This window comes from Macaca nemestrina, chromosome 1 (genome assembly GCF_043159975.1).
Source record: "Macaca nemestrina isolate mMacNem1 chromosome 1, mMacNem.hap1, whole genome shotgun sequence".
Lineage (NCBI taxonomy): Eukaryota > Metazoa > Chordata > Mammalia > Primates > Cercopithecidae > Macaca > Macaca nemestrina.
The window spans coordinates 180957631-181018578 of NC_092125.1; the positions used below are offsets into that span (position 1 = coordinate 180957631).

General features: G+C 46.8%; 2 protein-coding genes across 5 annotated transcripts in view; one reads left to right on the forward strand and one right to left on the reverse strand.

The window, feature by feature from the left end:
- Positions 1-1560, forward strand: part of LOC105495059 (cytochrome c oxidase assembly factor 7) — a 13440-nt gene extending 11880 nt beyond the window's left edge. Inside the window, exon 3 of the mRNA XM_011764224.2 lies at positions 245-1560. Within this exon, the coding sequence (XP_011762526.1) occupies positions 245-693 (449 nt within the window). The 3' untranslated portion in view covers positions 694-1560. The remainder of the gene's footprint in view (positions 1-244) is intronic.
- A 20325-nt stretch (positions 1561-21885) lies between these two features.
- Positions 21886-57352, reverse strand: SHISAL2A (shisa like 2A). 4 transcript variants are annotated; one of them, XR_011620900.1, is made up of 5 exons: positions 56841-57352; positions 47245-47384; positions 31437-31616; positions 23420-23582; positions 21886-22512 (listed from the first exon to the last, which is right to left on the reverse strand). XR_011620900.1 is itself a non-coding variant. In XM_071092923.1 (4 exons), the coding sequence occupies exons 1-4, from the start codon at positions 57020-57022 to the stop codon at positions 33707-33709; spliced, it is 504 nt and encodes a 167-aa protein (XP_070949024.1). In that variant the 5' UTR covers positions 57023-57316; the 3' UTR covers positions 33605-33706. The 4 variants fall into 4 exon arrangements, 2 of the variants coding, with proteins under 2 accessions (XP_070949019.1, XP_070949024.1); XR_011620903.1 differs by lacking the exons at positions 21886-22512; positions 23420-23582; positions 31437-31616 and adding exons at positions 33605-33713; positions 42537-42711; positions 53103-53194 and having other exon boundaries at positions 56841-56974; XM_071092923.1 differs by lacking the exons at positions 21886-22512; positions 23420-23582; positions 31437-31616 and adding exons at positions 33605-33713; positions 42537-42711 and having other exon boundaries at positions 56841-57316.
- Positions 57353-60948: the final 3596 nt, after the last annotated feature.

Below are 60948 nucleotides of genomic sequence, written 5' to 3' on the forward strand. Positions count from 1 at the left end.
GGCATAGTGGTGTGTGCCTGTATTCCCAGCTACTTGGGGAGGCTGAGATGGGAAGATTGCTTTAGCCTGGGAGGTTGAGGCTGCAGTGAGCTGTGATCATGCCAGTGCACTCCAGCCTGGGTAACAGAGCAAGACCCTTTCTCCAAAAAAAAAAAAGAAAAAAAATTATTCGCTGACTTTGGCCTGAGACATTTAGGTTATGTCCTGGCTTGGGTTTATTTTTTCGTACTTTCCTTCCTCTCAGGTGGTCTGGCCCAGGACCTGAAAGCTGCCGCCAGGTGCTTCTTGATGGCGTGTGAGAAGCCCGGAAAGAAGTCTATAGCAGCATGTCACAACGTTGGCCTCCTGGCACATGATGGACAGGTTAATGAGGATGGCCAGCCTGACCTGGGGAAGGCCAGGGACTACTACACAAGGGCCTGTGATGGTGGCTATGCTTCCAGCTGCTTCAACCTCAGTGCCATGTTCCTGCAGGGTGCCCCAGGCTTTCCTAAGGACATGGACCTGGCATGTAAATACTCCATGAAAGCCTGTGATCTGGGTCATATCTGGGCCTGTGCCAATGCCAGTCGCATGTACAAGCTGGGAGATGGTGTTGATAAGGATGAGGCCAAGGCCGAGGTGCTAAAAAATCGAGCTCAGCAGCTACACAAAGAACAGGAGAAAGGTGTCCAACCCTTAACTTTTGGGTAATGTGGCCCACCCTCCCTCCCAGGCAGCAAACTGCTTGAGGCTGGCAGCTCCTGTTTCTGAAGACTGATGCAGCCCTTGAAGGTCAACCTGCTGCAGCAAGAAAACTTGGGACTTGAATTGGTAGCTCCTGTTATATGGATTCATTGCCCCAGCTACTGGAGTGTAGCCTACAATGTTTATTTCAGTCAATATTCCTTTATCTGGGTGTTCTGTACAATGTTTATTACAGTCAATATTCCTTCATCTGGGGGTGTTCTGTGAAGATAGCCATGTTTATGGGGATCTTAGTTTTCAAACTCTGGCAATTCTGTGAAAAATAGGAGCAAACTAGAGAGCCCTAGAAATTGGTGGTAGGGAGGGGAAGATAGCAGGAAGTTTTAAAAATTAGCAGCCCCGGGGCCTAAAGGAATCAGCTATCATCATTTTCATCATTATTATTATTTTGGTTAGGATGGCTTGAAAATCAGAACATATCTTGGTTTACGTAATCGAGGTCTTAACTAGGAACAGTTAAATAGTCCCGACTGCCAGCGTCTGACTTACATAATCATTGGTGTGGGCTTCATTTTGCGTTTAGAGTCACATCTTTCAGTAAGTTCACAGAGATCAAGAGGGATGTGCAACATACAGCTTAAAGGCTGTTATGCTTCGGAGTTGCTGAAGAAGATGAAACATCAGCCTGCCATCGTCTAGAAGAGACATTGGCCAGTGTAGTCGCTTGGCACTGCCCATCATGCTGAGGGAGCAGATTCTTCCCAAGGCAGCTTCAGCTAGGAGTTTGTAAGCAAGGACTTTGTGACACATTTGTCCTCTTTAACTGAGCCTTTTTCACTGTCCCTGTGAATAAACAATTTTGAGTGACTTACAGTTTGTGTTGATTAGTGTTCTTTCCAGATTCCAGGTACCGCAGAGAGTACGTTCTTTGTGGTGGTTGTGCCTTTTAAGAACATTTGCGGCCGGGTGCGGTGGCTCACACCTGTAATCCCAGCACTTTGGGAGGCCAAGGCGGGCAGATCACAAGGTCAGGAGATTGAGACCATCCTGGCTAACACGGTGAAACCCCGTCTATACTAAAAATACAAAAAATTAGCCAGGCATGGTGGTGGGCGCCTATAGTCCCAGCTACTCAGGAGGCTGAGGCAGGAGAATGGCGTGAACGCGGGAGGCGGAGCTTGCAGTGAGCCAAGATCGCGCCACTGCACTCCAGCCTGGGCGACAGAGTAAGACTCCGTCTCAAAAAAAAAAAAAAAAATTTGCTTTTCCTGTTATCTCCCCAGCTTGTCACCAGGGGGCAAGCTTGTCATTTCCCTGCTGATAACAATACCATTCTGTCTGTCACCATCTACTGTTTTAGGCTTTTGTTTTGCAGCCATCCTGAAAGGAAGGCTTGCTGTGTAAATGAAGGTTTGTGAGCACAGCAGCAAGCTTCTTAAGTTGATAGAGGATGAGGACTTCCCCAAGTGCACAGAGGAGATTTCAAAAGACATCAAGTTCACTTTTTTAAAATGTAAAGTAGGTTTTGGTGTGCTTAAAATAAGCTAGGTCAGACCAGGCGTGGTGGCTTATGCCTGTAATCCTAGCATTTTGGGAGGCCAAGGCAGGCGGATCACTTGAGGTCAGGAGTTCAAGATCAGCCTGGCCAGCATGACGAAACCCCTTTCTCTACTAAAAATACAAAAATTAGCCAGGTGTGGCAGGCACCTGTAATCCCAGCTACCTGGGAGGTTGGGGCAAGAGAATTGCTTGAACCTGGGAGGCAGAGGTTGCAGTAAACAGATTGTGCCACTGCACTCCAGCCTGGGCAATATAGCAAGACTCTGTTTCAAAAACAAAAGCAAAACTAGGCTGGGTGCAGTGGCTCACACTTGTAATCCCAGCACTTTAGGAGGCTGAGGCAGGTGGATCATGAGGTCAGGAGTTCGAGACCAGCCTGGCCAACATAGTGAAACCCCATCTCTACTAAAAATACAAAAATTATCTGGGTGTGGTGGTGGGCACCTGTTGTCCCAGCTACTCGGGAGGCTGAGGCAGGAGAATTGCTTGAACCCAGGAGGCAGAGGTTACAGTAAGCCAAGACCACGCCATTGTGCTCCAGCCAGGTAACAGAGTGAGACAAAACACACACACACACACACACACACACACACACACACACAAAAAAAAACAAACTGTAGGTCAAAAAACATGAATACACGTTCAACATCACTAATCAGGGAAATGCAAATCAAAACCACAATGAACTCTTAAAATTCCACAGTAAGCAAACAACCTGATTAAAAAACAGGCCAAAACCCTTAACATATCTCAGCAAAGAAGATAGACAGGTGGCAAACAAGCATACGAAAAGATGCTCCATATAACATGTCATCAGGAAAATGCAAGTTAGAACAGCAGACCACTATACAACTATTAGAATGGCCAAAATCCAAAATACTGACAGCATGAAATGCTGGGAAAGTTGGAGCAACCAGAATTCTTATTTCTTGCTGATGGGAACACAAGATGGCACAGCCACTTTGGAAGACAGTTAAGCAGTTTCTTACAGAAATTAAGCAAGCTCTTAACCATGTGATCCAGCAATCTTGATCTTTAATATTTACCTGAAGGAATTCAAAACATGTCCAAACAACAACCAGCACATGGATGTTTATAGCAGCTTTATTTATAATTGCCAAAATTCAAACCAAAATGTCTTTCAGTAGGTAAACGGGTAAATAAATTGTGGTGCATCTAGACATTATTCAGTGCTTAAATCAAGCTATGAAAAATTATGAGTTATCAAGCTCTAAAAAGTCACAGAGGAACTTTAAATGAATGCTACTAAATGAAGCCAGTCTGAAAAGGCTTCATATTAAATGATGCCAACTATATGACAATGGGATGTATTCTGGAAAAGGCAAAACTATGGAGACAGTAAAAACCAGTGGGCAGGGGAGGGGAGGGAGGAATAATTGGAATGCAGAAGATTTTTAGGGGCAGTGAAGCTACTCTGTATGATACTATAATGATAGATACCTGTCATTGTCCAACCCCCTAAAATGTACAACACCAAGAGTGAACCCTAATGTAAACTGTGGACTTGGAGTGATAATGATGTGTCGGTATAGGTTCATCAATTACTGCAAATGTACCTCTGTGGTGGGAGATGTTGATAATGGCGGAGACTATGCATGTGTGGGGACGACTATATGGGAAATCTCTGTACCTTCTCAATTTTGCTGTAAACCTAAAATTGCTCTAAAATATAAAGTCTATTAAACAAAACCACAGTGATATTGCCTCATATTCCATTAGGATGGCTACTATTTAAACACAAAAACAAAGTAAGTGTTGTCAAGGATGTAGAGAAATTAGAACCCCGTGCACTGGTGCAGCTGCCCCAAAATGAAAAACGGAATTGCCGTTTGATCCAGCCATTCCACTTCTGGGTACATCTCTGTGTTAGGCCATTCTTACATTGCTATGAAGAAATACCTGAGGCTGGGTAATTTATAAAGAAAAGTTTAATTGGCTCTCAGTTCTGCTGGCTGTACAGGAAGCACGGTGCTGTGCATCCTGTTGGCTTCTGGTGAGGCCTCAGAAGCTTACAATCATGGTGGAAGGCACAGGGGGAGCCAGTGTATCACATGGTGAGAAGGCAAGAGCAGGAGCAAGAGAGCGAGCAAGGGGAGATACCACACACAGATCTCCTGAGAACAGCACCAAGGGGAGGGTCCTAAACCATTCATGAGAAATCCAAACCATGATCCAATCACCTCCCACTAACCCCACCTCCAACACTGGGGATTACATTTCAACATGAGATTTGTGGGGGACAAATATCCAAGCTATTTATATCCAAAAGAATTGAAAGCAGGGTCTCCAAGAGGTATCTATACCCATATTCTTAGCGGCACTATTCACAGTAGCCAAAGGGTAGGAGGAACCCCAATGCCCATCAGCAGATGAATGAATACACAAAAGGTGGGATGTATATGCCATGGAATATTATTCAGCCTGTAAAAGGAAGGAAATTCTGACACATGCCACACAACATGGCTGAACCTTGAGGACATCATGCTAAGAGAGTCACAAAAAGACATGCTGTGTATGAGGCATCTGAACTCAGGTATGAGTTGTATATAAACTCAGAAACAGAAAGTACAGATGGTTGCCAGGGGCTGGGGTGAGGGGGAAATGAGTTTTTTGCTTTTGGTTTTGTTTTGAGATAGGCTTTTGCTCTGTTGCCTAGGCTGGAGCGCAGTGGCGCTATCATAGCTCACTGCAGCCTCTAACTCCTGGGCTCAGGTGATCCTCCGACCTCAGCTTCCTGAGTAGCTGGGACTATAGGTACACACCACCACACCCAGCTAGTTGTTGTACCTTTTTTTTTTTTTTTTTTTTTTGAGACGGAGTCTCGCTCTGTCGCCCAGGCTGGAGTGCAGTGGCGCGATCTCGGCTCACTGCAAGCTCCGCCTCCCGGGTTCACGCCATTCTCCTGCCTCAGCCTCCCGAGTAGCTGGGACTACAGGCGCCCACAACCGCGCCCGGCTAATTTTTTTTGTATTTTTAGTAGAGACGGGGTTTCACCGTGGTCTCGATCTCCTGACCTTGTGATCCGCCCGCCTCGGCCTCCCAAAGTGCTGGGATTACAGGCGTGAGCCACCGCGCCCGGCTGTACTTTTTATAGAGATGAGGTTTTGCCATATTGCCCAGGCTGGTCTTAAACTCCTGAGCTCAAGTGATCCTTCCACCTCAGCCTCCCAAAGTTCTGGGATTATAGGTGTGAGCCACCGTGCTTGGCCAAAATGAGTTGTTTAATAGGTAAAGAGTTTAAGATTTGTAAGATGCAAAATTAATGGAGATTGTTACAGAGCAAATATGAATATACTTAACACTACTGAACTATATGTTTAAAAATGGTTAACCCAGCCTGGCTTACATGGTGAAACCTTCTCTCCACTAAAGATACAAAAATTAGCTGGGCGTGGTGGCATGCGCCTGTAGTCCCAAAGACTTGGGAGGTTGAGGCACGAGAATTGAACCTGGGAGGTGGAGGTTGCAGTGAGCTGAGATCGCACCACTGCGCTCCAGCCTGGGCAAAAAAGTGAGACTCCACCTCAAAAAAAAAAAAAAAAAAAAAAGCCGGGCGCGGTGGCTCAAGCCTGTAATCCCAGCACTTTGGGAGGCCGAGACGGGCGGATCACGAGGTCAGGAGATCGAGACCATCCTGGCTAACACGTTGAAACCCCGTCTCTACTAAAAAAATACAAAAAAACTAGCCAGGCGAGGTGGCGGGCGCCTGTAGTCCCAGCTACTCAGGAGGCTGAGGCAGGAGAATGGCGTAAACCCGGGAGGCAGAGCTTGCAGTGAGCCGAGATCCGGCCACTGCACTCCAGCCTGGGCGACAGAGCGAGACTCCGTCTCAAAAAAAAAAAAAAAAAAAAAAAGGTTAGGATGGTAAATTTTATGTTTTACCACAATTTAAAAAAAATATATATATATATATATATATATAGACTTTAAAAAAATGCAAGGTTTGAAGTTTTTTTTTATTGTAAAATTAGTATGTTCTCATAAAATGCAATTTGAAACAGAAGAAACCATTGCCCCTCACTATTCTTTACCACCTATGGGCATTCTTTGGCACAATAGTGTTCTTGTTATTTAACCATTTTTCTAAAGAATCATTTTTTTTTTGAGATGGTGTCACCCAGGCTGGAGTGCAGTGGCGCGATCTCAGCTCACTGCAACCTCTACCTCCCAGGTTCAGGTGATTCCCCAGCCTCAGCCTCTTGAGTAGCTGGGACTACAGGCAAGTGCCACCACACCCAGCTATTTTTTGTATTTTTAGTAGAGTTGGAGTTTCACCATGTTGGCCAGGCTGGTCTCTAACTCCTGACCTCAGGTGATCCACCCAGCTCGGCCTCCCAAAGTGCTAGGATTACAGGCATGAGCCATTATGCCCTGCCGAGAATCATATCTTTTCAATTAACAGGTTTTGTAATTTTTTTTTTTTTTCTTTTTGAGACAGGGTCTCTCTCTGTCACCTAGGCTGGAGTGCAGGGGTGCAATCATAGCTCATTGCAGCCTCAACCTCCTGGGCTCAGGTGATCCTCCTACCTCAGTCTCCCAAGTAACTAGGGACTACATGTGCATGACACCATGCCCAGTTAGTTTTCATATTTTTTTTTTTTTTTTGAGACGGAGTCTCGCTCTGTCGCCCAGGCTGGATGGAGTGCAGTGGCCGGATCTCAGCTCACTGCAAGCTCCGCCTCCCGGGTTCACGCCATTCTCCTGCCTCAGCCTCCCGAGTAGCTGGGACTACAGGCGCCCGCCACTGCGCCCGGCTAGTTTTTTGTATATTTTAGTAGAGACGGGGTTTCACCGTGTTAGCCAGGATGGTCTCGATCTCCTGACCTCGTGATCCGCCCGTCTCGGCCTCCCAAAGTGCTGGGATTACAGGCTTGAGCCACCGCGCCCGGCCAGTTTTCATATTTTTTGTAGATACGGTGTCTCACTGTGTTGCCCAAGCTGGTCTCAAACTCCTGGGCTCAAGCGATCCTCCTGCCTCAGCCTCCCAATATGCTAGGATTATAGACATGAGCCACTGTGCCCGGCTGGGTTTTGGGTTTTATAATTTTGAAGAAGTAAGTTTGATTTTTGGGTGGCAGATGTACTGCATTTTTTTTTTTTTTTTTTTTTTTTTTTGAGATGGAACTTCACTCTTGTTGGCCAGGCTAGAGTGCAATGGCATGATCTCAGCTCACTGCAACCTCCGCCTCCCGGGTTCAAGCGATTCTCCTGTCTCAGCCTCCTGAGTAGCTGGGATTACAGGCATGTGCCACCATGCCTGGCTAATTTTGTATTTTTAGTAGAGATAGGGTTTCTCCATATTGCCCAGGCTGGTCGTGAACTCCCGACCTCAGGTGATCCGCCTGTCTCGGCCTCCCAAAGTGCTGGGATTACAGGCGTGAGCCACCATACCCAAACTGGTTTTTTTTTTTTTTTTTTTTTTTTTTTTTTAATGGACCAGTTCCTACCTGGGACCTCTGGTACCTGCCTTCCTGAGTCGCATACTTAGTGGGGCAGGGAACAATAGAGTGAGCATTAACTGTGTCAAAATGTTATATTTCCCAAAAGTTATTAAAATGCAAAGAATAATTTACTGTTCAGAATGGTCCAAGGCCATTTCATACCCAGGCTATTGTGGGAAGCAGTAGGTTGGTAAGAGCCAGCATGGATAAGTTTCTCACTTTTATGAAACCTTTGAGGCAAGGTTCGAAAATGACTTTTCAGACTCTGGTCACAGCAAGCAGTATCATTACTGTGTCTTCTAGCCAGCAAGCATTGGATCATCATTAACAACAATTTCCTACATTTTTCCTCCACGCTAGGCTTGGGCTGGATACAGGACATTCAGAGCTGGCCTGATGGCCTAATGGGGAAGACGGTTCGTAATTGACTCTAGTGGTTTGTGTTCTCACTAAAATCTTTTTTTTTTTTTGAGACACAGTCTCACTCTGTTACCCAGGCTGGACTGAAATGGTGTGATCTTGGCTCACTGCAACCTCTGCCTCCCGGGTTTAAGCAATTCTCCTGCCTCAGGCTCTTGAGTAGCTGGGAATTACAGATGCCCGCTACCACGCCCAGCTAATTTTTGTATTTTTAGTAGAGATTGTTTTCACCATTTCACTATGTTGGCCAGGCTGGTCTTGAACTTCCAACCTCAGATTATCTGCCTGCCTTGGCCTCCCAAAGTGCTGGGATTACAGGCGTGAGCCACTGTGCGCAGCCAATGCTCTCACTAAAATCTGACAGTGTGTGCTCAGTACTGTGAGAAAGGAAAGGAAGAGTCCCAGAAAGGAAAGGAAGAGTCCCAGATAGGGAAGGGAAGACCTGAGGGTATAGAGATTTGGTTTTTATCTTGTGGGTAATGCAGAGTCATGAAAGGGTTTGGATCAGGTTTGGAAATTAGAAAGATCATCCCCATTGTAGAAAATGAATCAGAGCGGGAAAGACTGGAAGCAGGAAGATCAATGAGGAGACGGCTGCAGAGGTCAAGGTGAGACATGGTGGGGCCTGAACTAAGGCCTATCAAGCAAGGAAGGGAGCACAGGTGAGAGGCCAGACAGCTGAATAAGCAAAATTTAGCCACGCGGGGGTAGGAGGAAGGTGGGGTTGAACATGAGGTTGAAAAATATAAACCAAAACAGGTTTAGCTTGGGCATCTAGGTGGACAGTGGAGCTATTCATATTGATTTGGAGCCTGTGGGGTGGGGATGGGGACAAGAACTCTGAGCTGTTGGGTGATTTTTTTAAATTTTAGAAATAAATAGCATTTTTATTTGTTTTATGAAGTTGCTTGAAAATTTTTATGAAGGGCAGCGTGGCAGAGGAAAAATGCCTAGGCCTCAGATCCTACAGATCTGGACAATTCTGGATTAGTCAAAGGCAGACTACACATGTATGTTTAGGGCACCTAACAAAGAATGAGAAATATATAAATTTAAAAATAGTAATGTTACATTTCTTTTAAAGCATCAAGTAATCACTTTGTGGGGGGAATGGAAACTTTTTTGGGTTCTTTATATTCATCTTGCAGTTTAGATCTCTTTTATTGTGAATTCTATATTAGGTTTGGTGGGGGTGGGGTGTACCAGACTATTTTCAGTTCTTAGGTCTAAAGGTCTTAGCCTGGGTTCTGACCTGAGTTTTGCTTTTTATTGACTGTGTGACCTTAGACAAGTTACTCTACCCTCTTTTTGGATTTTGTCACCTCTCGGGTAGGGATAACAATGTCTTCTAATAGGGTTGCTAGGAGGAATAAATGGTAACTCTTATCATAGAATGACAAATGCTGATTTAAAAAGACTTTTGTGGAATGAAATCTTACAATTAGATAATTGTCTTTTTTCTGAGTGGTATTGTTACCTTGTGAGGGAGTCTAGCTTTTCAAACAGCCTGCCTTTCCTGCCATTCTTTGAATTTCCAGGGAGCTGATGGTGAGGCTTTCTAGGGGTATTGATGGCACAAAACAGCTGCAGGGGGCAGGCCTGGGACAGGGGAGTGGTGGCTGCCCCTACTTTTTCCCTTCTCCACTGCCTGAGCACAGAGGGAGTCACTGAGAAGACTTGCACCTGCTGGGGGCCCAGAGTGGAAACTATTCCCAGCTGGTGCCCCTCCCCAGGCTTGAGGAATGGTGATTGTATTACAGTTTATAAATCAGGCCTCCCCACTGTCTAAAGGGGAAAGGCCAAAATTCTTTGCCCAATGTGTCTCCCCACTCCCATGAGAGGATCCCTGCCTCCGTATTTAGCCCCATCTTATTCTTAACTCAGGTATCTGCATCAGGGAACTGCTTGTGGTCTCTCCACCACCCGCCCCACCCCCAAAATATTCTTATCTCTCTCCCTCTCTCTCTCTCTCTCTCTCTCACACACACACACACACACAGAGAGAGAGAGAAAGAGAGAATTAAGTGGTGATGGATGTGTTCATTCGACTAATCAGTACACAATGTATATCAAATCATCAACACTGTATACCATGAATATATACACTTTTTATTTGTCTATTAAATATTTAAAAAGAAAAAGTAACAACAAAATACCCAGGCTGTTTCTTACAGCCAAGCTTTTGCTGATGCCTGGGTCCACCTAGACCTACGGAATGAAAATCTGGATTTTAAATAAGAAAACCAGAGGAAATTCTTACGCATACTAAAATGGGCAGCCCACACAAGTGGTATAAAGCGGCAGCTCCTTAGCTTGTCACTACAACCCTTCTGCAGTCTGCTTTCCATACTTTCAGCTCTTTACAACGCCTAATAGTCCTTTAAAACTTAGCCCACATGTCACCTCCTCCAGGAAGTCATCCTGGACCCTCAAGTTCCATGGTCTTCCGATAGTCCTTGTGCTTCTCTCAGTTCTTTCTTTCCTTTTTAAAAAAAAATTTTTTTTTTTTTTTGAGACAGAGTCTCACTCTGTTGCCTAGGCTGGAGTGCAATGGCGGGATCTCAGCCCACTGCAACCTCTGCCTCTCGGGTTCAAGCGATTCTCCTGCCTCAGCCCCCCAAGTAGGTGGGACTCCAGGTGCCTAGCATCCTGCCTAATTTTTGTAGTTTTAGTAGAGACAGGGTTTTGCCATGCTGGCCAGTTGGCCAGGCTGGTCTCGAATTGCTGGCCTCAAGTGATCCATCTGCCTTGGCCTCCCAAAGTGCTGGAATTACAGGCGTTAGCCACTGCACCCGGCCTTAATTTGATTTTTTTTTTTTTTTTTTTTTGAGATGGAGTCTCGCTCGGTCGCCCAGGCTGTAGTGCAGTGGCCGGATCTCAGTTCACTGCAAGCTCCGCCTCCCGGGTTTACGCCATTCTCCTGCCTCAGCCTCCCGAGTAGCTGGGACTACAGGCGCCCGCCACGTCGCCCGGCTAGTTTTTTGTATGTTTTAGTAGAGACGGAGTTTCTCCATGTTGGTCAGGCTGGTCTTGAACTCCCGACCTCAGGTGATCCACCCGCCTCAGCCTCCCAAAGTGCTGGGATTACAGGCGTGAGCCACTGCACCCAGCCTTAATTTGATTTTTTTTTTTTTTTTTTTTTTTGAGACGGAGCCTCGCTCTGTCGCCCAGGCTGGAGTGCAGTGGCCAGATCTCAGCTCACTGCAAGCTCCGCCTCCCGGGTTCACGCCATTCTCCGGCCTCAGCCTCCCGAGTAGCTGGGACTACAGGCGCTGCCACCTCGCCCGGCTATTTTTTGTATTTCTTTTTTTTTTTTTTTTTTTTTTTTGAGACGGAGTCTCGCTCTGTCGCCCAGGCTGGAGTGCAGTGGCGCAATCTCGGCTCACTGCAAGCTCCGCCTCCCGGGTTCACGCCATTCTCCTGCCTCAGCCTCCCGAGTAGCTGGGACTACAGGCGCCCGCCCCTGCGCCCGGCTAATTTTTTCTATTTTTAGTAGAGACGGGGTTTCACCATGGTCTCGATCTCCTGACCTTGTGATCCGCCCACCTCGGCCTCCCAAAGTGCTGGGATTACAGGCGTGAGCCACCACGCCCGGCCTATTTTTTGTATTTCTTAGTAGAGACGGAGTTTCACCGTGTTAGCCAGGATGGTCTCCATCTCCTGACCTCGTGATCCGCCCATCTCGGCCTCCCAAAGTGCTGGGATTACAGGCTTGAGCCACCGCGCCCGGCCGAGAGGGAGTTTCACAGTGTTCGCCAGGATGGTCTCGATCTCCTGACCTCATAATCCGCCCGTCTCGGCCTCCCACTTAATTTGATTTTTTAAAAACAGAGACAAATTCTCGCTATGTTGCCCAGGTTGGTCTCAAACTTCTAAACTCAAGCTATCCACCTGCCTCAGCCTCCTAAAGTGCTGGCACTACTACGCCCAACCTGTCTCCATCCTTTTCACATGGTTTCGGACAGGCTGTTAAGTGCCTCCAGAGCATAGATTATGTCTCATTTCTATTCCCTGTGCCTAGTTAAGAATCTGGTACAGTTGAGATACATAATAAATCTTTAATGAAAGGAAGAGAAACTCTCAGAGACAAATGCTATCTTCCAGTAGATCAACTGAGCATTGAAAAGGTAGTGTTTTGGAAAAGAATCTGGATTTAAATCATTTCTCTGCCACATGCAAATGTGTTATGTTTCCTCTATGAGGCTCATTTTCCTCATCTCTAGAGTAAGGATGATGTTTACTTTTCAGGGTTAGTGTAAGGGTTAAAGGGTTTAATGAGATAAAGTACAGTGCCTGGCTCGATGCCTGGCACATTCTAAATTGTGTAATAACTCACTGGAGGGCTATCTTTTGGAAGCAGAACTAGGCTTGTTCTGTACAGCTCCAGAGAGCAGAGCTAGGCCCAATGGATGGAAGCTGCTAGGAGACAGAACTCAGTTCATCGACATCTGAGTAGAAGGAAGAATTTTCTACTTGGCAGAATGAGAAACTCTGGGAGGAGGTGAACTTCCTATCACAGGGATATGCAAGCAGAGAGTAGATGCTCACCTGTCAGGGCTGATGCAGAAGGGACTAACTCTATATGAGATTTGGGTGGAGTGAGTATGCAAAATCTGAAAGATGGGAGCCAGACAAGGCATTTCCATTCACTGCCCTCCATAATTCATTATTCATATGGCCAACACTGAGAACTTCCTCTAGGCTGGGTGACCCTAGGTTGGGCGCTGGGGATGCAGGGCTGGATCTGATAGAGTCTTTTTCATTTAGGAGATTACAGTCTAAATTTTGATTATTTATTGAGCAACTACTTTGTACCAGATGCTCTAATCATCTCAGGAAACTTTCATTCTCACTGTTTTTCAAAGAAACTGAGGCTCAGCCAAAGTGGCTTACAGAAAGACTCGCAGACCAATGAGTATTGCAGCTGGGATTAGAACGTAGTCCTGCTTGTCTCCTAAACCCTTTTCATACGACTCAAGGCTGCCTCACATCCTGATGTTGGAAACACTTTGCAGTCTCAGGGAGATCCTCAAACAGCACCCAAGGGCCTTCTGGGTACGAAGTAAATGCTGATGAACAGGAACTAAAAGGCTATGGTCAGCTGCAGGAAGATGTGGACTCCCTGTAGCACGCTCTGTGCCCGAGTTCCCTCCAGCTGGGGCCATGCGGAGAGTCCAGGAGAACTTGCTGAGGTCAGACTTCACTGCTCACATGACCAGCCAAGCTGCCTGGGCCAGGGTTCCCTGAGGGAACTTGAAACCCGGCTGGGTTCCATCAGCTCCGAGAATAGTAGCTGACCCTACTCTCCCCCAGATGGCGGCGTCCGATCAGGTTCCAGGAGGCCCCAGTGGGTTCCAGACATCAGTGGCAGCAAGCTTTGACCTTGAAGCTGCTCTGGGGTGGTGTAATAACAGCAGCATTCATTAACTGCCCACTGTGTGCAGGGCGCCTCCTGAAGTGGGGGACATCCCGTAAGGGAGGTCTTAGAAGTGTGGAACCCATTTTACAGGTGAGGAAATTGGGGCTCAGAGATACTGAGAACTTGCCCAAAGTTACAGTGAATACGCGGCAGAGCTGGATTGCAGCCTGGGCTCCCTCTGCCAGTGACCCTGCTTCTGTGAGGAGAGAAGAGCACTCTCAAGACCTCAGAAGACTCTTGGGCAGAGGAGACAAATTCCATCAGCTTCTAAAGGAATGAAGGTAGGGTGCAGTGGCTCACATCTTCAATCCCAGCACTTTGCGAGCTGGGAGTCTGAGGCAAGAGGATCCCTTGAGCCCAGGAGTTCAAGACCGGCCTGAGCAACATAGTGAGACTTCTTTTTTTTTTTTTTTTTTTTTTTGAGACGGAGTCTCGCTCTGTCGCCCAGGCTGGAGTGCAGTGGCGCGATCTCGGCTCACTGCAAGCTCCGCCTCCCGGGTTCACGCCATTCTCCTGCCTCAGCCTCCCGAGTAGCTGGGACTACAGGCGCCCACAACCGCGCCCGGCTAATTTTTTGTATTTTTAGTAGAGACGGGGTTTCACCGTGGTCTCGATCTCCTGACCTTGTGATCCGCCCGCCTCGGCCTCCCAAAGTGCTGGGATTACAGGCGTGAGCCACCGCGCCCGGCGAGACTTCATCTTAACAACAACAACAACAAAAAACAAACCTGAAATTAGCCAGGCTTGGTGGTGTGCACTTGTAGTCCCAGCTACTTGGGAGGCTGAGGCAGGAGGAGGATCATTAGAATCCAGGAGTTCAAGGCTGCAGTGAGCCAAGATTGTGCCAGCACACTCCAGCCTAGGTGACAAAGTGAGACCCTGTCTCTAATAAATAAATGAATTTAAAAACATGTTGCGGGCCAGGCACAGTGGCTCACGCCTGTAATCCCAGTACTTTGGGAGGCTGAGGTGGGTGGATCACCTGAGGTCAGGAGTTCAAGACCAGCCTGGCCAACATTGCAAAATCTCGTGCCGTCTCTACTAAAAATACAAAAATTAGCCAGGCGTGGTGGTGGGTGCCTGTGATCCCAGCTACTCGGGAGGCTGAGGCAGGAGAATTGCTTGAACTTGGGAGGTGGAGGTTACAGTGAGTGGAGATCACGCCATTGCACTCCAGCCTGGGAGACAAGAGTGAAACTCCGTATCAAGATTTGAAAGCATCAAATCTTGTGTTTCTAAGAGACACACTAGAGTGTCCTCAGGAAGGCAATGGAAAGTCCCAACTCTTAGTCTCCTGTTTGTACCACTAATCCACCAAACTTAGAGGGCTGCCTCTGACAAAGGGGGCCTGAGAGATGGTAGGCAGCCTGAATCTTATAGCCAGTGAGGTTCAAGGCAGACTTAAAGTGAACTGATGGACTTGAGGGCACAAGTGAGTTGTAACTCTCTTGGGGCTAAATGCTTTCTGTGTTTTTCTGGTGTACTAGGAACTTCCCAGGCTCAGCCTCCACATGAGCACATGATGGGATGGGATGGTGGTGGGATGAGGTGATGAAGAACTGAAGATACAGGATGCCGCTAGGGCTGATTCATGGATGTGAGTCCTGTGCATTTGTAAGGGCCCATGCCTGGTTTAAGCCTCTACTATCACTGTCTTGAAATTCTTAACAATGTTGAACAAGGGGCTGGGCATTTTCACTTTGCACTGGACCTTGCAAATTATGTAGTTTATTTATGTAGCTGTTGTGATCTGTGGTAGAAGGCAGCAGCCCCCGACCTGCAGTGCTCCTGGGACTTGTGAGAGACTTGTCAATCCATCAACCAATGGCTGAGTCACCAAGAGACAGGAAGGAAGCCAGACTAAGCCCCACCAGACAGGTTTGGCCTGTAACTGCAAATCCCTAATAGACTGTAACAAGGCAAGGGAGAAGATAGGCTCTAAGGAGATTCTGGGGATAGAATTGGAACCCACGGAGGAAGGGCATGGTCTGAGGGGGATTTTAACTCAGTGTCAGAAAGATTTTCCTAACGGTCAAAATATAATCATAATACATAAAATATACCTCAAGAAAGCTGTTGAAAATGTAATCATCTTACTGGCAGCTGACATTGAGTGCTTACTGTGTGCAAGCAGCTGTGCTAAATGCTTCATTGAAAATATGGAAGATAGGCTGGGCATGGTGGCTCACACCTGTAATCCCAGCACTTTGGGAGGCCAAGGCGGGCAGATCACCTGAGGTCAGGAGTTTGAGACCAGCCTAACCAACGTGGTGAAACCCCTGTCTCTACTAAAAATACAAAAAATTAGCCGGGTGTGGTAGCATACGCCTGTAATCTCAGGTTCACGAGAGGCTGAGGCAGGAGGATTGCTTGAACCCAGGAGGCAGAGGTTGCAGTGAGCTGAGATGGCGCCACTGCACTCTAGCCTGGGCAACACAGGGAGACTCCATCTCAAAAAAAAAAAAAAAGAGAAGAAAAAGAAAATATTGAGAGTGGTCACGAACATAGTCTCTGGAGCCATATTGCTCTACTGCTTATTAGCCATGTGAGCTAGTTACTTGGCCTCTCTGTGTCTTAGTTGCATCATCTGGAAAATGAGGATAAGAATAATACAGCTCTCTCACAGGATTAAATTATTGGGAAGAATAGCAAGGCACAGTGGCTCTGTAATCCCAGCACTTTGGGAGTTGTGCTAGGTGGGTGGATCGCTTGAGGCCAGAAGTTCAACACCAGCCTGGGCAACATGGCAAAATCCCATCTCTACAAAAAATACGAAAACTGGCCAGGGATGGTGGTGCATGCCTATAGTCCCAGCTACTTGGGAGGCTGAGATGGGAGGATTGCTTGAGCCCAGGAGGTCGAGGCTGTAGTGAGCCAAGATCATGCCACTGCACTCCATTCTTGAGTGACAGAGTGAGAATCTATCTCAAAAAAAAATTATTGTGAGGATTAAATGAATTTACCTATGTAAACACCTAGAACAGTGTCTGACATATACTAAGTACCATATATGATTTAGTTATTATTTAATCCTCAGAACAATCCTATGATGGAGGTATTATTATTATTTTACATTATTCCCATTTAACAGACAGGTAAACTGAGCCTTAGAAGAGGTAAGTGACTTGTTGATCACAGAGCTATTGGGTGGTGGAGCAGGAGATTCTGCTATGGGAGTTAGGTCAGACTTCATGATCGTCATGCCCAGTGCTTACACTAGAGCAGGCATCTGGTGAGTTTTTGTTAAGTTAATCAATTAATTATTGTTTGTTTCAGCTCTGAGATTCTTTTTTTTTTTTTTTTTTTTGAGACAGAGTCTCGCTCTGTCGCCCAGGCTGGAGTGCAGTGGCGCAATCTCAGCTCACTGCAAGCTCCGCCTCCCGGGTTCACGCCATTCTCCTGCCTCAGCCTCCTGAGTAGCTGGGACTACAGGCGCCCGCCACCGCGCCCGGCTAATTTTTTTTTGTATTTTTAGTAGAAACGGGGTTTCACCGTGGTCTCGATCTCCTGACCTTGTGATCCGCCCGCCTCAGCCTCCCAAAGTGCTGGGATTACAGGCGTGAGCCACCGCGCCCGGCTCAGCTCTGAGATTCTAAACCTGTAAGAAATGTGTGTTCTGGCTGGAGGAGGATGCAGGGACCTAGACATCTTAGGATTTCTTACCAATTGTTGGCTGCAGCATAATCAAATATCAAGTATGTTCCACTCTAGGCCTTCTGAATTAATTTCCTGTTTGCTCCCTCTCCATCCCTGCAGGCATTGCCCAAGTTCTGGACTCTGAACTCAGCGGCACTATATCCTAACTCACGTCTCTCACATCTGCACAGCACTTCGCAGTGTACAAAGTGCTTTCAAATTCAATGGTTTGTTGGTTGGTCTGTGTGGTAGACTTTGTGACACACAGTTCAGTACTCATGCCAGGCCTCCAGACAGATCCCAACCAGTGAGGACTTCCTGCCTTAAGAGGCCAGAGCAGACTGCATGGGAACAGGGTGTGCAGTCTGGACATGTGGTGTTGCTCTCTGGGTGGAGTTTGGGAATTTTCTAAGCCAAAGCATGGAGTGAAAGGGGCCAGGCCCTCACCAGGGAATGTTCACTGCCACTTCTGAGAAGTGGTTGAAGGCAGGCAGTCCTTCAGCTCCTCTATAAGTTTAAAAAATATCTCAGCTGGCCAGGCACGGTGGCTCACACCCGTAATCCCAGCACTTTGGGAGGCGAAGGCAGGCGAATCACCTGAGGTCGGGAGTTTGAGACCAGTCTGACTAACACGGAGAAACTCCGTCTCTACTAAAAATACAAAATTAGCCAGGTGTGGTGGTGCATGCCTGTAATCCCAGCTCTCGGGAGGCTGAGGCAGGAGTATCACTTGAACCCGGAGGCAGAGGTTGTGGTGAGCCAAGATTGCGCCATTGCACTCCAGCCTGGGCAACAAGAGCTAAACTCTGTCTCACAAAAAAAAAAAAAAAAAAAAATTCCCAGGCGGGTGAGGTGGCTCACCCCTGTGATCCCAGCATTTTGGGAGGCTGAGGCAGGTGGATGACTTGAGCCCAGGAGTTCGAGACCAGCCTGGGCAACATAGCAAAATGCTGTCTCTACAAAAAATACAAAAATTAGCCAGATGTGGTGGTGCGTGCCTGTAGTCCCAGCTCCTTGGAAGGCTGAGGTGAGAGGATCACCTGAGCCCAAGAGGTCGAGGCTGCACTGAGCCATCTGCACTCCAGTCTGAGCAAGGACAGAGTGAGACCCCATCTCAAATATATATCTTCTGCATGCATTTGCAACTTAAAAGGGCTGGTGCGCTAAACCTCATCCCTGCCACAGAATGCATTTTTCCCAAATTGCCATCAAGGATTACATGCAATATTTTGTAGAAAATACAGTAGAGTGTCACCATATCTACGTTAAATACAGTAAGAGCAAACACTTACAGAGAGCTTACCCTGGATCAGGAACTGTTTTGAGTGCTTTATAAACTCTTTTGGCCGGGTATGGTGGCTCATGCCTGTAATTTCAGCACTTTGGGAGGCCAAGGCAGGTGGACCATCTGAGATCAGGAGTTCGAGACCAGCCTGGCCAACATGGTGAAACCCTGTCTCTACTAAAAATACAAATATTAGCCAGGCATGGTGGTGGGAGCCTGTGGTCCCAGCTATTCGAGAGGCTGAGGCAGGAGAATCGCTTGAACCCAGGAGGCAGAGGTTGCAGTGAGCCAAGATCGCACCACTGCACTCTAGCCTGGGTGACAGAGCGCAACTCCGTCTCAAAAACAAAACAAAACAAAACACAACACAAAAACCTAGGTCTTTTAATTGTTACAACTCTATGAGATAGGTACTATTTCTATTTAATTTACACAAACTCAATTATACTTGCTGTGGAAAAACTAGAAATGGAAAGAAGAAGAGTAATACTATATTAAATATTATTTTACTCTCATACCATATGCCCCAAGTGTGTCATGAAAGAGTAAATCTGCCGTTCCCCTCGTCGGTCTCAGTTCCCAGGTGCCTCATAAATCTTCAGTGTGTGTGCATGTCACCATACTAAGTATGGGTCTAGTGTGTAAGCCCCCAAGCAAGTCAGTCTCTTTATCAGTTACCCACCAAAGAAACAGCAATCTTCCATTGCTAGAGGAAAACTTGGCTATGCTATTAGGAGATGGTTCTACACTTTAGGAGTGATAAAAAAGGTTTCCAAGGATAATTCTGATTATACCTTTTTTTTTTGAGATGAAGTTTCACTCTTGTTGCCCAGGCTGGAGTGCAATGGCACAATCTCGGCTCACCGCAATCTTTGCCTACCAGGTTCAAGGGGTTCTCGTGCCTCAGCCTCCTGAGTAGCTGGGACTACAGGCATGTGCCACCATGCCCGGGTAATTTTGTATTTTTAGTAGAGACGGGGTTTCTCCATGTTGGTCAAGCTGGTCTTGAACTCCTGGCCTCAGGTGATTTGCCCACCTCGGCCTCCCAAACTGCTGGGATTATAGGCGTGAGCCACCACACCTGGCCCCTAGATAAGTTTTGACTGAACTGTAACTCATAGATAAGGTGACCAACCTTCTTGATTTGCCTGTGACTATAGAGTTTCCTGGGATTGAGACTTTCAGGGTTAAAACCAAGAAAGTCCCAGGCAAACCAGGACAAGTTGGTCACTCTACCCACAAAATACATCTCTGTATCTATTGTGAGGGCTCTGTTGACGCCATAGTCTATTATATCATTCTTTATGAGGCTCTCAGGAGAAATTCTTGTCTGGTCTACATACCAAGAATAGTTGTATATCCTCTAAGGAGTAAGTGGTTTGTTTTTATCCTGTGAACACTGTGAACTGTGTGACTGAACAGGTTTCCCTTTTTGCCTTGGCTGCTGGAAGTCATAGAACCAAGTATGTATGACACAAATTTAGCTGCGTAGGTCACTATGTTCCGTACTTTTTGTATCATTCCAGGCTCCACTTTTTCCCTACCTTTTTTTTTTCTTCAATTTTACCTTGCCCTCTCTTAAATTTAACGATCTTATTTTATTTTATTTATTTTATTATTTTATTTTTGAGACGAAATCTTGCTCTGTCACCCAGGCTGGAGTGCAGTGGCATGATCTCAGCTCACTGCAAGCTCCACCTCCCAGGTTCAAGTGATTCTCCCACCTCAGCCTCCGGAGTAGCTGGGATTACAGGCGCGCACCACCAAACCCGCCTACAATTGTTTTTTTTTTTTTTTTTTTTTGAGACAGAGTCTCGCTTTGTAGCCCAGGCTGGAATGCAGTGGCATGATCTTGGCTCACTGCAAGCTCCACCTCCCACGTTCACGCCATTCTCCTGTCTCAGCCTCCCGAGTAGCTGGGACTACAGGCGCCCGCCACCACGCCCGGCTAATTTTTTGTATTTTTAGTAGAGATGGGGTTTCACCCTGTTAGCCAGGATGGTCTCGATTTCCTGACCTTGTGATCTGCCTGCCTCGGCCTCCCAAAGTGCTGGGATTACAGGTGTGAGCCACTGCGCCCGGCCCTTTTTCTTTTTTTGGGATTTTTAGCAGAGATAGGGTTTCCCCATGTTGGCCAGGCTGGTTTCGAACTCCTGACCTTGAGTGATCCACCCACCTCGGCCTCCAAAAGTGCTGGGAGTATAGGCGTGAGCCACCACACCCAGCCGATCTTATTTTATTTTAAATGCCTTTCTGGATCAAGGCAGGGTAAAATTAAACAGTTTTTAGAGTCTATGGACTCTGCCATGAGTCACTGAATATATAGAATGATATGTAAAATTTATGTGTATAAACATATTTTTCTAGGGAGAAGGAGCCATAAATTTTAATAGTTTCTCAGAGAAGTCTGCATTCCCCCCAAATATTAAGAGCCTATGGTATAGGTGAGCCAAGAAACAAATAAATGCTTTTAGTTAGAAGCTTGAAAGTTTCACTTGTAGTGCTGATATTTTAAAATGTTGCAATGATGGCATGGAGGAATGTTGGTGGGATGGAACGTTGCAATGGCAGAGAGAGGAATGTTGGTGGGGTGGAATGCTCCCCAGAATGGAATGGCAACATGACAGAACGTGGTCTACTGGAACACTAGTGTGTCAGAATATGAGGATATTCTAGAATGTTGATGTAACTGGTCCTACACAAATGTAGCTGTGTAGGTCACTATGTTCTGCACTGTTTGTATCATTCTAGGCTTCACTTTGTCCCTACCTTGCTTTTTTTTTTTTTTTTTTCCCAATAGAACACCACCTTCCATATGTTCTAGCATCCTCTTGCTTTTTTTTTTTTTTTCCTTTTTCTTTGAGACAGAGTCTCGCTCAGTCACCCAGGCTTGGGTGCAGTCGCGTGATCACAGCTCACTGCAACCTTCACCTCCCAGGTTCAAGTGATTCTCGTGTCTCAGCCTCTCAAGTAGCTAGGTTTACAGGCATGTGCCAGCAACCCCAACTACCTTTTGTATTTTTAATAGAGACGGGGCTTCACCGTGTTGGCCAGACTATTCTTGAACTTCTGGCCTCACATGATCTGCCCGCCTTGGCCTCCCAAAGTGCTGGGATTACAGGTGTGAGCCACCATGCCCGGTAGTATCCTCTTGCCTGTAGCTCAGTTGTATCTCAGGGTTGGGCTGCTATCTGATTCAGCCTCTGAATCTCCAACATTCCCTAGCTTAGTGGCTCAGTGCCCTGTAAGGGTCCAGTAAAGATCCAATTGGTGGTTCACACCTGTAATCCCAGCACTTTGGGAGGCCAAGGTGGGAGGATCGCTTGAGCTCAGGAGTTCAAGACCAACCTGGGCAATAAGAGGCCCCATCTCAAAAACAAACAAACAAACAAAAGATCCAGTTGGCTGCTGGTACATGGGCTTGTGTCACTTTTATTTCATACTGAGCCACTTCTTCCTTTCTGACTGTGCCCACCCTCCTTCGAGATCTGTCTCAACTGCCCTGCAGGCTCAGGACTCGGGTAGACTACCTTGTCCATTCCTGTGTCTTCAGTGCCCGGTTCAGGGTCTGCCCAGAGGGCATGCCAACCCTGTGGCTTAGTCATGGTAGCCTGACTAAGCTCCTGGCCAGAGGCCTGTCTGCAGCTGAGGCTCTTAGGGCTGGAGTTCAGCTTCTGGAGCTGTTAGGCTGAAGGAGATTCAGGATCCCGGAGGTTAGTCAGGAGCAGGGGAGGCCAGATCATAGTTGGGGGAAAGGTGAGGCTTCATTACCAGAAGAACCTGATCCAAAGGCTAAATTCAAGAGCTGGGGTAGGGCAGAGACTGGAGTTCAGAGTAGGAACAGATGGGGAGGAGTTGGGGTAAGGGCTGGTCTCCTAGACGTTCACTGCTCCTTTGCTCCACACACTCATTCGTGTGGCTGACATTTGCTGAGGCCTCCTCTGTGGCAGATCTGTCTGTGCCCTGGAATTAAAGTCCATAATGGGGAAATGGACACATAGAAAATGACAACCCAGTATGATCGGGGCTATGACACAGAGAAGCTATGGGAGACCAGAGGAGATCCCAACTCAGCTTGGGAGTCAAAAACAATTTCCTAGAGGAATACTGTCTGAGCTGACACTGGAAGGAGTCAGGGAGGGTTGGGGGGCATTTTCAGATGGGAAGGCTGCCTCAAAAGCCAAAGTGCATGGAAATTTCCCGGTACCTACCTGTGGGCCTCAGATCAAGGCGCTAATCACAGACTGTTCAGTTCTTTGGGCTACACATGTTTGGTCTATCCAGGTCTAATTACCTTCAGACTTCCCCCAGCTATTCCAGTAACCCACAGATTGAAGTCTGTTGCAATCAATTGCAACCAGGAGAGGATAACTGCCTCTTAAAATGTGGAGACATTTCCTGATTTTGAGAGAACAGAATTTTCTGGACGTGCAAAGCCTGCTACCTCCCAGCCACTCCGCTGCCATGGGCTTTCTTCTGGGCCCACACATTAGCTAGGTACTCACCCCAACAGCTGGGTGGGCCATTTACTCCCGGGGTGACCATCTCAGTTACTTCAACTTTAAAATGAACTCCATAATGGTGTGGGGAATGCTTACTAAACTGGGTGGCAAGAGAACTGTATTCAAACCATGGAGGCTTCACCAATGGCACTGTGTGAGGTTGGGCAGGGCATTTCTCTCTAGAACTCAGCTTTCCTATCAGTGGAAAAGCAGAAAGGATGCAAAGGGGCTAGGATCTCCCTGCCTCGATGGTCCATGTCTATGTCAAATGCTGGATGTCCTGTTTTTGGCCTGCTTCTTTGAAATAGAGGCCATGTGAAAGAATGGATTCTGGAGACAGAAGATTTAGATATGATTCTGGCTCTGACTTGCTTTGTAAGTCTGGGACAGCCATGAAACCCCCTCTGAGCCCCAGTTTTCTCATTTGGTAAACTGAGGTAATACCTACCTCACAGCGTTCTATGAGGCTCCAGTGAGCTAAAAGCAACATAATGATGACGATGACAATGATGATGATGGTGGTGGTGATGATGGTGATGATCTGTCTCCACGACAGTCAATCTCCTGGAATGAATTACAATTGTGGTTGTTGCCAGGAAGTTAGCAACCAGCTGCAGGGTCATAGAGAATGTGAACAAATGTTTGAAAGACTTCCCCATGGCGGAGCAAACATTCCCAGCAAGAGCTATTACTGAGGGGAAAAGAGGAATGAACTCGTGCCAACTAACTACGCCCATTTACTTCTTTCATTCCTGCAAGGCAGGTGTTCATGCACCTATACTAGCTGGGTGACCAATACATAAACCTTTCAGAGCCTCAGTCTCTTCACCTGTAAAACGTAATATTACCAGACTCAAGATTGGTGAAGGCTATAGTGGACATTGATTGCTCTGGGCCACCCAGCATCCAAACACTCCCTATTTGGAGGAATTCCAAGCTATTTGGGAGCTGAAGAAGGCAGCAACTCCTCCTGACCCTTGTGGGCTTGTGACTGGCCAACTCGACGCCCTATGTGGGCTCTGAGTCTGGTGGCAGTTAGCAGAGGGGCAAGAACAGTCAGAGATTACTTCAGGTGGCTGCAATGCGGCTAGAGCCTAGCAGTGCAGTGGTGACCAGCAAGTATCTGTGTGGCTAGAGGCAGAGTCTGTCCTAAATACATAGTTACCATGGCAGGACTTTGGTTGTGCCCAGCTGCCCTTGATTCTCGTCTAGCTTTGTGGTCTCCCTGTCATTTCAGTGAGACATCCAATAGCCTTCCAGTAAAGTCTCTTTTTGCTTAATTTTGCCAGAGGTGGTTTCTGTTGTTTACAACTGAGAATCCTGACTGGTACAGAGTAAACCCCATAACATGCCAGACACAATGCCCAGCATATAATAAGCACTCAAAAAACTATAGACACACACACACACACACACACGTGTGCGCGCGTGTGCACAAAAACAAAAGTTCAGAGAAGTAAAATGATCTGCCTAAGGTCACACAGCAGGTGGTGCTATGGGGCTGGACATGGACATCTTGGTGGTACACTGCATTTAATTAATTAATTAATTAGAGACAGAATCTTACTCTGTTGCCCAGGCTGGAGTGCAGTGGCATGATCTTGGCTCACTGCAACCTCCGCCTCCTGGGTTCAAGTGATTCTCCTGCCTCAGCCTCCCAGTAGCTGGGACTACAGGCGCCCACCACCACACCCAGCTTATTTTTGTATTTTTAGAGGAGGCAGGGTTTCATCATGTTGTCCAGGCTGGTCTTGAACTCCTGACCTCAAGTGATCCCCCCGCCTCAGTCGTCCAAAGTGTTGGGATTACAGGCGTGAGCCACCGCTCCCAGCTGGTACACTGCATTTAAATCCCTTCACTTCACTTCACAACACATTGTAGAACACTATTATTAACACATTTGTTCGTAAGTCTCCAAACAACCTGGTGAGGCCAGAAGGGCTGGGATATTCTCTTGAGACAGAGGAAGGCACTAGCTTAAGGTAACCCTGTAAATAGTGGCAGCCTAGAATCATGGTCTCAAGTCCACAGCCCAGGGCCGGTGCTCTGGTCGTATTCACACATTTGAGCTCACACATGCACATGGTGCTACATTTTATGAAGCAGCTCCGTCTGAATACATGGCTACCTGGTGCATTAGCAACCTGGGGTGAGTCAGCAGCTGCCTGTGAGGCCATCAGGGAGGGAACACCATGTACCAGAACTCGCAGAAAGGAGTGCTTGTGCAGCTACCATGTGATCTGGGGTACAGGAAAGTCGGGGGGATGGTGCTTGAAAAGCAGGATGGGAGGGAGGAGGGGACGGGTAGAGCTATCCTAACTTAGGGCCTCCTCTGGTGCCCCTAATGGGCCCACACTTATCTAGGGAGGTTTTGGTTCCTGCAGTGTTGGCAAAGTGGCTTAATTTGACTTAATGGAAGAAAAATGTGTAATGAATATGGATAATGCATACAATGAGGCCCCAAGGAAGGCTGGCTGGAAGAAGGGTGATGAGCTGATGATAAGTCTGAATGATAATCAGGCTGTAGCTCCAAGGGTGAGCCCAGGTAGAAGACATCGGGGACAACTGCTCCTCCCTAGGGGACTGGGATCCTCCTGCTGACCTCCATCCCCACCCTGCCCTGGCCTTCAGAGCTTGACCTCCCACTTGGATAGAGTCAGAGAATGTCAGAGTCACAGGATTCTGGCTTCACAGGATTAGACTCAGGCTCAGGATTCCAGAATCACAGACCTTTAGCATCACATATGTTAACAATAGAAAATTTCAGAATTGAACAATCTGACAATGGAGTCCCTTGGGAAGAAATTTAGGTGATCTTTCCCCAACTTTCATTTAATAACAATAAATAACATCTGTTAAGCACATCACAACTTCCAAAGTCTTTCGCATCTGTACAGACATCACATAGGGGTGGGTGGTATTATACCTTCAGCTTAAGTATTGTGCAGAAGATCAAAATGGGCTGGCTGGCAGATCGCTTGAGCCTGGGAGTTCGAGACCAGCCTGGGCAACTTGGCAAAACCTCATCTCTACTAAAAATACAAATATTAGCTAGGCATGCGGGTGTGCGTCTGTAGTCCCAGCTACTCGGGAGGCTGAGGCAGGAGGATCACTTATGCCGGGGAGGTCGAGACTGCAGTGAGCCGTGATTGCACCACAGAACTCCAGACTGGGCACAGAGCAAGATCCTGTCTTAGAATAAAAATAGCCCAGGTGTGGTGGCTCACACCTGTAATCCCAGCATTTTGGGAGGCTGAGGCGGGTGGATCACGAGGTCAGGAGATCGAGACCATCCTGGCTAACACGGTGAAACACCGTCTCTACTAAAAATACAAAAAATTAGCCGGGCATGGTGGCAGGCGCCTGTAGTCCCAGCTACTCGAGAGGCTGAGGCAGGAGAATGGCGTGAGCCTGGGAGGCGGAGCTTGCAGTGAGCCAAGATCATGCCACTGCACTCCACCCTGGGAGACACAGTGAGACTCTGTCTCAAAAAAAAAAAAAAAGAATAAAAAGAATAAAAATTAAAATAAAAAAATAAATAAAATGGGCTGGTCTTGCAGGACAAATTCTATTTTTCATATGCCAAGGTTTTCATACCCTTGTCTTCTGTAGTTATGTAAACACTTCTATTTGGTGTATGTTCAAATTCTGTGTTGCGTAAATTCTGCATGGTCACGTATAGTTTTTCAGAATGCATTTTGGCATATTGCAATGCTCAAAAATATGACTATCATTATTGCATCAGCATAATCAGGGCTGGTACATTCTGCGATAGCTTTTTGGCAGGTTTTACCATCCAGCACTATTTTCAGTTCACAAAGGACTTAAACAACATATCCAAGAATAGATTTAAAGTCACTAATGTAAAGACTGAACTTCAAGTTACTTCAAGGGTTAGTCAGCACATGTTCTGATTTTCTTTTTTTCTTTCTTTCTTTTTTTTTTAGACGGAGTTTTGCTCTTCTTGTCCAGGCTGGAGTGCAATGGCGCAGTCTCAGCTCACTGCAATCTCCGCCTCCCAGGTTCAAGCTAGTCTCCTGCCTCAGCTTCCCAAGTAGCTGGGATCACAGGCATGCGCCACCACGCCCGGCTAATTTTTGTTTATTTAGTAGAGACGGGGTTTCACCATGTTGGCCAGGCTGGTCCCGAAATCATGACCTCGGTGATCCACCCATCTCGGCCTCCCAAAGTGTTGGGATTACAGGCGTGAGCCACCGCGCCCAGCCACATGTTCTGATTTTCTCAGAATAAAAAGTTAAACTACCAAAGATACGGAAAGAAGAAAAAAAGGAAACATAAGCTTTGGCGGATAGGAGAGAATAATGAACGCCACACAGAGGGGTGGTTGCGGGGAGGGCGGAGGTGGTGCTTGGAGGGAACCTGTGCTTGGGATTCTGCCAGTAAAGGGCTGCGAGGGGCCTGGGGCAAACCTCTCACACCTCTGGGTCTCAGTTTTTCCCTATTTCAAATGGGGATAATAATTCCCACCTTGGGGAAAGTTCGGGAGTTGATCAGCCCGGGAGGACATCTGCAGCCACAGGACAAAGAGCTAAGAGAGATGGCGAAGGGGGAGGGGTGTGGAACCGCAGGGAGCTGCGAGGGGCTTACGGCTTCCATGGTAACGCACCGCAGCCAGGAGAGAAGGCGGGGTCTGAGAGCCCGGAGCTGGAGGTTTAGAAGATGAAGGTTTCACAATGAAGCTCCCTCCTTCCCGGAGAAAAGCCTCCTTGGAGATAAGGCTGGCTGCACGACAGCAGCCCTCTGGACTGGACAAGCAGTGATTTTGCCCTGTGCTTGAATAAACAAAGCATAACACTTTCCACACTGTATATAACTGTCTATTTAACGTAGCAGTCTTCCTCCAGTAGCCTGAGAATTCCCTGAGGGCAGGAATTATGACTGATTCATTTCTTTCATCCTAGAGCCCAGGACAAGACCTGGCACACAAAAGATAGTGTGTTGGTTAGGGGACTATGGCTGAAGGTGGGGCTAGAGAGATCTACTCGTCCAGAGCCCTCGGAGCCCTAAGGGGTACTCTCTTTAAAATATAAATTCGGCGGGGCACTGTGGCTCACACCTGTAATCCCAGCGCTTTGGGAGGCCAAAGTGACAGATTACCGGAGGTCAAGAGTTCAAGACCAACCTGGCCAACATGGTAAAACCCCATCTTTATTAAAAAAAAAAAAAAAAAAAAGCCAGGCATGTTGGCAGGTGCCTGTAATCCCAGCTACTCACGAGGCTGAGGCAGGAGAATCACTTGAACCTGGGAGGTGGAGGTTGCAGTGAGCTGAGATTGAGACGTTGCACTCCAGCCTGGGCAACAGAGCGAGACTCTGTCTCAAAATAAAATAAAATAAAATGTCGATATGATAGAATGCATCCTCTAACTGGATGAGACCCTTCAAGTATTGACATGGTCCATCAAGGTCAAGTTCAACCCCCACTTCCTCCGTGAAGGCTTCCAGACTGTTTCTTTTCTCCCTCTTTAGAATCTTTGCAACTCTAATGGTCCTTACCCCGTATCTTGGCATTTGTTTGGGATCTCTCTCTGACTGTTCTCTAGGTGTTTCATGGGTCAAACCTACTCTTCATCTCTAGTAAATAAGGTCTGAAGGGCGGGTTGCAGGATTTTTTTTGAGACAGAGTCTTGCTGTGTCACTCAGGCTGGAGTGCAGTGGCACAATCTCAGATTACTGCAACCTCCTCCTCCTGGGTTCAAGCGATTCTCCTGCCTCAGCCTCCCGGGTAGCTGGGATTACAGGCACCCGCCACCATGCCTGGCTAATTTTTGTATTTTTAGTAGAGATGGGGTTTCACCATGTTGGTCAGGCTGGTCTGGAACTCCTGACCTCAGGTTATCCACCCTCCTCGGCCTCCCAAAGTGCTGGGATTATAGCCATGAGCCACCATGCCTGGCCGTATTCTATTCTAAGGGCTTGTCACAGTGGTGGGCCCACAGCATGTCTTCAGTCAACTCTCTCGGAGTGAGTCATCTGCTCTGGGTGGCCTTGATCCTGTGAGGGATGGAGAAGGTATGCAAGGAGCCCTTCACACCCCTGTGAGTGTCCCACACCCGAGACTTCCCAGGTGGGACCCAGGGTTCTGGGACTAAGCAAGGCATGGAGCTCTCCTGGGCTGTGGCCTGCAGCCTGGCTTTGGCTGCCTTGTGCCCTGGCCCCTGAGCCAACAGGCACAGACCAGGAGGAGCAGTGTCACAAGTCAGGCAGTAGAATGGCCTCCCCCTGACCGGAGGACAGATGTCTAGGGCCTGAGTCATTTCTTGTGGACACATGAGCCATCACTGTCCTTTAGACTTCTGAAGGATCTGCAACCTAAAGGCCCCCAAAGGCAGAGATCCTGAATGGCAAATTTCACTTCAGTGTTACAGAGAACAGGGAGCAAGTGCTCAGAAAAGGTGTTGTTGAGTTCCTTTCCATGCTTGAAACCCTTTCATGTGGCTCCCTTTTGCCCTCGGGATAAAGACCAAGCCCCTTAATATGGTAAAGGCTTCAGGACTTGGCTTATCTACCCTTCCAGCTTCATCTCTCACCATTCCCACCTTGAATCTAGTGTCTACCCAGACTGAACTACTTATTGTTACCTGAAAGAACCATATGGTCTCTCTTAGCCGTGGGTCTTTGGGTATGCTGTTCCTTATCTTGTACCAGAGACTTCCTTTCACCTGTCAGTGAGTCCTTTTTAACCAGTAATTGCTTACACCAGGAGGCCTTCCCAAAGTCTTTGGCTGGATTAGGGATCTTCTGTAAATGCCTGTAGCCATGAGCTTCTTGAAGATAGGGATCAGGACCTCATTTAGCCAAGATTCTGGCAGAAAATCATTGTCAATCAATACTGAATGGACAAACAAATGTGAACGTCTGAGGAAAAACACCTAGCAGGAGAGCTGTAAAGGGGAGTGGAATGTTCTAACGTTTCTGAGTTCCAAGATTCAACATTCTCTGATTCTGGGCTGAAGATTCACACTCAGGCTCTCCTTCATCCGGAGCCCACTATCCAGCTAGCTCCTCCGCCCTGTGCCCTCTGAGTGTTTGTTCTCAGGCAGGCACACACACATGTTCTGAACATAACCGGGAAAGCAATTTACAAGAAATAATTGCTGGTCGATGTGTGCTTAGGAGCAGCGGTGAGCTCAGACTATTTCTGTCTGCACATCAGCCCACCCAGCTTCCTCCCACTGCGGCTGCCCTGGGGGAGGGGCTCCTATCACACAGGGTGGGCAGTTTGTTTCTAATGCAGGACCCAGACTAGCCAACCCCAGTGACAGCCGGCTCTGAGCCTTGATTGAATTCAAAGGAGAGGAGCTATTGGGGGGCAGGGAGGAGCTTTATGAGGCCTAGGATGTGTAGGTCAGCAAAAGCAGCACGCACATTCCTTTTCTCCACCTGTTGGGGAAATTCTACCAGGTCTTCAGGGCCTTGCTCAGTGTGCGGTCTCCCCAGACCTCTCCCGCTCTGAGTCCTCAAAGCTTGTCTTTGTTCTTACAGAGCCTGTTGTGCTCAAAGGGTGGTCTCAGACCAGCATCATCAGCATCACCTGGAACTTGTTAGAAATGCAAATTTTGGGGACTTACTCCTGACCTACTGAGTCAGACACTGGGGTGGGAGGCCAGCATTCTGTGTTTTAACAAGCCCTCCACCTAGCTGATTCTGATGCAGCCTCGGATTTAAGAACCACTGCCTTAGGCTGCGGATGACCACTTGAGTGTTTGGAATGCAAACAGCATCTCCCCCTTCTGACTGCGAGCAGCCTAAAGGCGAGGGTATTATCAGATTCTTCCCTGAAACCTCCCAGTCTCCCTTGTAAGGCCCAGCACAGAAAGTGTTCAGAGAAACATTGGATTTTTCTGATGAGGACACCAAGGATACCAAGGACAGAGAAGGGATTCATCCTGTGAACGGTTGCACAGAGCGTCAGGGACTAAACCTCTCAATATCACCCAGCCCCACCCCACTACATATATACAAGTACCCTAAGCTAGCTTGCTTGCTTGCTTTCTCTCTCTCTCTCTCTCTCTCTCTCTCTCTCTCTCTCTTTCATGGAGTCTCACTCTGTCACTCAGGCTGGAGTGCAGTGGTGTGATCTCGGCTCACTGCAAGCTCCATCTCCCGGGTTCACACCATTCTCCTGACTCAGCCTCCTGAGTAGCTGGGACTACAGGCGCCCGCCACCAGGCCCGGCTAATTTATTTATTTTTTTTTTATTATTTATTTATTTATTTTAGTAGAGATGGGGTTTCACCGTGTTAGCCAGGATGGTCTCGATCTCCTGACCTCATGATCCACCCGCCTCAGCCTCCCAAAGTGCTGGAATTACAGGCGTGAGCCACTGCGCTGGGCCAGCTCTTTCTATAACAAGTACCTTGCAGTTCCTGAGCCACACTGGCTCTCTCTCACTGTTGTGAACAAGCTGTATTCTGACCATAATGTTTTCTGTTCCTGTCTCACCTGGAAACTTTGAGTCATCTTTGATGATTCAGCTCAGACATCATTTCTTCCTCCCTAAAGCCCCATGAAGGGCCACCACTGGGCCTCCTGGCCATTTGTGTGCCTGCCTTGTCCTCCACATGAGCCCCTTGAGGGCGAGAACTGTCTGATTCCTCTTGTTTCTGGCAACCTGCACAGGTCCTAGAATAGAATGGACACCACTAAGTGTACAGTAAATGGACAAGGGTGCTGGGTTTTGAGTGCTGAAAATAGGCTGGGTGCAGTGGCTCACACCTGTAATCCCAACACGTTCAAGACCAGCCTAGGCAACACAGCAACCACCTGTCTCGATAAAAAAAAATGTTTAAATTAGCTGGACACAGTGGCACGCACCTGTAGTCACAGCTACTTGGGAGGCTGAGGCAGAAGGATTGCTTGTGTCAGGAGTTTGAGGCTGCAGTGAGCTAGTCTCCACTGCACTCCAGCCTGGGTGACAGAATGAGACTGGCTCAAAAAAAAAAAAAAAAAAAAAGAAGAGTGCTGAAATAAAAGAGCACACACACACACATACCACAACCACCACCACCACCATCAACAACAACAACAAATGAAGCAAGACCAGAACCAAAATCTCTTGACTTCCAGCCTAGAATACTTCTGTGGGTGACTCACCCTGTCTTGCCACCCCACCATGTACCCTTTGGCTTGGCCTCAGGCACAGGTATGTAAGAGTGACTCTTTCACTGTTGCCAAATCCAGCAGCAGGTCATGTCACTGTCTGAAATGTCAAGAGCTGCTTTTGGTGGCTGCTGAGTTGCATCTCCACAGTCCTTGTCTTGCATTCCCAAGATGAAGCCTAAAAGCCATTGCCAAAGTTAGGAGAGCAGCCAGAAGGGAGGGCTGGCAGTCAGCATCTTGCCCTAAGATTCCTTTGCGATCAGATTAACAATAAAAAATGTTAATAATAATAATAATAGCTAACACATAGTGCCTTCCATTTGCCAACACTTTTCTATGTACTTGCATGGACTCAGTAATTTAGTCCTTCCCCAAGCTCTATGAGGAAGGTACTACTATGATTCCAGCTTATATAGATGAGAGGACTGAGGCACAGAGGTTAACTAGCAAGTAAGTGACAGGGGCAGGATTTTAACCAGGCATTTGGCTCCAGAGTTTTTCAGTATTACATAGTTTACTGCTATTGTCCATTTGTAATTTAAAAAGTCTTTTAGCAGGATTACTATGTTATCATCCGTTGGTAATTTAAAAAGTCTTGTAGCAGGCCAGGTGTGGTGGCTCACATCTGTAATCCCAGCACTTGGGAGGCCAAGGCAGGCAGATCACTTGAGGCCAGGAGTTCAAGACCAGCCTGGCCAACATGGTGAAACCCCATCTCTACTAAAAATACAAAACTTAGCCAGGCATGCTGGCACACACCTGTAGTCCCCGCTACTTGGGAGGCTGAGGTGGGAGGATCACTTGAACCCAGAAGGTGGAGGTTGCATTGAGCTGAGATCATGCCACTGCACTCTAGCCTGAGTGACAGAGTAACAGAGCAAGACTCGTCTCAAAAAGAAAAAAAGTTTTCTAGTACTTTAACGTTTATGAAGTGAGTTCAAATCCATCACCTCACTGAACACTTGCAATAACCCAGCAAGGGGACCGAAGCTCAGGAAGACAAGGGACTTTATCAAGGCCACACGGTGACAGGGCCCACGCTCTGGAGCCTGTATTCAGTCTGATAACTATTCATTCATTCATTCATTCTTCTTTTTTGTGATGAGGTCTTGCCCAGGCTGGAGTGCAGTGGCGTGATCATAGCTCATTGCATGGAGTTGTTACTGATCATTTTTTCTAGGAGTCATGTCAAAGTTCCTTGGCCCACAATAGGCCAAGCAGAGCAGTATGGCAGGGTCCACAGCAGGGCTGGGTATCTTTGCTAGGAAAACCCCTCATTTATCCTGCTAGGCTCTAAAGTCCCTTCCCACTCCCACCTTTCACTGAAGAGACTCCAGAAGGGGATGGTGTGGAGACATTTATTGAATGTTTATGGGACTGGTCCACGTGGGTCAGGGTTGGGTACAGAGGCTTCCTCAGGGCTGCCTGGAATGTCACTGGTGGTCACTGTGGCCATGAAGCAATGATGGAGGAGGCGTTTGGAGTTCACAACCTGCCCCTCATTGCTCTCCAGCTGTGGGTTCAAGCAGGGGTAACTCTGCCGGAGAGGGCTCACTCTTGGCACTTCTGCCGCCATGCCTGTGTTCACACCTTGGCAGTCAGGAGAAACCTCTTCAGGGCCTGGAAAATAGCAAACTGAGGGTGTAGGGCTCTCTTCTTCCCCATCAGGATCACACCCCCCAGCTGACTTCTCTGGTGCTTACCTTGGGGCAGTGCATTGTGGTCAGAGCCTCAGAAGCATCATTTGTTTAACATGTATTTATTAACAATACACCACATCATGCACTGACAGCTGTCAGTGTTGCTCAAGAACTTGTAGTTTGGTGGAGGAAACAGACAAGAAACAATCATTAAGAGCTATGAAGACTTGACCTTCACCATAACCCTATGAGGTAGGTACTATTAGAAATCCATTTTATAGATGACAACACAGGATTACCACACAGCTAGTATGGAGAGGAGTGCTGGACATTTTTAAAACATAGATTGTGCCGGGCGCGGTGGTTCAAGCCTGTAATCCCAGCACTTTGGGAGGCCGAGACGGGCGGATCACGAGGTCAGGAGATCGAGACCATCCTGGCTGACACAGTGAAACCCCGTCTCTACTAAAAATACAAAAAAAACTAGCCGGGCGTGGTGGTGGGTGCCTGTAGTCCCAGCTACTTGGGAGGCTGAGGCCGGAGAATGGCTTAAACCTGGGAGGCGGAGCTTGCAGTGAGCTGAGATCCGGCCACTGCACTCCAGCCTGGGCGGCAGAGCGAGACTCCGTCTCAAAAAAAAAAAAAAAAAAACAAAAAACATAGATTGTTCTCACTTTGAGAATAGATTCCATGCTTCTCTTTGTCAAGTGACTTATCTTCTCTCTTCCTCTTAAATCAAAGCTTGAAAGGAAGTCCACTTGGCCTTATTATTCTCTACCTTCCATTCACGACTTGTTCAGCTGCAACTTGCTTGGTTCCGCCCCCACTATACACCTTCAAACTATTTGTCACTAAACCCATGGTCACTTCTAAATCCTCATCTCCCTTGACTTATCAGAAATATTTAACATTATTTATTTATTTTAAATTTTACTTTACCAGTTATAGGACTCTGATTCTTTTTTCCTTTTTCTTTTTTTAATCAGGAGCATTTGACACAATTGAACATTTCTATCTTTCTAGATAAAATTGTATCAAGTGTTCAAGCCAAAAATTCGAGTCATCTCTCGCACCTTCTATCTCAGCCCTTTCACAAAGCCAGGTCCTGCTGGTTCCACCTAATAGCCATCTGCAGTATCCACCCATTTCTCTCCATCCTCAAGGCTACCACCTTAGATCAGGCTTTCATCTTCTTCCGCCCAGACCCCTGGAACAGCCTGCAGTGGGGGCCCTTCCATCACGTCCTCCATGCTGTAGCCAGAGAGATCTAAGATCTTTCTAAGATCAAGTGATCTTAGAAATCTATGTACTAAGTGATCTATGTACTGTTCTTTCTGAAAGCTTTCAATCTCTTTCCATTACCTGTGCTCCTTGAGATGGCATCTCATTGTGGCTTTAATCTGCACTTCCTTAATGACTAATGAAGTTGAACATATTTTCATGTGCTTATTTGCCACCTATATGCCCTTTTAAAAAAAAACTATTTTATTTTGAGATAGGGTCTGGCTCTGTTGCCAAGACTGGAGTGCAGTGGCTAGAATATGGCGCACTACAGCCTTGGCCTCCTGGGCTCAAGTGATCTTCCCACCTCAGCCTCCTGAGTAGCTGGGTCTACGGGTGTGTAGCACCATACCCAGCTTTTTTTTTTTTTTTTTTTTTTTTTTTTAGACACAGGGTCTCATTATATTGCCCAGGCTGGTCTTGAACTCCTGGGCTCAAGCTATTCTCCTGCCTTGGTTTCCCAAGTTGCTGGGGTTACAGGCCTGAGCTACTATGCCTGGTCATTTTAAAACATAGATTGTTCTCTGTTCCTCTTTAATGAAGTGTCTGTTCAAGTCTTCCGCTCATTTTCTAATGGGATCATTTGTTTTCTTTTTTCTTTTTTTTTTTTTTTTTTGAGACGGAGTCTCGCTCTGTCGCCCAGGCTGGAGTGCAGTGGCCGGATCTCAGCTCACTGCAAGCTCCACCTCCCGGGTTCACGCCATTCTCCTGCCTCAGCCTCCCGAGTAGCTGGGACTACAGGCGCCCCACCTCGCCTGGCTAGTTTTTTGTATTTTTAGTAGAGACGGGGTTTCACCGTGTTCGCCAGGATGGTCTCGATCTCCTGACTTCGTGATCCGCCCGTCTCGGCCTCCCAAAGTGCTGGGATTACAGGCTTGAGCCACCGCGCCCGGCCGATCATTTGTTTTCTTAATGTTGAATTTAGGGTGTTCTTTATATATTTTGTTTTATTTATTTATTTATTCATTTATTGAGACGTATCACTCTGTCATCTAGGCTGGCGTGCAATGGCATGATCTCACCTCACCACAACATTCATTTCCTGGGTTCAAGCGAATCTCCTGCCTCAGCCTCCTGAGTAGCTGGGATTACAGGCTTGTGCTACAAGACCTGGCTAATTCTTCTTGTATTTTTAGTAGAGACGGGGTTTCACCATGTCAGCCAGGCTGGTCTCGAACTCCTGACCTCAAGTGATCTGCCCACCTGGGCCTCCCAAAGTGCTGGGATTACAGGTGTGAGCCACCACACCCAATCAATCCTTATATATTTTGGATAAAAGTCTTTTGTCAAATATGTGAATATATTCTCCAGTCTGAGGCTTGCCTTTTCATCCTCTTAACAGGATCTTTCACAGCATCAAAATTTTGAACTTTGATGAATACTGGTTTATCTTTTTAAAAATGTATTGTGCTTTTGATGTCTTGTTTAAGAATTCTTTGCATAACCGCAGGTCATGAAGATTTTTCCCTGTTTTGTTCTAAAAGTGTTATAGAGTTTTTTGGTTTACATTTAGATCTTTTTTGAGATAAGTTTTGTACAAGGTGTGGGATCTAGGTAAAGGTTTATTTTTTACTTATGGAAGTTTAGTTGTTTTAACACCATTTATTGAAAAGATTATTCTTCCCCAGTTGAATTGGTTTTGCACCTTTGTCAAAAATCTGTTGGACAACCTTATGACGTCAGTCTACTTCTGGACCATATTTTGATCTATGCATGTGTCCTTCCCTCATCCAATACCACACTAACCTCATTACTGTTTATCATTGTTGTTATACAATAAGTCTTAAAATTGGGTAGTGTGATTTCCTCCAACTTTATTATTCTTTTTCAGTATTACTTTAGCTATTCTAGTTCCTTTGTCTCTCTATATATAAATTTGAGAATTAGCTTATCTATTAAACAAACAAACAAAAAAAGCTGCCATTTTGGCCAGGCACAGTAGCTCACACCTGTAATCCCTGTACTTTGAAAAGCCAAGAAGGGAGAATTATTTGAGCCCAGGAGTTCAAGACCAGCCTGGACAACATGGCAAGAACCCATCTCTACAAAAATAAAAAATTAACAGGGTGTGGTGGTCCCTCTCCAATTATGGGGGTCTGAGCAGCTGCCAGCCAAGCCTCAGGGGAACCCTAGGGGCTTCCAGAAGTTACAAGACCTTGGCTCAAGTCCTCATTCTGGTATTAAACATTGTGCTACTTTGTGCCAAACCCTTCTCTTCTCTGGATCTCAGTTACTACTTCATAAAATGCAATAGAAAATATGACTGGCCTAATTTTCTGTTTATTTTTCTGTGAATTCTTTTCCATTGAGCTCCTTGGGAGGCTGAGGTGGGAGGGTCACTTAAGCCCACGAAGTTGAGGCTAGATTATGCCACTGCACTCCAGCCTGGGTAACAGAGCAAGGCCCTGTCTCAAAAAAAAGGGCGGGTTGCAATTTTTATGTTTACTATGTTGAGTTTTGCAATTCATGAACATAGTGTATCTCTCCATTTTAGGTGTTCTTTGATTTCCTTCATCAGCATTTTGTAGTTTTTTGTATGGTTGGTTATTTTTAGAGATGGGGGTCTCCGTCTGTTGCTCAGGTTGGAGTACAGTGACATGATCATAGCTTACAAATGAGCCTTGAACTTTTGGGCTCAAGGGATCCTCCCACCTCAGCCACATGCCATCATGCCTAGCTAAGCATTTTGTAGCTTTCTCTTTTTTTGAGACAGAGTCTTGCTTTGTCACCCAGACTGGAGTGCAGTGGTGTGATCTTGGTTCACTGCAGCCTCCGCCTCCTGGGCTCAAGCGACCCTCCCATCTCAGCCTTCCAGTAGCTGGGACTACAGGCACACGCCACCATGACCTGCTTTTTTTTTTTTTTGGTAGAGACAGGAGTCTTGTCATATTGCCCAGAATGGTCTCAAACTCCTGGGTTCAAGTGATCCTCCAGTCTTGGCCTCCCAAAGTGCTGAGATATTGTAGTTTTTAACATACAGACCCTGCACATGTTTTGTTAAATTTTACCTAAGTATTTCATTTATTTTGGAGTAACTGTAAATGGTATTATTGTGTTTTTAGTTTGGGTTTCTAATTTTTTGTTAGTAGTATATATAAATACAATTGATGCTTGGTTTTGACTTTACTGTAACCTTGCTAAACACACTTAGTTCTTTTTTTTTTTTTATATGGAGTCTCGCTCTGTCGCCCAGGCTGGAGTGCAGTGGCACAATCTCCGCTTACGGCAAGCTCCGCCTCCGGGGTTCATGCCGTTCTCCTGCCTCAGCCTCCCGAGTAGCTGGGATTACAGGCACCCGCCACCACGCCCGGCTAATTTTGTTGTATTTTTAGTAGATATGGGGTTTCACCATGTTAGCCAGGATGGTCTTGATCTACTGACTTCATGATCCGTCCACCTTGGCCTCCCAAAGTGCTGGGATTACAGGTGTGAGCCACTGTGCCTGGCCCAAACACACCTAGTTCTAATAGGTTATTTTGTGCATGTTTTATAGGGGGGATTCTTTGTTATTTAAGCTTTCATTTTAAGGCATTCCAACTGGTATAGGGATTTACTTCAACCTTCTCTTCAATACAAGAATCCCCTTAGCTGAATCCCATATTTAGCCTTTTCCTGATTACCTTCCATGGATAGAGGTGCTTTTTTAAAAAACAAGACAAAACAAACCCAAGGATTACAAATTTGTGAGTGAAATACGGCCAAGAGTGATGGAGTTGCTCTCTGCAGTGTTTCAGGTATACTCTAAATAAGTTCTACCTTTATTGACTCAACATCCGTCTCCCTGTGGCTTTCCCCACTGATTTCAGCTCTGTTTTCTCGATCCTCAAAAAAATGTCTGATCCTCTTGTCCCAGAACAACCTTGCAGAGATCGGAGGCCCTAGGCTGTGAGCCCGGAGTCGCCTCTGTTCAAGGCCAACTATCCGCAGCTCTTTACCTAATCCTCACATGACCCGCTTCCCAGATCTGAGGTAGTCACCTGCCTCTGATCACCTGATTGGTCAAAGTCCATCTCAAATTATGGGGCTCTGAGCAGCTGGCCAGCCAGGGCTCTGGGGAATCCCCTGGGCTTCCAGGAGTTACAAGACCTTGGCTCAAGTCCTCATTCTGGTATTAAATCATTGCGCTACTTTGTGCCAAACCCTTCACCTCTCTGGATCTGTTACTACTTCATAAAATGGTGTAGAAAATACAACTGGCCTAATTTTTCTACTTCTTTCCCTTTGAACTCCAAGTTCTGAAGGATTCTGTCTACATAATAGACTGCATTTATTAAGCACTAATTTTTTCCATTCTGTATTAATCAAAGAGCTCTGATCAGCAGGAGAGCACCTATGTTAATTACCCCCTGGAACTGATATAATTCTAGCTCAAAGAGAAGAAACTTGGTCCCCGTAAAGCCTTTGCAATGTTGTAGCCAGGTGCAGTGGTGCGCGCACCTGCAATCCCAGCTACTCGGGAGGCTGAGGCAGGAGAATTGCTTGAACCTGGGAGCCAGAGGTTGCAGTGAGCCAAGATGGCGCCATTGCACTCCAGCCTGGGCAAGAGGGCAAGACTCCGTCTCAAAAAAAAAAAAAAAAAATTGTTTGGCCGGGCGTGGTGGCTCACACCTGTAAATCGCAGCACTTTGGGAGGCCAAGGCAGGTGGATCATGAGGTTAGGAGTTCAAGACCAGCCTCTGGCCAAGATGGTGAAACCCCATCTCTACTAAAAATACAAGTATTAGCCAGGCATGGTGGCAGGTGCCTTTAATCCCAGCTACTCAGGAGGCTGAGGCAGAGAACTGCCTGAACCCAGGAGGTGGAGGTTGCAGTGAGCCGAGATCGCGCCACTGCACTTCAGCCTGGGTGACAGAGCGAGACTCTGTCTAAAAAAAAAAACAAAAACAAAACCTTTGCCATATTGGAGATTGCTCAAAAATTCCCACTGCTGTGTTTGGAGACCCTCAGGAAATTGAAAAACAAAGTTGGGAACCTACAGAATAAACAATAAAAAGTTATTTCTGAGATGTGATGGCTGCTGAGTTCTATCCAACTGAAAGTTAAAATAGATCATCACTCCTTTGCTTCCAGACCTTCTACTCTGTTAATGTGACCTGAGGTTCCACTCACTTTTTTTTTTTTTTTTTGGTAGCAATTACATCACATTTTTGGCTTATGCGGGAAGCTATTAAAAAAAAAAAAAAAAAAAAAAAAAGGTTAGGCCAGGTATAGTGGCTCACTCCTGTAATTCCAGCACTTTGGGAGGCTGAGACGGGTGGATCACCTGGGGTCAGGAGTTCGAGACCAGCCTGGCTAACACGGTGAAACCCCGTTTTAAAAATACAAAAATTAGCCAGGTGTGGTGGCAGGTGCCTGTAATCCCAGCTACATGAGAGGCTGAGGCAGGAGAATTGCTTGAACCCGGGAGGTGAAGGTTGCAGTGAGCCAAGATCATACCACTGTACTCCAGCCTGGGTAACAGAGGGAGATTCCATCTCAAAAAAAAAAAAAAAAAAAAGGTTTTTTAAAAAAGAAAATGGTATGTTTGAGATTACGAACATGTAAAAATTGAAGCACCTAATAATAATTAAAATGAGAACTACTAATTGGTAAAAAGCCTGCTATGTGTTTGAGACTAATTAAATACCAGTAAGCACCATTTCTAGTTTTTGCAACAACTTTCTTAGTAGGAATGATGGTACACATTTTAGAGTAAATTGAGGTTGAGAGAAAAATGACTTGCTTAAGGCCACACACTAAGAGCAGCAAGGCCAAGATTAGAGCCAGGCTTTCTGGCATCTCTGCTCAGCGCTGTGCCTTCTCTCCTTTCTCCAAGCACCTCTGTGGCCAGTCCCCCATTACTTGGGGTTCTCAACCCTGAACATGGGCCTAGCCTGTGGTGACCAGCTTGGAAAGGAGTTCTCAGGTTCCCCCCTGTTTGGAGATGAGTCAAAACAAACTCATCACTGACTGAGGCACGTTTGGTTCCTTGGTGTTACCTCTCAAGTATGGTTAATTAAAAAGCAGTGGGCTGTGAGGTGACGTGACTGAGCCTTCTGTGGAAGGTGGGAGGGGCTGATGAAAGTCATTCTGTAGTATAGGGACAGCTGCTGCAGGGAAAGGTCTCTGGGTGGGAGGCAAAGGCTTGGCCACCAATTGGCTGGGTGACCTTAGGCACATAACTGCCTCTCTCTGGGCCTCAGCTGCCCCATCTATACAGTGAGAGCATCAGACTTTATTTTTAGGAGCCTTTGAGTTCTAGTTGATGAGAATGGCTGACTAACAACCTCTTCACCAACACCTTTCAGAAGAGGATAAGAATTGTACTCTTTAATTTTCCCCCCAATGTTTTAGTATCTTATTAAAGGTACCTAGATATCACCTCTACACTAACCTCACTGACCTCATCTGCAAAATGGGAGTTGATAATAATCACCAGGCAGAGTAGTTGAGCAGGTTGAAGGGGATGATGTGTTTGAAGTCCTTAGCACAGTGCCCAGCTCAACAGTAGGAACTCAGTCACTTTTCTGATCTAGCCAGTTCCTCACAAAGTACCAGAATAAGAAAGTTATGGTCTTCATGGCCATCCCAAGTTTGGGGATGGGATGGGTGTGGGGGTGATGGGACAGAGTACAGAATGCCTGGGCAGGGAAAGAAGCCTGTTTCAGAAACTGCTTTTCCATTTACACTCTGCTCTTGCCAAGGCACTCCCCACCCCACCCCTGCCTCCATACTCAGAGATAAGGACCCCAAGGGACAGTGCAGTGATCATAGGTTTTAGAGTCTGGAAGATCTGGGTTGACATTGCCGTGACACATGCTCACTGGCTGTGTGGACTTAGTTCATCTCCCTTGGCTGAGCCTTGGTTTCCTCTGCTATAAAATGGGGGTAAAGGCCTCTTTCCATGTCCTATTGAAGCACGAGAGAGCAAACAGAAATGAAAGTCTGTCAACAGTAAAGCTCTGATGAATGTAAGATAGTGGGCCTATAACCGTCTCAGATGCAGAAGGAGGCTCCTGGGTTGCTGCTCTGGGTGCAGAGGGAAGGAGAGGACAACACTTAATGAAGAAGAAGGGGAGGAACTAAGAGCTGAGTTTGAGCAAAAGGCAGAGAGAGCCTAAAGCTGTTATTTAGTAAAAGGTCAGGCAATGCACTTTTCTTCTTAAAAATAAGAAGCAAAAAGCAAGAGGACATGCTGTCTCAAATCCTCATGACTGAATAATCCAGCTGGTGGCTGAGCAGTGAAAAGCAGGAGGATGGTTTCCATTCACAGGGCCGAGGGATGAACTGTACTCCCCTTGAGCCAGAAAAGTAGGACCTAGGGGATGGGTAGGGTGGGGTGAGCCTAGGAGCACAGAGCACAAGCCAGAACATCCCACAGTCCTGCTCTAGGAGGATGGAAAGAGCAGGACTTTGGAGGCAGAAAGACATGTTTGATTTCCAGCTCCACAATCACAAGCTATGTATGACCCCTTGTGCAAATTATCTAAGCTCTCTGAGACCTGATTTTTGCATCTGTAAGATGGGTTATAATGAGACCTACCTCACTGGGATAGCTGGAAAGATTAGAGGAGATGGTGCGTGTGAAATTTCAAACAGTGTCTGGCACATTGTAGGGATACCCTTTTCACAGCAACAGGGATAAGGAGAGGAAGGAGGGTGAAGGGGAGAGTTGGCTCTGTCACTCATTCGGTGACTTTGGATCTCAGTTTCCTCATCTGTAAAATGAAAGTAATAACATGATCTATACCCTACCCAGTTACCATAAAGAGCAAATAATATGGTACATTTAGAGCTAGTTCATTCCTTTTACCTATGGTATCACTATTTCATTATTCTATTATACCACAGTTTATGATCCATTCCTCTACCTATGGACATTTAGTTTCCAATGTGACAGGTTCTCAAGATGTCTGTCCTCTTCTAATGCAACTATTTCTTTAAGGCAGCTAATTAGAAGTAGAATTACTGAGTAACAGGGTACATATATAAAACTAACAATTATATAATGTTGATAATAACATATTGATAATTATATATAATGAAATATATTATATATAATTATATATAAATATATAATATATAATTATATGTGATATATTAGATATATTATTTAAATAGATAGTACCAAAATTCTCTATAAAGTGGTTGTACCAATGTATACTCTTACCAGTAGTATATGAGAGTATCTGCTTCCCCCACCCCCACCTTCCAAACTTCTCACTTTTAATATGATACATTTTTGGGCTTTTGCCAATGTAATTTTTTTTTTTTTAATAAAGATGTTTCTTTTTTTTTTTTTTTGAGACAGGGTCTTGATCTGTTGCCCAGGCTAGAGTGCAGTGGCTGATCTTGGCTCACTGCAACCTCCACCTTCTGGGCTCAAGCAATCCTTCCACTTCAGCTCCCCAAGTAGCTGGATCTACAGGTGTACGCCACTACGCATGGCTAATTTTTGTATTTTTTGTAGAGACGGGTTTTACCATGTTGGCTAGGCTGGTCTCGAACTCCTGACCTCAAGTGATCTGCCTGCCTCCACCTCCCTAAGTGCTGAGATTATAGGTGTGAGTCACAGTGCCTGGCCTGGATGTATCATTTTTGAATTGCATTCCCCTGATTCTTAGTAATGTTGAGCATCTTTTCATGTGCATTGGGCATTTGTATTTCTTTTTTAACGAAGCAAATTTTTCTCATCTTTTAAGGTGTACTTGTATCAATCCTGCCTTGTTTTATATACAGTTGATTCTCATTATTCACGGTAGTTATGTTCTATAAAGTCACAGCAAACACTAAATTAACAAATACTGAATTATTGCTCCTAGGGGAAATACGAGGTTAGGTTCCTGTGAGCCTCTGGTCACATTTTTGTCAACTGATCAATATGTAACTTTGTTTTTCTATGTGTGTTTCTGTTTCAAGTGACCTTATTTAATATGTTATTGATTCATTAACATTGAACTCATGGCCAACAGCACTATAAGCTAAAATTCATGTCTCTAAAACATCAAAAACAGGCTGGGCATAGTGGCTCACACCTGTGAGCACTTTGGGAGGCCGAGGCGGGCAGATCACCTGAGTTCAGGAATTCAAGACCAGCCTGGCCAACATAGTGAAACTCTGTCTCTACTAAAAATACAATAAAAATTAACTGGACATGGTTGTGGGTGCCTGTAGTCCCAGCTACTTGGGAGGCGGAGGCAGGAGAATTGCTTGAACTCGGGAGACAGAGGTTGCAGTGAGCTGAGATCGCACCACTGTGCTCCAGCCCGGGTGACAGATCAAGACTCCATCTCAAAAAATAAAAATAAACCAAAACAAAACAGTGAAATCACCAATTAAAAATAACAAAAATGCAAAAGTCATGGCACTAAATAGACTGAGAAAAGGACACTTGCTTATACCATGAGAGCTGCAAAGAGAAGGCAGAGCATACCTTATTCACTATCACCTAAGATACATGTGTAAATCAAATTTTTTGCTACTCTGTGCGTGCACACATTTACAAATGACCTCAGAATTGCCTTGAGTATTGATGTTGATGTTACAAGTAAATTTTAGCAAGTAGGCAAATTTGCAAATACAGAATTGGAGAATAATGAGGACTAATTGTGTATGTGTGTGTGCGTGTGTGTGCGTCCGTAGATATTTAATGTGTAATATAATATCTTTGCAGTCCATCACTTTTTTTTTAACTTCACATACAGTGTCATATTATTTGTACTTGATGTAGGGACATTTGCTAATCTTTTCCTTTATTTTTTAGAAAATTATACATTTTATGCAAATTCCTATATTTTAATTAGTCTGTTTCTGGACTCTTTCTAGTCTAGGTTTTTCAACTTTAGTACTCTATTCTCTACTCTAGAGTTTCTCAACTGGTACTATTGACATTTTGGGCCAGATAATTCTTTGTTGCAAGGTACTGTCCTCTTTATTACAGGCTGTTAAACAGCATCCTTGGCCTCTGCCAATAGATATCAATGGTATCCCTTCCCCGATTGTGACAACCAAAAATGTTTACAGATATTGCCAATTGTCCTGGGGGAGCAAATTTGTACTCAGTTTAAAACCACTGCATTGCCCAATTCTATTTGTCAATTTCTGTGCCAATATCACAAAACTTGTATTTTTAAACAGAAATCCTATATTTTAAAAAATGTCCTGTTGCCTGATAGACCAAATCCCTCCTCTTCTTTGTTTTCCAAAATTGTGTTGTTCACTCTTCCACCTGTATGCCTCTAGATTAACTTTAGAATTAATTTGACAAATTCCATGAAATATTTTAATTTATTTTTATATATAGGTTAGTTTAGGAAGAATTGGCATTTCTATGAATATTGAGCCTTTCTATCCACATACATGCCACATCTCCCATATAGTCTTTCTGTCTTTCATTAACCTTTATAATTATTCTCTATAAAAGGTGAAACCAGCTGTGTGCAGTGGCTCACACCTGTAATCCCAGCACTTTGGGAGGCCAAGGTAGGTGAATTGCTTGAGGCCAGGAGTTCGAGACCAGCCTAAGCAGGGTGGCGAAACCCCATCTCTACTAAAAATACAAAAAATTAGCCAGGTGTGGTGCTGCACGCCTGTAGTTCTGCTATTCAGAAGGCTGAGGTGGGAGAATCACCTGAGTCCAGGAGTGCAAGGCTACAGTGAGCCATGATCATGCCACTGCATTCCAGCCTGGGCGACTAGAGTGAGACCTTGTCTCAAACAACACAAAAAACGTTGAGGCCTCAACTGTCTCTGGTCTTCACCAGGCTGGGTCTACATGCAGACGTTTTTCTCTTCCCCTGCCACTGCCTCTCAGGTCTTTCTCACTCCAAGGGGAGCCAGCTGAATCCTTCCACCCTCAAAAGTGACCCCTCCTGCTTTTCGCTGCTCAGACACAGCTGGATTATTCACAGTCATCAGGATCTGAGAAGGATTCTTGTGCTGTTGCTTGTTATATTTTTATTGTTAACTTGGAAAGTTCGTGTTTACAAATGATGGCATTCAGCCCTCTCTTTCTCTGAGACTTGGCTACTACTACCTCCCCGATGCCTCCTGTCACCCTTCCTTCGTCTTTTTTTTTTTTTTTTTTTTGAGAAGCAATCTTGCTCTGTCACCCAGGCTGGAGTGCAGTGGTGTGATCTCGGCTCACTGCAACCTCTGCCTCCCAAGTTCGAGCGATTCTCCTGCCTCAGCCTCCAGAGTAGCTGGGATTACAGGTGCGCACCACCATGCCTGGCAAATTTTTGTATTTTTAGTAGAGACAGGGTTTCTCCATGTTGGTCAGGCTGGTCTTGAACTCCTGACCTTGTGATCTGCCTGCCTTGACCTCCCAAAGTACTGAGATCACCGCACCTGGCCCAGAGAGTTGTATCTTTCATAATACTTTTCAGGAAGTTGTCAAAATGTGTGCAAAAAAGGCTTGTGAAAAAGAAACACTTTTTTTTCTGGGCCCCTTAGAGGCTCTTGATAACCTATACTAATGAAGAAATGCGTAGTCTGGAACATCAGATTATTTTTAAAAAACACATACACACAATAAAAGCGCTTGTATTTCGTTTCTGATAAATTATGAGTTTGGAAGCAGCAAATTTTAACAATTAATTATATTTTGTTTGAGTTCATATTAAAATCAGTTTGCATTCCCCAAGGCTAACATCAAAACATCATCTTAGAAAATCCACAACATGGGCCGGGCGCGGTGGCTCAAGCCTGTAATCCCAGCACTTTGGGAGGCCGAGACGGGCGGATCACGAGGTCAGGAGATCGAGACCATCCTGGTTAACACGGTGAAACCCCGTCTCTACTAAAAAATACAAAAAACTAGCCGGGCGAGGTGGCCGACGCCTGTAGTCCCAGCTACTCGGGAGGCGGAGGCAGGAGAATGGCGTGAACCCGGGAGGCGGAGCTTGCAGTGAGCTGAGATCCGGCCACTGCACTCCAGCCTGGGTGACAGCGCGAGACTCCGTCTCAAAAAAAAAAAAAAAAAAAAAAAAAAGAAAATCCACAACATGGATTAACCTTTGTGTGACAAATGGAGTGTTGTCTACATTAAATTATTTTGACAAACACTGTAAACATGAAGAGTCTGGGATGGAAATGTTTAGATCATGAATCTCCTGAAAAATGTGCTGCTGCTTCTGCATATTCCAGGAATAGTCATGAGGCAAATGTTCCAAACATCATTTCTACATTTCTCCCCACTGAAAAGGTGCTAGTTTACTGAATACAAGGACATCACCTGGCAACTTCCTTACCTGCTGTTTGTAAGCTCAAGCCCAGGTCCAACTTTGTGTGGGGCTTAGAGCTGATGAACAGGTAGCAGAGCACACAGGCGGTAACAATGAAGGTGAGAAGGACCATTGCTGCTACAGACAGGCCCACGAGAGCGCCAATGCTGGGGAGAGAAGACCACATGGGAGCTGAGAGTCAGGAAGGGACTTGGGAGGCAGATGTTATAAAAGTGTTGTAGCTAGGCTGGAATGAGTCTGCTGGGAAGAAAATGTACAGAATAAAAATATTTTTTTAAAAATTTAGGTCAGGCACAGTGGCTCATGCCTATAATCCCAGCACTTAGGGAGGCCGAGGCAGGCGGATCACTTAGGGTCAGGAATTCAAGACCAGCCTGGCCAACATGGTCTAAATACTAAAAATACAAAGATTAGCCGGACGTGGTGGTGGCTCCTGTAATCTGTAATCTCAGCTACTCGGGAGGCTGAGGCACTAGAATCACTTGAACTCGGGAGGCGGAGGTTGCAGTGAGCCGAGATCGTGCCACTGCACTCCAGCCTGGGTGACAGAGCAAGACTATGTCTCAAAAAAAAAAAAAAAAATTAGTGTTGTGTTGTAGGAATCAGCTTTGACTTTTGTTTTATCCCTACTTATCTTAAACAAGCTTTCTATGCTTTAGCGTGGGAAAGAAAGTGCACCAACTATACGCAAAGGACTCACCAGCAAGGACTCATACCTGACCCCGCTCAGCAGCACCATCTCCTTCCCTCCCTACTTTCCTCACCTGCTCCCACCCCAGGGAGCTGGAGATGGTCCTAGGGGACTCCCATACTGCTGTTTCTTAAGAATCAAGACACATATAGTAGGCCTTAGTTAAAAGCCAGCTGTCCTTCCAGGCTTAGGTAATTTCTTTTCTTTTTGTTTTAAGACAAGGTCTTTGCTCTGTTACCCAGATTGAACTGCAGTGTTGCTATCTTGGCTCACTGCATCCTCAACCTCCTGGGCTCAAGCAGTCCTCCCACCTCAGCCTCCTGAATGGCTGGGACCACAGGTGTGTGCCACCACACCCAGCTAATGCTTTTGCATTTTTTTAAGAGATGGGGTTTTGCAATGTTGCCCAGGCACTTGAGCTCAAGCAATCTACCCACTTTTGCCTCCCAAAGTGCTGGGATTACAGGCATGAGCCACCACACCTGGCACCCTGTCCCACCGCCCCCCTGTCCCCCGCCCTTTTTTTTTTTTTTTTTTTTTAAATAGAGACCAGGTTTTCTGCATTGTCCAGGCTGATCTCAAACTTCTGGCCTCAAGCAATCCTCTCACCTCAACCTCCCAAAATGTTGGAATCACAGGCATGAGCCAACCGTGCCCAGCCAAGCCTCAGGTAACTTCTGACCCAACCTCCATGGTTCTGCTCACCACGTCAGTGTCAACTCCATGTCTCAAATACCTCTCCACTGCTGGTCCCTCACCCTCTAACCTCACTGCCTCTGCCCCAGATCAGGCCTTGGTCACCTGGTCTGAAGGAAGAAACAGCTTCGTTTTTTCCTCCCACAACACTCAACACAACACTTCTGACACCAGACGTATGGGGGGTTTTCCCCCACACATCAAGCAATTCTCCAGCAGACACCAGCTGGGTGTCCTATAATTTGATTCAATTCTGGCACCATCTCTAGCCAAATAGTGTCAGCTCCCACAGGTTACGGCCTCAGTCCCACAAGACTCCCTCCTGCCCTCCCATACCAATTGCAAGTAGTAGGTTGTCACCTATACTTCTGACTCACCAGCTATAAATCAGTGTGCCCATGGCCCCTTCCTTGGGTTTGATTAATTTGCTAGGACAGCTCACTGAACTCAGAAAAACACTTACGTTTACCAGTTGATTAGGAAGAAGGATATTACAAAGGATGCAGATGAATGGCCAGATGGAAGAGATACATAAGGCAAGGTATAGGGGAGGGGCATGGAGCTTCCATGTGGTCTCCAATCACACAACCCTTCAGGGACCTCCACGTGTTCAGCAATCCAGAAGCTCTCTAAACCCTGTCTTTGGGATTTTATTGGTGATCAACTCAACCTCTGGGCCCTCTCCCCTCCCTGGAGGTTGGAGTGAGGTGGGGCTGTAAGTTTCAGTGCTCTAATCACATGGTTGGTTTCCCTGGCAACCAGCCCCCATCCTGAGGCTCTTCAGGAGCCCACCGTGAGTCATCTCATTAGAACAAAAGATGCTCTTATCACCCAGGAAATTACAAGGAATTTAGGAGCTCTGTGTCAGGAACTGGGGGTTCAGAGATCAAATTTTAGAACGAATGATTTTTTTTTTTTTTTTTGAGACGGAGTCTCGCTCTGTCACCCAGGCTGGAGTGCGGTGGCCGGATCTCAGCTCACTGCAAGCTCCGCCTCCCGGGTTCACGCCATTCTCCTGCCTCAGCCTCCCGAGTAGCTGGGACTACAGGCGCCCGCCACCTCGCCCAGCTAGTTTTTTTTTGTATTTTTTAGTAGAGAGGGGGTTTCACCGTGTTAGCCAGGATGGTCTCAATCTCCTGACCTCGTGATCCGCCCGTCTCGGCCTCCCAAAGTGCTGGGATTACAGGTGTGAGCCACCGCGCCCGGCCCTTCTTTTTTTTTTTTTTTCTTTTCTTTTTTTCTTTTTTTTTTTTTGAGACGGAGTCTTGATTCTCCTGCCTCAGCCTCCCCAGTAGGCAGGATTATAGACCTCAAGTGATTCCCCCGCCTTCAACCTCCCAAAGAGCTGGAATTACAGGCATGAGCCACCGTGTCCGGCCAAAACCATGTTTAATCAGCCTTATCCTTTCATTGTCTAGGCCCTGGCCTGTGGTAGGCAGTTGGTAAATACAGTTTGGTATCTACTATGCACTCTCCTAATGAGAAGGCATAGGTGGCATCAGGCTTTGACTTTGCCTACCCTTTCTTCTCTAGCTCTCCTGCCTATCTTCTTCCCTGACTCTGGCCCCAGACTCCTGCCCTTGCCACTTCTGCAGGATTTCGCTCCCTGTTAGTTAATGGCTAATTTCACTCAACCAAAACACCTGAGAGCTTTGAAGAGTCTGCCTTCCCATCTAAATAAATTATTGGACTCTCTGCAATGGAACAGTATAGCATATATAGAGACCTTATTAATGATATAGATGTTTTCAGGCAGGGCACTATGGCTCATACCTGTAATCCCAGTACTTTGGGAGAACCAGGCGGGTGGATCACTTGAGCCCAGGAATTCAAGACCAGCCCAGGCAACATGGTGAAACCGCATCTCTACAAAAAATACAAAAATTAGCCTGTCATGGTGACTACACGCCTGTAGTCTCAGCTACTCAGGAGGCTGAGGAGAGAGGGTAGCTGGAGCCCAGGAGGTGGAGGCTGCAGTGAGCCATGATGGTGCCACTGCACTCCAGCCTGGGTGACAGAGCAAGACGCAAGACTCTGTCTCAAAAAAGCCAAAAATGTTTTCAGATCTTTTAGATTTTTTCTTTTTTTCTTTTTTTTTTTGAGATGGAGTCTTGCTCTGTCGCCCAGGCTGGAGTGCAGTGGCACAATCTCGGCTCACTGTAAGCTCTGCCTCCCGGGTTCATGCCATTCTCCTGCCTCAGACTCCTGAGTAGCTGGGACTACAGGTGTCCGTCACCACACCTGGCTAATTTTTTGTATTTTTAGCAGAGACAGGGTTTCACCGTATTAGCCAGGATGGTCTCAATCTCCTGACCTCGTGATCCACCTGCCTCGGCCTCCCAAAGTGCTGGGATTACAGGCGTAAGCCACCGCGCCTGGCCTAGATCTTAATATCTAAGATAAGGGATAAATTTTTTTTTTTTTTTTTTTTTTTTTTTTTTTTTTTTTGAGACGGAGTCTCGCTCTGTCGCCCAGGCTGGAGTGCAGTGGCGCGATCTCGGCTCACTGCAAGCTCCGCCTCCGGGGTTCACGCCATTCTCCTGCCTCAGCCTCCTGAGTAGCTGGGACTACAGGCGCCCGCCACCGCGCCCGGCTAATTTTTTGTATTTTTAGTAGAGACGGGGTTTCACCGTGGTCTCGATCTCCTGACCTTGTGATCTGCCCGCCTCGGCCTCCCAAAGTGCTGGGATTACAGGCGTGAGCCACCGCGCCCAGCCTAAGGGATAAATTTTTATGAACTTATTGATAATATTCATTGAAAAGAGCAAGGCATGCTACTAATTACATGGCATAACCCCAATTTAACTAAATAAGTATACATATATACTTAACTATACACATGTACACAATCAAGGTTGATGGAGATACACCAACTAACAGGCTGTCTCTGGGCAGTTCAGGATGTGGATGTCCTGTCTGGGGCCCCTTGGATCTTATCAGTGTGGAATACTCTGATATTCTGGCCAAAGTTTCCTTCTTTTTTTTTTTTTTTTTTTCTGAGACAGGATCTCACTCTGTCACCCAGGCTGGAGTACAGTGGCACCATCATGGCTCACTGCAACCTCAACCTTCCGGGCTCAAGTGATCCTCCTGCCTCAGCCTGTCGAGTAGCTGGGACTACAGGCATGTGCCACCACACTGAGCTAATTTTGATATTTCTTTGTATAAACCAGGTTTCACCATGTTGCCCAAGGTTGTGTCCAACTCCTAGGCTCAAGCAATCTGCCCGCCTTGGCTATCCTGTCCAAAGTTTCTATTGCCAACAGCTGTTATCTCTTTGTTTGAGGGGTTTCTTGGGCCCAGAACAGGCTCCGTGGACACATTGGCAAGTCAATAGTACAGGATAATCAATGCTATCCTTACCCCACCAGCCCATGACCAATGACTGACAGAAATTGTTAGCTAAATATCCAGCTTCCTGGCCATCAGGTGGGATAACCCTGAGGAGTACATTCTACACTGGCTGGCAGAGTTTAAGCTCCAGTTACCTCTGGTGTAATTTGCTTGGTAATACACCATTGTTGGCTTCTTCCCCTCCCTGTCTCACTTTCTCATCCTCTATCAGTGATTTTTGGGATCACTTTCCACGTAAACTACTTGCCATCAAATCCTCATCTCAGAGTCTTCTGGTGAATCCAAGCTTAGACACTGGATTACTCATGACTTCTTTCTCTTTTTGTTTCTCTTGTGCTTTTCATATTTTTTACATTGAGTATGTAGAGCTTTTCAGTTCTTTAGTTACTTTAATTAAATGTTGTTTTCTCATTTGAGATACACTTACTGTTCATAGGGCTGTTATCTGGGAGACTTGTGCTTTGCTTGGGACCCGTGTGTGGGACAACGCTGGGTACCTGGATGGAAAGGGGCCTCTAAGAGAGGCCCTTTGAGGAGTGAGGGGGAGAGTTTTGTTTGTCCCCGTCTACCATTCTTTCTCCAGCCTTCTTGTCCATCCTCTTCCATGACTCTGGGGTGATATGTCCCAGATGGGAGGTCAGTCAGGGGGCAGACACTGTCTCTGCTGATCTGTCCTGGTGACAGAGGAACCAAACTCCAAGGACAGAGTTGGGAACAACAGGGTAGGCTCCAAAGAAGGAAAATCTGTGCTTAGCATGAGATGAACTTCAAATGATCAGAGTCATCCCATGGTGAATGTACTGCCTCAAGCGGGGATGAGTCCCTGTCATGGGAGAAGCTTGTGCAGGACACATGAATGAGTTACATCTTTCAATGAAGTTAGAGATTCCTACCCTGGGTAGGAAATTGGATTAGAGAGCCTCGGGCCTTCGAGGATTTCACTGTTCTGACTCTGAAAGATCAAAACCCACTATGACTCCTAAGAAAGAATTGGAGGGACAGCCTAACAACCAAGGGCTTTGGAGTCAGGTAGTTCTAAGTTCAAATCCTGGTTCTGCCAACTGAAAAATCACTTTACCACTCTGACCTTCATTTCCTTCATTTATAAACGTTTCTATCTCACCAGGTGGTGGGAAGGATGAAATGAGGTGCTGTAGACACGGTCTGACCACAAACTCTGCCTTCCGGCAAGGCTGCTGTCTTCTGGCTCACACCCTGGTAAAAAAACAGAACTAGTGATGGAGGAGGGTGTTTGGCAAGTGGACCAGACAGTGTGACAGCACCAACTGCTTCTGCACAGGGTGTCTTCACATCCTGAGGCACAATTTTAAAGATAGCAATTCTCCTTGAGCACTGTCTCTCCCAGGAAACAGTGCTTACCTGGAGATTTTGATGTTTTTAAGGACTGGCTTTCATGAAAAGAGACAAATGGAATTTACAGCAAAACAAGGTCTCCACCCTGCAATATGCTCTGTTAGGAGCATGCCGGAAGAGTTATTTCAAGGTTCAGAGCACGTTGATGTCCTAGACATCCTGAGGACTTTCAGTTCCTCTCCTGCACTTTGCAATTGTCTGTGGTATTTATGAATCACATTATGTCTGAGTCCAGGAAGAGTCACCCTAGAGCCTTTTAGCCACTTGGGTCACAGAATGGGAACACACTGACATGGGATGCAACCTCAGAGATCAGCCCATCCAAACCCCAACGAGAGCATTGTCTGAGCCACTAAAGCATGCCACGTCAGAGTTTCCAGGGCAACGGAAGGGACCACAAGGCACAAGAGCTGCAGAGGGAAGAGGCTAGTGGAAGAGGGAAGGAGTCCTGGCTGGGTGCTGAGAGAATTACTCACCTCTGTGTCCCCAGGGGCCAGCACAGTGCCCAGAAGACACTAGAGGGTCAGTGAGTATTTTTCAGATCATCTGAGTGGATCAGGTTATAAGAGAGATTCAGACAGTAGTAGACAGGACAAGCCAGGGCTTGGGATGAGACAGGCCTGAGTTTTCAACCCAGCTCTGCCATTGCCTTTCACTGGGACACTCCCAGATAGTAACAACCTCTCTCAAGTTTTCTCTTGTGTAAAATGAGGAGAAGTGCCAGGGTTGTGAATGCGTGAGAGCATCTAACCTTTGGAGAGTCTTAGGCAATGTTCTTTAAATCTCAGTCTGCTACGATATTGCTAGGAGATCTTGGACAATTCACTTCCACACTGAATTTCACTTCCCACACCTATGAACCAAGGAAAGGGAACTCTTTCATTGAGCACCTACTATATGCACTGGTCACTTTCATGTGCGTTATTTCTCTTAGTTCTTACAACAATTCCATCACAAATATCTCTATCACCATTTTAAAGTTGAGAGAAAATACCAGAAAGTTAAATAACTTTTCCAATCCACCTAGATAATAAGTGACAGGTTCTGACCAGCCCCAAAGCTCCACACTGTCTCTGTACTTACAAGGGAGGTCAGTACCGTCTTATTTCAACACCTAGCTCAATGCTAACTACATAGTGGGCCTTCAACAAAACTTCATTGTTTCACTTTAGGTGAATGCTGTGAAAGTGCCCTTGCGAGTATTATCACAGTGAGAGAAATCTGATACAGAAAAATTATCACAGTGAGAGAAATCTGACATAGCTGACTCCATCTTGCATCTAACTTTCCAGCTGTCTTTCTTAATTCCTGGGCACAGGCCAAGTTAACTGTAAGAGGAATTTAGTTTATAGTTTAACCCTAAACCAAAGATGATAACAGCCCCTTCCTAAAACTAACACCCTCCTTGCTCAGGGACTGCAACTGCCTTTGTTAAACTAACAAATTAACCACAAGGTTTGAATTGTTGGCTCAGGAGTTGCGTAGCTGGAGGTCACATGATTTGTAATCTCCTCAACTCCTCCTACAGGAGGAGTTGTAAAACCTAAAACTGGTGTTTGAGGTATCTTTCAGACCTTGCATTTTGATAGACCAGTTGGTGCCACCTGGACTAGTAACCCATACTAGAAACTGGCTCAACTGGTTTTGTGAGCCCCCCTACCCAGCAACTGACTTAGCACAAGAAGGTAGCTTTGATCCCCCACAATTTTATCCTTAATCCAACCATTTAGCATTCCCTATTCCCTAGCCCTGTCTGCCACCAATGCTTGAAAAACTATAGTCTCTGAATTCTCTGGTGGGGTGGGGGGTGGGGAATGAGGGTGTGGATTTGAGAATTATGTCCTACTTTGCCACTTGGTTGGCCCTGTGATTATTAAACTCTTTCTTTGCTGCAAAACCTGTTGTTCTCAGTGCATTGGTTTTTCTGGGCAGCAAGCAAAATGAACTTGTCAAGTGATTACCGTTATATCTCTAAATAAACTGTGAGTTCCTCAGGGGCAGGGAATAATTGATTTTTGTGTCTCCAATGCCTTGCAAAGTGCCTGGCACAAAGTAAAGGCTAGAATGAATGAATGAATGAATGAATATACGGATGAACAGAAAATACATTAATATAATTCCCTGGGTTATAGATAGCACAAATGTGTAGGATCTGATAACCTGGCCATCTGAAAATCATTTAGAATTGTGGATCGAGTCACCTAGAAAAAGCAATAATATTTGTAATTGTCATTGGCATATGTCAAGTTGATTTCATCTCTGTTATGTCATTTGACCCTCACCACTGCCTTAGTCAGAAATCAGGGCAATGATAGATCATCCTGCTGCCCATTTGATAGATGAAAAGCCAGAGACTTGAGAAGTTTTGGTGGCATAGGATGCTGTCCTTTCCCACCCAGAGGGCAGCAGCCTCTGCTCATATACCTCCAGGAACAGGAAAATCGCTAACTACTGAGATGGCCCACTAGATTTTTGCTGATGTCTGTTTCCCAAAGTAGTCTGAGGATCAAGTTCCATTCTCCAGGTGAGGCCTTTGGAGACGCAGAGGGATTGAGACCTATTACCCTCTCAACCCAACACTTAGGTTCCAGCAATGCAACCCCTTCCCTGAACAAATGGGGAAACTGAGGTCCTATGGGTGGAGATTCAACACTTCAAATATGGCCTGAGCTAGCTTCTGCACTATGCCATTGTCTCGTGATGAACTTGGAGGCAGCTCTGCCTCCCGAGTCTTCTGCCTTAGCTTGAGGATGAGGTACATCCCCAGCACTCACCACAGGGCTTGGCACACACTAAGTGCTCAGTAAAGAGTGCCCGAAAGAATGACTAAATGCAAAAGGGAACCAAGGGTTGACGCTGGGCTGAGGCTGGGGTTGGGGTGTAGCACCAGGCAAGGGTTAAGGCTGGAGGCTAAGGTTTGGATGTAGGTCTAGATATTAATAATATTTGGAGTCAGGATGTGGGAGAAGAGCTGAGGTGGGATTGCAGGCAGGACAGAAGAGGAGGTTGGGGATGGTGATAGAATAAGGTCTAGGATCGGTACTGGGGAGTGTGGAAAGTCAGGGATAAGGCTGGTGTTGATATTAGGAAGGGCACTTTGGTGGATGATGATTGGGGTGGAGTTAGGGCTGCCTGTGAATGTTTGAAGATGGAAGTTGCTATTAGGGGGAGGCTTGATATGTGATTTGGGATTGGGATGAGGGTGGTGATGGATCGAAGTTTGGGGTGGGGATAGAGTGAGGATTGTTTTGGGTTAGAGGAGGGGGAGGTCCGAGCATGGCTCTAAATAATGGTTGGGGTCAGGATGAGGAAATCCAGCTGAGATGGGGTTTCAGGGGGTAGTAGGGTTGATGATGTGGGCATGAGGACGGTAAGGGCTGGAGATTGCTGCTGATGTTCAGGTGGGCACTCGGATGAGGGCTGAGTTTGGGGTGAGGAGCTGAGACTGGAGTGGGGATCAAGGTAGGGTGAGGGCCAGGGCCGGTACCTGAGCCACCACATGTAGCTGTGCTCATAGGGGAAGAAGCTGTGCGGGTCGTCGCAGCAGTACTTGTGGTCGCGGAAGCCGCAGCAGAAGACAGCGGCCGCCTCGCCCCCCGGCCGCGGGCAGCTGAAGCCGCGCACCACCTCCTGCTCTGCGCTCACGTAGCTCGTGCAGGCGCCGCTCATTGCGTCCCGCGCCCGGCCCGCCGCCACCTCGGGCCACCAGACGGCCGGCGAGAGCCCGGCGGGGAAGCGAGGGACCGAGCGAGAGGGAGCTGAGCCTGAGAAAGCAGAGACGGAGAGACTGAGGGGCCGAGAGAAGCCGACACAGAGACAGAGACAGCAGCGCAGGGCCCCGAGGACCGAGCGGCTGCCAGGTGCGCAGCCCGCGCGGAGGGGAGGCGCGGGCGGGGCGGGCGGCGGCGGCGGGCGGCGGGAGTGACGGCGGCGGGAACGCGGCGGGAGCCGGAGCGGACGCGGGGAGCTGGGCCGGGAGCCTCGTGCTCGCCCGGCTCTGCCTGCGCTTCCCGCCCCCGCCCCACTGCGCTCCTACTGCCTGCACGAGGGCGCTGGGTGCGCGACGACAGCACGACGCGGCCAGAGTGGCGGGGCGGGAATTCCAGGCCAGGGCGCGGGCGCCTCACCTGCACCCAGCCGGCGCCGGGAGTCTTGGGGCATTCGGGGCTGGGGCAGACAGACAAGACACCAGCCGGCGACCACACGGCGGGGTCAGTGAGGAGAATGAACACAACCTCACCCAACTTCCGCAACAACCCAGGGGCCCGGGGGATGTTCGCAGCCGTGTTATAGGTGAGAGCTGAGGGCCAGAGAGAAGCTTAGGAGTCCCTAAGCCCATGAGATTTTAACCAGGGGCGGCCTAGTAGGAAGTCCTTGCGCTTTCTGCGGCTTTCATGGTGCCTCTTTTCCAGCGGGCTTTTAGATGTCCTCGTCTTCTGGAGTCCCCGCTAGTCTCTTTCGCTGAGAGCTAGCTCGTGCACGGACAATGTCCACACTCTTCTGTTCATACTGCCTGCCACTGGCCTGGGACAAGGGGCCGAATATGGGTGTGGACGGGCCCAGATGGTAACCTCCTTCCCCACCCTGACCAGCAAAGCCAGCAGACCTGTCCATTTTGAAAAATTACTTCCAGAGAACAAGGGCAGTATTTTCACTGGCATCAGAGAACCATAGACTGAAGGGGCTCTCAGTGCCTTGGCTTCCCCCGTGTACCCTGTTGCCTTATGCCACGTGGAAGGGCTTCATACAGCACCTGCAGTGCCTTAGCTCTACAAAATTCACAGCAGTGGGTAGGGTAGGAAATAGTTACTGTGTTGCCTTGGGCACCCCCGATTCCTTCGCGCTTGCTTTGGACGTGTGGGGAACGGGCCATGGGTATCAGGAGATCTGGGCTCCAGCCCAGCTCTACCCCTTCCCTGCTGTTTCTCTCTGAGCTTCGGATTCCTTGTCCTCACCCAGGCCAGCTCCTCAGATGCTGATTGTGCCGCTCCCCTGACCTGGGCCCTAGGGCCCCTGAGAGGGATCAGATCTGGGTCTGCTGTTGAGAAACACAGTCTGATGGAGGAGTCAGACTGACGGACTATCACAGCACAGGGCGGTAAAAAGGGAGATGCAAGGACCTGAACACAGAGGGGCACCGTCTGAGGAAGCAGGGGAGGGCTTTGAGGGAGGTAATGTCCTCAAGAGTCACTGTAAAGTCAAATATGAAGGCTGGAGGGAACTGTTATTATCCTCCAGAACATTCCTCCCCTGAGCTGTGGGTCTGTACAGACTGGGAGCTGGAGAGCCTACACTAATGAGGGTGCACTTCAGCCTCTTTATTTATCAGATGGAGAGTACAGGGGAGGAATGCTCTGGGAGGGAGTGGCTTTCTGGAGGCCTGGAGATCAGCTGGGAGGAAGAAAGCACTCTGCCCTGGCTTTTGGCAAAACTAGGAAGCCTCCAACAATTTCCAAAACCCTCTCCCAGCCAAGAAGTAATTTGTTCCTCCCAACAGTCCTCTGGGGTGAGCCAAGCAGGGGTGAATGTGCCTGAAATAACAAGTCCAGTGCCACACAGCGATCAATGGCCCAGGCAGGGCTGATACCCATGTCTGTCTCACATGTACCCCTTGGCAGTCTGATGAAACCTGTGAACCCCTATTCAGAATAATGTTTTTTTTGTTTTGTTTTGTTTTTTGTTTTTTGTTTTGAGATGGAGTCTCATTTTGTCACCCAGGCTGGAGTGCAGTGGCACAATCTCGGCTCACTGCAACCTCCGCCTCCAGTGTTCAAGTGATTCTCCTGCCTCAGCCTCCCAAGCAGCTAGGATTACAGGCACGCGTCACCACGCCTGGCTAATTTTTGTATTTTCAGTAGAAACAGGGTTTCACCATGTTGCCCAGGCTGGTCTCAAACGCCTGACCTCAAGTGATCTGCCCACCTCAGCCTCCCAAAGTGCTGGGATTACAGGTGTGAGACACCACACCAGGCCACAAATAATGCTTTTGACTAGAAAAAAAAAATTATTTAGGGTTACAAGGGATACCAATTATATTGAATCATGATTTAGTCCTAGTTTTTAAAAAGTGTCAGTAAGATCTAGAGATGAGTCTATTAATTACTATACTTTTGAAGTGGTGAATGAAAATAACTAGTATTTCAATATGTCTCTGCTGTAATACAATATGAAAATATCTGTGATTTCTATTGGTGACAAAGTCACAAGTACTACTAATACTATCGTGGGTTTTCTTGCCAATATGCATGATGAAAGAAAATACTGAATTTCAGTTGGAGGTAATGCATACCAAGGATGTGATTTTTCCCATGTAAATTATGAACCTTCCTCACTCTATTCAGAGGCTCCTTGGGCTCCGTGGACTCTACGTGAACATCCTTTCATTTCTGTGGTCTGATTCCTACTTTAATGCTTTTTCCTTCATTGTATGCATTGTGTTCCTTCATTCTGTTCTCCTGCAGACACTTATTACAGACCTATGATGTGCCAGGCAATACCCATCCTGTATGTCATGTAGTCCTTGAGAACTTCCTTTGAGGTAGGTGTTAGTCTTCCCATTTTGCAGACAAGGTAACTGAGAGGGAGGTTAAATAATTTACCCACAGCCACATAGCCAGTAACTGATCAGAGTCCTGTACCGCCTCCTCCTCCCTTCCCAAATGAGGCCTGGGGCCAGAGTCCCCAACTCCAGAAGGGAAAAAACGCATAGGAGGGAAGCGTGGGCAGGGAGAAATATTTATGGAGAACACGCTGTGAATGGGAAATTGTGCTCTGTGCTTTTCATTATCTCTTTTAATCTTTACACCAACTATGTGTAGTATTACTGTCTCCATTAAGAAAAATTAAAGATAGTCCAGGTGCAGCAGTTCATGCCTGTAATCCCAGCACTTTGGGAGTCTGTGGCAGGAGGATTGCTTGAGCCTAGGAGTTTAAAATCAGCCTGGGCATGGTGGCATGCACCTGTAGTCCTAGCTACTTGGGAGGCTGAGGCAGGAGGATCACCTGAGCCCAGGAGTTTGAGGCAGCAGTGAGCTATGATGGTGCCATTGCACTCCAGCTTGAGTGACAGAGTGAGATGACACCCTGTCTCTAAAAAAAAAAAAAAAGAAATAAGAAAAAATAACAAAATGCATATTCATTATAAAACAACAAATTAGAAAATAAAGATAAACCAAAAGGAAAAATAAAAATCACCCATAATTTCACCACACAGAAATATCTATCATACACCCCCAAACCCTGCCCCCATGCACACAATTATGTGCCCACTTTATGGGTAGTAAAACTGAGACCCAGAGAAGTTAAGTAACTTGCTCAGGGATCTACAAGTCAGAAATTCCAGTCACCTTCTTTATGAGCTTAGGCTGGTCACGGTCACTTTCCCTCTCTGCATATAGGGCACTAGCTAAGATTACTCCAGATGGAGGATCCTAAAGTCTGGTGCTGGGCCAGCCTTAACAGGACCCCCTTCTGCAGGATACACAAAACAGTGCCCTCAAGACCTTGGCAGCTTTTGCTCCAGGAGCCGAGTTCCCTCAGGGAGGGTCGGTAAAGAAATGTCCCCTTGCTGTGGTCTGCTGCACAGCCCAGTGACC

What these genes read in the sequence shown, in the direction of transcription:
- SHISAL2A (XM_071092918.1), bottom strand. Translation starts at nt 57,022, where the DNA reads ATGAGCGGCGCCTGCACGAGCTACGTGAGCGCAGAGCAGGAGGTGGTG. An exon ending in AGCTACATGTGGTGGCTCAG is followed by an intron (nt 47,385 to 56,840) that starts GTACCGGCCCTG and finishes TTCTCTCCCCAG; the next exon opens with CATTGGCGCTCTCGTGGGCC. An exon ending in CTTGAGCTTACAAACAGCAG is followed by an intron (nt 33,714 to 47,244) that starts GTAAGGAAGTTG and finishes GCTATTTTCCAG; the next exon opens with GCCCTGAAGAGGTTTCTCCT.